The sequence below is a fragment of the Carcharodon carcharias genome, chromosome 24, assembly GCF_017639515.1.
Source record: "Carcharodon carcharias isolate sCarCar2 chromosome 24, sCarCar2.pri, whole genome shotgun sequence".
Taxonomy (NCBI): Eukaryota; Metazoa; Chordata; class Chondrichthyes; order Lamniformes; family Lamnidae; genus Carcharodon; species Carcharodon carcharias.
The window spans coordinates 20,150,675-20,222,763 of record NC_054490.1 but is presented as its reverse complement, the minus strand read 5'-3'; the positions used below and the strand labels follow the sequence as shown (position 1 = coordinate 20,222,763).

Below are 72,089 nucleotides of genomic sequence, written 5' to 3'. Positions count from 1 at the left end.
CCTTGGGATCTTTTGCAGAATTTGCAGAAAAGGCATCACTAAGTTTATATCTTTTAGTGGTGTCATTGGGTGGAAAATCAGCTTGTCGATGAAAATATGTTTATTTAAAAAATATTGTTTCACAGGATGTTGGCCTCAGCTAGCTGGTCCTGGAATTATTGCTCATCACTAATTGCCCTGGAGGAGATGGTGGTGAGTTGTCTTCCTGAGCCGCTGCAGCACCTGTGGTGTTGGTGCACATACGGTCCTGTTTGGGAAGAGGTTCCAGGATGTTCATTCAGCACCATGGAAGGAAGGGTGATATATAAGCAAGTTGGTGTGTGAGGGTTGGAGAGGAAATTACAGGTGTTGATGGAGTTATCTCTTGCCACTGGCAATGCAAAATTTGTCAATGAAAATGTCACTCTATTTACACTTCAAATTAAAGCCATTAGCTATCATTTCACAACATTAGATAGCCTGCAAATTCTCAAATGACATTCAGAAAATATTATACAATAAATTATATTTGAAAGCGAACTGTCATGGAATGAATTGAAACAGATTATGAGCTTTATTTGGACGGAAAGCAACAGGACCTTTAACACGTCGTCTCAGTAGGGGCTGGGTAAAAATAGAAATTGATCATTTCGAGAAAAAACATTCAGTACAACTGAAAACAACCACATCAGAAAATAACTTGGTGTTCAGCATATCCCAAATCCTTGAACGATCTTGAAGAGATACCTATAATGTCTGGGATTCACATAAGAATCAATAATCCACAGTTAAAAGCAACACTCAAGCAGGGACTTGAATCTGGCACCTGCATATTAAAACTCAAATACTTTACCGACTGAGTGTCCACAGCTCGGAAGGAAAGTGGGCACAGCGACCTGTACTGGCTGACAGAGAACATTGCATCCTGCAGATTTTGTACTTTTTCTGCAGTCATCCAGTGTGTTCAACGGATTTCTCTCACACACCCATTCCCAATACCTTTGCTAAACTTAATCAAAATTGCTCTTCACAAATTTTACAAACCTCATCACAAACCCGTCCACTTCAATGCAAAGCCTAGCCCGCGCCCACAAAGCGCTCTTCAAATATTTTTGGTAAATTTTGGGGGCTGCCTGATTGAAAGAAAAAAAATGATATTGTTCATCTAGCAGCGACATTTACGTGAATTTTTCTGATGCACCCATTCCCGATACCAACGTTAAATTCAATCACAATTGCTCTTCACGAATACAGACCCGTCCACTTCATCCGAAAGTCTGGCCCAGGCCATTAAACACTCTTCATTTTTTTGTGAATTTGGGGGGACTGCCTGATTGAAAGAAAAAAATGATAATATCCATCTAACAGCCAAATTTAGGTTAATGCAAACATGTGCACAATATGCAAGGAGCCGGCTGGATCTATAAACCCCTAAACTCATGTCCAGGAAATGACTGTGCCCCATGAAACAGAATCACATAGTCAGCGTGGCTTGTTGATGTGTCACTGAATTGGATGATTCACATGAGAAATAATAATTTAACAAAAAGTGTGGACGAAAAGGGAATAAAACTTTGGACCCTCAGTTTAAACGTTTGATGTTCTGCCGAGTGTGCTCTCCAGGGTAGCAACCGGAATTTCATATTTTCATGCTCGCTGGTTGCAATCCAACCAAAACTTCTGAGGAACTGCAATCACAGTCGGGACTCCACAATTCTCGCCCGAACTTCCGACGGGGGCAGGGTGAGAAATCCGCACTGCAACAGATTGCCCGGGTCTTCAGCAGTGGGCAAGTGAGGCCATGCCTGCACCCCCGCCTCCACCTCCACCCACTCCTGTTTTTTTACAGCACCAGTTGCCCTAAAGCTGTAAAGCAAAGAGGAATTTGAGAGTAAATAACACGACTCTCTGAAGAATCTTCAAACGGCCTCAAAACTTTAACACTGTTTCTCTTTCCACAGATGCAGTTAGACCCGCTGAGTTTTTCCTGAATTTACTGTTTTTGTTTCAGATCTCCAGCATCAGCAGTGTTTTGCTTTTATTTTGAGATTCAATAATCTAGGAACATAAAAGAATACATTAAAATATTTTGCAGGTGAGTATTTACAATGGAGGCAGCTTTGGGAAGGGGCGCAATGGGATAGAAAGGGTAATACTCCTAGTAACGAGAGGCAGGCCGTTGGGATATTGAATAAATACTATGCTGTGGTATTTTCCAGCGGGAGAAAGTAAGGTTATGATCCGAGGGAATCGGGAGGAGGATACACCAAGCCCGGGAGACAGAACAGAGGAATTTAAGGGTAATCCTGAACAAGCACACGAGCAGAAACGATCAAGGTTAGGATGAGAATGCTGCACCTTTATTAAATGTTGTATTTTGGGAAAGACATTTTCCTTTAGCATGCTGGCTGTGCACAACATATTAACAGGGCTTAGTGAGGAACAGCTGCTCTTCGCAATCATCCTTGTTGAATTCCAGTTGTCATTCAATTGGCCGAAAGGCAGCATTAGCTCCGTTCATCGATCGCAGGACTTTCGCCACGTAAAGCAGACCTGATATCTACTACACTGTGTAAACCTGGCCGACTGCACATTTGGATTTGTGAATAGAATTACGATTGTGTTCAGTCTGTGAAATATCTCAAAGCTCTCTGCAGGTAATTAAATTGTTTTGAAGCCTTCTTACTGTAATAATGGAGGAATCACAGCAGTCAATTTGCAAACCACAAGCTCACACAAATAGCGATGTGAAAATGACCTGGTAGTCTACATTTTTGATGCTGATTAATCGATAACCCAGGGCAGCAGGCTTCCTCCCCTGCTCCCCTTCAACATGGTGCCTTGGCACATTTTGCAACATTTGGAGAAAGGGCATCGCTCAGTTTATACCTTTAAGCGATGTCATTGGGTGGAAAATCAGCTTGTTGATCAAAATATGTTTTCTTTACAAAAAATATGGTTTCACAGCATGTTGGCATCATACTCGCCTTTATTTCCCATCGCTAATAGCCATTAAGCAGGTGGTGGCGAGTTGTCTTCCTGAGTCGCTGTAGCACTCGTGGTGTTGGCGCACCAACAGTGCTGTTAGGGAGGAGGGTCAAGGATGTTGACTCATCACCATGGAAGGAAGGGTAACATATGACAAAGTTGGAATGAGTGGCTTGGAGAGGAAATTACAGATGTTGATAGAGTTATCTCTTGCCACTCAGTGCAAAATTTGTCAATGCAAATAACACTCTATTTACACCGCAAAGCAAAGCCATTAGCTGCCGTTTCACAACATCAGATCGCCTGTAAATTCTCAAATGACGTTCAGAAAATACCATAAAATAAATTATATTTGAGATCTAACTGTCATGGAACAAATTGAAACAGATTGTGAGCTTTATTTGGACGGCAATGAACAACACCTTTAACGCGTCGTCTCAGTCGGGGCTGAGTGAAAATAGAAATTGATAATTTCTAAAATTCCATTCAATGCAATTGAAGACACCGACATCAGAATGTTCCTGTTCAAATGGGATCAGCGCATTGCCAATGCTTGAACGATCTTTAAGTTACACGCAGCAGATACTCGCAATTTCTGAGATTCATGTAAGAATCATTAACCCACGTTTAAACCCAGCGCCCTAAAAGGGTTTCAACCATGGACTCTCAGACTAAAAGTCTTATGCTCTACCTACTACGTTATCAGGCCTTAACAGGAAAATTGGGCACTGCGAGCTTTACTGGCTGACAGCGAACATTGCATCATTAAGATTCTGCACGTTTTCTGCAGCCATACACTGTATTCAGCGGATTCCACTCACACACCCATTTCCAATACTTTTGCTAAATTCAATCAAAATTGCTCTTCACAAATTTTAAAAAATCTTCGTAAACCCGTGCACTTCACCTGAAAGTCTGACCCGCGCCCACAAAACGCTCTTCAACTATTTTTGGTAAATTTTGGGGGCTGCCCGATTGAAAGAAAAAATTATAATATTCATCTAACAGCTATCTTTGGGTAAATGAAAACATGTTCACAATATGCACGGAGCTGGCCGGATAGAAACACAAACGCATTTAGAGGAAAATGACTGCGAAACGGAACACAGTCACAAAGTCCATTCACCGTGGCTTTTTGATGTGTCACTGAATTGGATAATTCAAATGAGGACTGAGAATTTAACCAAGAAATGAGGCCGAAAACGCAGTGAAATACTAGGCCCTCGACTTAAATGATTGAAGCTCTGCCGAGTGCGCTCCCCGCGGTTGCAACCGGAATTTCATATTTGCATGTTCGCTAGTTGCCATCCAATCAGAACTCCGGAGGAACTGCAATCACAGTCGGATGGAACATTTCTCGCCCCACATTCCGACGGTGGCAGGGTGAGGAATCCGCACCGCAGACGGTAAACCGGGCCTTCAGCAGCGGGCAAATGAGGCCACGCCCCCGCCGCCGGAAACCTCCACCTCGGCCGCCGCCGTTTTTAGCGGCACAAGCTGCCCTAAGCCCTTAAAGCAAAGAGGAATTTGAGATTGATTAACACTGAAACTCTGAAGAAGGGTCATGCGGGCTCAAAAGGTCAACTCTGTTTCTCTCTCCAGAACTGCTGTCAGACCTGCTGAGTTTTTCCAGAATTTATTGTTTGCCCCCACGCCAAACCAATCCCACACCCCGCCCCAACCCAACAACGGCCACAGCCTACCGCCCAGACCCTGCCACTTGCACGCTTTTAGATCATTTCTGTTACGCTGGGTTCCGCTGAAAGGAAATATTTTCAAAATGTCACTTCGGCCTAAATGTCAATTTAAGGCAAAGTACGAACATGCATGCGATCCAGGAGCAAGATTCGGCCAATCGGCCCCTCCATTCTGGTCTGACATCCCATAAGGTGATGATCTATCCGACTGCAACCTCCTGTCTACCCCGATACAATTTCACCCACCCCTTGTTAATCAAGAATCTATCCGCATTAAAAATATTCAAAGTCTCTGCTTCCACTGCCTTCTGAGGAAGAGAGCTCCAATAATAATTTCGAAAATACCATGCAACTCATGTGAAAACACTGCCATCAGAAAACACATTTCAATTCAATTAGAATCAGCAGGTGGCAAATCTTGGAAATATCTTAAGAGCGTTTGCAGGAATTGCACATGATTTCTGCGAATTACATGAGAATAGATAAGTAGCAGTTAAACTTCATTGTTTAACTTCATTAACCCGAACAGGGACTTGAATCCTGGACCCTCAAACTAAAAGGCGGCTGTTCAACCGACTGAGCCAACCAGGATAAAAACAAAAAAACTGTGGATGCTGGAAATCCTAAACAAAAACAGAATTACCTGGAAAAACTCAGCAGGTCTGGCAGCATCGGCGGAGAAGAAAAGAGTTGACGTTTCGAGTCCTCATGACCCTTCAACAGACCCTTCTGTCGAAGGGTCATGAGGACTCGAAACGTCAACTCTTTTCTTCTCCGCCGATGCTGCCAGACCTGCTGAGTTTTTCCAGGTAATTCTGTTTTTGTTTTGAGCCAACCAGGATCTTGGCGCTTTGCCGCACAGCGACCTTTACTGGCTGACAACAAACATTCAATGCGTCAGTTTCTTTACTTTTTGTGCGGTCATCCACTGTGTTCAGCGGATTTCCCTCACGCAACCATTCTCAGTACCATCGCTAAATTCAATCACAATTGCTCTTCACAAATCCTAACCCGTCCTCTTCACCCCAAAGTCCGGCCCGCGCCCATTAAACGTCTCCCACTTTTCTTTGTAAATTTCGGGTGCTGCCCGATTGAAAGAAACGATAATATTCATACAACAGCTACATTTAAGTTAATTCAAACACGTGCACAATATGCAAGAAGCCGACCGGATGGAAAAACCCTCCTGAACGAATGAAAATGACTGTGCCGGACTAAACACAATCATAAAATCCATTCATCGTGGGCTGTTGATGTGTCACTGAAGTGGATGATTCACATGAGAATCGAGAATTTAAAAAGAAAGGCGGGAGAACAGGGAATTAGACCCTGGACCCTCAGCTTAAACGGCTGATGCTCTGCCGAGTGCTCTCCACATGGCTGCAAAAGGAATTTTACATAACGCCTATTCGCTGGTTGCCATCTAACCAACATTTCCGAGGAACTGCAATCACAGTCGGATTGCAACACTTCTCGCTCGACCTTCCGACGGGGGGAGGGTGAGAAATCTGCAGTATAGCCGGATCATCAGGCCTTTGGCAGCGGCCCCCTTCTTTACGGCATGAGCTGCAGTAAAGCGGCAAAGCAAAGAGGAATTTCAGATTAAAAAACACTGAAGCTCTGAAGAAGCGTCATAAGGACTTGAAACGTCAACACTTTCTCTCTCCACACATGCTAAGAGACCTGCTGAGATTTTTCCAGGAGTTTCTGCTTTTGTTTCAGATTTCCTGCATCCGTAGTATTTTGATGTTACCTTCAGATGAAATAATCTAGTAACACAAAAGAATACATTAAAATATTTTACAGGCGAGTACTTAAAATAGAGGGAAGCATTGGGAAGGGGAGAACGATGGGATAGAAAGGAGAATAGTGAAAAGTAACCAAAGACTGGTGGCAGGGATATTAAACAAATGGATTATTTATCCGTTCACAGTATGTGGGCTTCTCTGGCTGGGCCAGCATTTATTGTCCGAACCTAATTATCTTGGGAAGCTGGTCGTGAGCTGCCTGCATGTACCACTGCGGTCGATAAGGTGCAAGCAAGCGTGCACTGCTGTTAAGAAGGGAGTTCCAGGATTTTGACCCAGTGACATGAAGAAACGGCCGAAATATTTCCAAATCAGGATACTGAGAGACTTGGAGTGGTTCTTCCAGGTGATGGTGGTCCCACCTATCTGCTACCCATGTCCTTTTCGGTGGTATGGGGCGAGGGTTTGAAAGCTGCTGTCCAAGGAGCCTTGGTCTATTCCTGCAGTGCATCTTCTTGATGGTAAACACTGCTGCTACTGCGCATCTGCAGTGGGAGGGTGAATGTATGTGGATCTGGTGCCGCTCAAGCGGGCTGTTTTAAAATGGACGTTGTCAAGCTCCTTGAGTGCTGTTGGAGCTGCACTTATCCAGGCAAGTGCAGAGTATTCCACCGCACTCATGACTTGGAACTTATAGATGGTGGACAGGCTTTCGGCAGTCAGGAGGCGATTTTCTCGCCGCAGGATTCCTGGCCTTGTGGTCAAGTATTTATGTGGCTGGGCCAGTTCAGTATATGATCAATGGAAACCCCCAGGATGTTGATTGTGTGTGTGTGTGTGTGTGGTGGGGGGGGGGGTGGTGGTGGTGGGGAGCGTGTTCAGCGATGGACATGCCACTGAATGACAAGTAAATTTGCTTAGATTCTCTCCTGTTGGAGGGATGTCATTTCCTGGCACTTGTGTGGTGTGTATGTAACTTGCCACTTTTCCGTCCAAGTCTGGATATCGCCCAGTTCTTGCTGCATTCTTACATGGACCGCTTCAGCATCTGAGGATGTGCGAAAAGTGCTGAAAATTATGGATTCTTCCATGATCATCCACAAGCCTGAACGTATGATGGAAGCAAGATAACTGCTAAGCAGCTGAAGATTGTTTGGCCTCGGATACAACCCTGAATAACCCTTGCTGTGATGTCCTAGAACTGAGATTTCACGCCATCTACCACAACCATCTTCCTTTGTGCTGAGTATGGCTCGAACTAATTGAGAGTTCCCCCTGATTTCCATGGACTAGACGTTTGCTAGGATTCCTTGATGCTACACTCGGCCCAAAGCTGCCTTAATGTCAACAGCAGTCACTCTCAGCTCACAATTGGAGTTCTGCTCTTTGTCCATATTTGAATTAAGGCTGTAATGAGGTCAGAATCTGAGTCACCTTGGTGGAGCACAAACTGGGCGCCAGTGAACAGGTTATTGCTACGCAATTATTGCTTGATAGAACTGTTGATGACCTCTTCCATCTCTTTACTAATGATCGAGAGCAGACTGAGGGGTGGGCATTGGCTGGGTTGCATTTGTCCTTTTTGTTTGGTGGAGAGGACACATTTCGGCCAATATCCACATTTTCGGGTGGATGCCAGAATTGTAGCTGCAATGGAACAGCTTGGCTAAGGGCGATGGTATTTCTGGTGCTAGAGTCTGTTGCCAGAATGCTATCAGCGCCCCGAATCTTTGCACTATTCACTGCCTGCAACCGTTTCAAGGTAGCACGTGGAGTAAATCGAATTGGGTGAAGACTAGCCTCTGTGATGCAAGACTCTGCAGGAGGCCGACATCGATCATGCGCTCTTCACCTCTGGCTCAAGGTTCTTGCAAATTTTGCAGCCTTATCCCTCAGATATGCTGGGCTCCTCAATCATTGTGTATTATCATGGCGTGTTAGTGCAGCTTCTTCCTCCAGTGTGTTATTTAATTGTCCACCATAATTCACGACTGGATGTGACAGAACTGCAGTGCTTAGTTATGTTCCCTTGGTTGTGGAATCACTGAGCTCTGCCTATCGCTCATGCTTATGTTTATTTATGCGTAAGTAGTTCTGAGTTCCAGCTTTACAATGCTGACACCTCATTTTGAGATATGCCTGCTACTGCCTCTGGCATTCCCTCATACACTTTTCATTGAACGAGGTTTGATCCCTTAGCTTGGTGGTATTGGTAGAATGTGGAACAGGCGGGCCATGAGATCGTGGGTACAGCATACGTCTGCTCCTACTGATGGCTCACAGTGCCTCAGATTTCCCAATCTTTGAGTTCCTCGATCAGGGAATATTCCTCCACGTATTTAAAAATAATCTGGGTATGTTACAGAGCAGGGATTGCTATTCATATTTAATAATTCATTAGAAAAACAATTGTGAAAGTGGACTGGTGGATAAGTAATGAAATTCCTACAGTTGAGAAGGTGAACAGAATTAGCCCAGAGAATTAGATATCAGTCAGGTTAACAGCAATGGTGAGAGAAGTAATGGAATACTCACTAAAGAAGAAGATAGAAAACCATTTAAATATGAGGAATTAAATATTGAGTACTCAGTATGTTTCCATACTTACCAATCTAAACAGATCCAGGGTATCACAAGCAATGATTTCTTATCCAATTTCCGCAATGGCACATCTGGGTTCCCTCGGCATCCCCTCCTTGACCCATTCCTATTTCTCGTTGAGATGTTGACCCACAGTAACATCATATTTTTTCACATGTATATTGTTGATACACTGAATCTCCTCAGATCTCGTTCTGCCCTTCAACCATTTCCAATTCATCAAACTGCTTATCCAATATCCAGCGCTGAATGAGAAGAAATTTCGTTCTTATCCTTGGACTCAGCTGCAAGCTCCTCTATCCCAGCTTCTGACTCCATCCTACTCGCTGTGAGAACTGTGTGATCTTGAACCAGACTGTTCACATACTTAATTTCATATTTGACACAAAGATTAGCTTCTGACTATGTGTCTGTTTCACCAGTCAAATTGCCAATTTCCAGCACAACCAATTTCCATTGCCCAACATCACACCAGCTGCAACTCAACTGCTCCTGGAGCACTGAGCAATAATGTTGTTGCCTCTAGACTTGACTATCCCAATGCGCGCTTCGCAGGCTGTCCGTGTTCGTGCCTCCATAATTTTGAAATGGTCAAAGCTCTATTGCCCATGCTCCACAAAATCGCCGCCTGTGACATCTACAATATATGTTGGCCCCCTTGGACAAATGTCTGGATTTCAGATGTTTTTATTTTCAAACAAAAAAGGGACCTTCGAATCCATCATACCTGGCTAAATCAGTACTTTCCAAATACGCCATCAATATCCCCAACACTCATTAACTCTGACCTCTTGAGATTCCCTGATTGAAATCTTTCCAACACACGCCCAGAACCAAAGCTCCTGAATTCGCTCACAGAAATCCTCCCCATCTTGTTGCTTATTCTGAACGTTCAGTAAACCAGTCTTTTTGTTCAAGCTTTTTACCATCCTCCCGAATGCTGTGTGAAAGAAGGACAGTTTTGAATGTTTATCGCACCTTTCACAAAATTAGGATATCCCAAAGCTCTATGCAGGTAATTTAATTGTTTTGAAATCTTCTTACTGTCATAATATGGGAATCACATCAGGCAATTTACAAACCACAAGCTCACACAAACAGCAATGTCATTGTTGTGGTCAATCTGACAAACAGACGAGAGACATCTCAGTTACAGGTCACGATCGTTTATTCGAGCAATTGCGAGAGGAGAACCTTCTCAATGCAGCTTGAAATCACACTCTGCTAAAATACAAGTTTTCAACATATTTATAGATTATTGGTCAAGTACAAGAATAGTTTCCAGATTCTGATCTCATCAACATATAATTTTACAGTAAACAGACATCTCTGGAAACAAGTACATGCATCACATGTCCCTGTTGTTCACCCAGGCAGAGACCTTACCTCCTACCCAAGCTGGGAACATCTGTTCCTCCCCTACCTATTAGTCTTCGCTGTTTTCCAACATAAGTCTCCAGTCTAGCTCCCAGAAACTTGCTCGTGATTGAAAACCGTAAGGATGTACAAAGTTTGAGAGTGTATAAGGTTCATCTGGTTTTTCTGTTTAATTGTTGAGGTACTGGTTTGTGCTGGCCAGCCTATAGATTCTAATTTAAGTGATTCATTCCCTTATAATGAATCCTCCCTTACCATAAATTTTCATTAACTTTCTTCCCGCTAACAGTGATCAAGATCTGGTAATCTACCGTTGTTTTGTTGATTAATCGATACACCCAGGACGCCAGACATTCCTCCCCTGCTCCTCTTTGACATGGTGCCTTGGGATCTTTTGCAAGATTTTCATCAAAAAAGGCAACACCCAGTTAATGTCTGTAAGATGACTCATTGGGTGGAAAATCAGCTTGTCGATGAAAATATGCTTTTTTTGAAGAAAATGGTTTCACAAGATGTTTGCATCAGCTAGCTGGTTCTGCGACTATTGCCCATCACCTCATGGCCCTTGCGAATTTGATGGTGAGTTGTCTTCTTGACCCACTGCAGCACCTGTTGGTGCAACCGCAGCGCTATTAGGAAGGAGGTCGCAGGATTTTGACTCAACACCATGGAAGGAAGTGTGATATATGAGCAAGTTGGTGTGTGTGTTTCGGAGAGGAAATTGCAGGTTTTGGTGCAGTTACTTCTTGCCTCTGACAGTGTAAAATTTGTCAATAAAAATAACAATCTATATACACTTCAAAGCAAAGCCATTAGTTACCGTTTCACAACATCAATTTGCCTACAAATTCTCAAATGACATTCAGAAATTATCATAAAATAAATTATATTTGAAATCTAACTGTCATAGAATAAATTGCATCAGGTTAATCAATTTTATTTGGTAGGCAAGGACGATCGCTTGAATTTGTTTTGTCAGCTGAGTCTGGGTGGTAATGAAAGTTGATAATTTCGAAAATACAATTTGATGTAACTGAAAACACTTGAAACAGAATCAGCATACCACAAACCTTTGAAATATCTTGGAGGAGCGCATGAAATGGTCATGATTTATGAACTTAGCAGAGGATCGATAATTCGAAGTTTAAGCCAGCGCCGGAATAAGAATTTGAACCCTGGGCCCGCAGCTGAAAAGTGTGACGCTTTACCAACTGAGGAATCCGGGACTGGAGGGCCAATTAGGCACAGCGTCCTATGCTGGCTGACAGCGAACATTGCATTCTTCATATTCTGTACTTTTTCTGCAGTCAGACAGTCTGTTCAGCGGATTCCTCACACACACCCATACCAAGTACAGTTGATAAATTCAAACAAAATTGCTCTTCACAAATTTTACAAACCTCTTCACAAACCCGTCCAATTCACACCAAAGTCCGGCCGCGCCCACAAAACGCTCTTCAACTATTTTTTTGTAAATGTGGGGGTGCTGCCTGATTGAAAGAAAAAAAATTGATAATATTCACCTAACAGCTACATTTAGGTTAATGTAAACATGTTCAAAATATGCACGGAGCCAACCAGATAGATGTTTTTAAATGCGAATTATCGATTCTCATGCCAATCATTCCATTCACCCGAATTCACACTCATCTCTTCAAGACATTTTAAAGATCTGCGAAATGCTGGCTCTATGTGAAAGGGAAACTATTATCTGATGCGATATTTTAATCTATTTTGACTTCCATTTTTTTCTGAAGGGTCAATAGTTAGATTCATCCAGCCCCAAGTGACACGGCTATGTGAAGCTGTTCTTCCCTGTTCTCCAAATAAAACTCATTAATAGGTATTTTAATTAGATCCATGACACTTATTTTTCAAATATGATTTGTTTTATAATATTTTCTCAAATAATTTTGAATTTCGCAGGTAACCTGATGTTTTGAAGCAGTTGTCCATTCCTAACTGCCCTTCGGAAGGTGATGGTGAGCTGTCCTCTTGTACCACTGCAGAAGGTACGCAAGAGAAGACTGATGGGGCAACCATTGGCTGGGCTGCATTTGTCCTGCATTTTGTGGATGGAACGCACTTCATCCAATAGCAATATTTTCAGGTGGATGCCAGTATTTTAGTTGCACTGGAACAGCGTGGTGATGGGCGGTGCTAGATCTGGAACCAAAGTCGGTTGTCAGAATGCTTCAGCACCCCCAGACTTTACAATATCCAGCTCCTTCAGCCGTTTCAATGTTTCATGAGGAATAAATCGAATTGGCAGAATATTGGCCTCTGCGGCGCTGGGGACCTCTGGAGGAGGGCGAGATGGATCATCCATTCGGCACTTCTGGCTCAAGGTTGTTGCTGGCCTCATCCATCATTGAGGATGGCGTAGTTATGGAGCCTAAACATCTAGTGTTTTGATTAATTCTCCATCACAATTCACGACTGGATGTGACAGAACTGCAGTGCATAGAACTATTCCGTTGGTTGTGGAATCACATAGTTCTGCCTATCGCTTGCTGCTTATGCTGATTTACACGCAAGCAATCCTGAGTTTCTAGTCAAAGGTAAACACCACGATGTTGATACCGGAATATGCAGAGATGCTAATGCCCCTGAATCTCAAGAAATTTGCTAAGATTCTCTCCTGTTGAGGATGGCCTTGCCTGGCACTTGTGTGGAGCAAATGTTACTTGCCACATCTCAGCCCAACACTGGATATTGCCCAGGTCTGGATGCATTTGTGACGGACTACTTCAGTATTTGTGGAATCAGGGATTGTGTGGACATTGTGCAAATGTCAGTGAACATCCTCACTTCTGACCCGATGATGGAAAGAAAGTAATTGATGAAGCAGCTGAAGATTCTTCGGCCTGGATACAACCCTCAATAAGACCTGCAGTGATACCCTGGAAATGAAGACCTCCTGCCAACCATCACAACCATCTTCCTTTGTGTTGGGTATGACTCCAACTGGTGTAGAGTTTCCCAGTGATTCCCAATGACTCGAGTTTTGCTAGGGCTCCTTGATGCCACACTCGGTCAAAATGATGCCTTGATGTCAAGGGCAGTTATTGTCACCTCACATGTGGAGTTTAGCTCTTTGTCCCTGTTTGAATTATTCAATGGAATGAGGCCGGTAAAAATCTGAGGGTCCCTGGGGGAAGCCATGCAGGTCGTCAGTGTGCATGTTTTTGCGAAACAAATGTCGCTTCATAAAATTTTGGTGACCCCTTGCATCTTTCGCCAACAACACCCCTAACATTCATTTAACCCTGATCTCTTGAGCACCCCTGATTTTAGTCTTCCCAACAATGAGGGCATTGACATCACCTGCCCAGGCCCACAGGTCTGGAATTCCCTCTTACACACCATTCCCATCCCTTCAGTTATCCTAAAACGTTCATTAAATCCATCATTTTGTGCAAGATTCTTCCAATCCTCCCTAATGCTGTGTGAAAGAAGCAGGAACACTTTGAATCTGTATAGCGCCTTTAACGACATTGGGATGTTGCAAAGCTCTATTCAGGAAATTAAATTATTATGACATGTGCTTACCATAGTAATATAGGAATCACGGCAGCCAATCTGCAAATGGCAAGCTCAAACAAGCAGTAATGTGATCATCATCTGGGTATCCACCTTTGTTATGATGATTAATCGATAATCCCAGGAACCCAGGCATTCCTCCCCTGCTTCTCTTCAACATGGTGCCTTGGGATCTTCTGCAGAGTTTTCATCCAAAAAGGCAACACCCAGTTGTATAACATTTAAGTGGTGTCATTAGGTGGCAAATCAGCTTGTCGATGAAAATACGTCTTCTTTGAAAAAAAATAGTTTTGCAGGATGTTGGCATCAGCTAGCCTGGCCCTCCATTTATTGCCCATCACTAACCACCCTTGAGAAGATGGAGGTGAGTTGGCAACCTGAGCTTCTACAGCACCTGCAGTGTTGGTGCAGCCACAGTGCTATTAGGGAGGACTTTCCAGGATGTTGACTCAACATCTCAGCTGGAAGTGTGATATATCAGCACTTAGTGAGTATGGCTTTGGCTGGATGTGGGCAGAGAAATTGTAGGTTTTGGTCGGTTTATCTCTTGCCACTGACAATGCAAAAGTTGTCAAATAAAAAATAACACTCTATTTACACTTCAAAGCAAAATTATTACCTGCCGTTTCACAACTTCAGATTTCCTTCAAAGCCTCGAAGGAATTTGAGAAAATGTCATAACATAAATTATATTTGAAATCTAACTGACATGGAATAAATTCGAACAGATCATGAGCTTTATTTGGAAGGCAAGGGAGAACAGTGTTAACACATCGTGTCAGTTGGGCCTGGGTGAAAAAGGAAATTGATCATTTTGAAAATTCCATTCAATACTACTGAAAACACCGAAATCAGAAAATACCTTCCTGTTCAAATAGAATCAGCACATCGCAAATCCTTGCACTATCTTAAAGAGATGGACAACAATTGCTCATACATTCTCGGATTCATATAAGAACCAATGATTCACAGTTAAAACCAGCGACCGTACAGGGATTTGAATCTTGGGACCCTCAGATGAAAAGACTGCCAACTGAGTCATCTGCACTCTGCCAGTTCTGCTACACAGTGACTTGTACAAGCTAAAAGCGAGCATTGCAACCTTCAGATTCTGTAATTTTTTCTGCAGTCATCCAGTGTGTTCAGCGGATTCATCTCAAATACCTAGTCCCAATACTTATGCTAAATTCAATCAAAATTGCTCTTCACAAATTGTATAAACCTCTTCACAAACCAGTCCACATCACCCCAAATTCCAGCCCGCGCCAACTAAAAGCTCTTCCATTATAGTTTTTTTGTAAATTTTGGGGGTCTGCCTGATTGAAAGAAATAAAATGATAATATTGATCTAAGAGCTACATTTAACTGAATGCAAACATATGCAGAATATGCACGGAACCAGTCGAATAGAAAACCCTCCTAAACGCATGCACAGGAAAATGACCAAACCGGATGAAACACAATCACAATGTCCATTCAGCGTGGCTTGTTGATGTGTCACTCAGTTGTATGATTCACATGAGAATTGAGAATTCAATGAAAAAAAGGGGCCAAAAAGGGAATTAGAAAATGGACCCTCAGCTTAAAAGATGGATGCTCTGGCCAGTGCACTCTCCGTGGCAGCAACCATTATTTTATATACCAATGTTCGCTGGTTGCCATCCAGCCAGAACACTGGAGGAACTGCAATCACAGTTTCATTGCACATTTCTCGCCCGATCACTGACGGTGAGAAATCCGCACCGCAGCAGGTTCCGCAGGGCTTCGGCAGTGGGAGACTGAAGCCACGCCCCCACCGACGGAGACCCTGCTCCCACCTATTTCTTCAGGCACGAGCTGCCCTAAACACTTAAAGCAAAGTGGAATTTGAGATCAAATTATACTGAAACTCTGAAGAAGCCATATACGGACTCGAAACGTTAACACTGTTTCTCTCTCCACAGATGCTATTAGACCTGCTGAGTTTTTCCAGAATTTCCTCTTTTTTATTTCAGGTTTCCAGCATCAGCAGTATTTTGCTTTTACCTGGAGCTGAAATAATCTAGGAACACAAAAGACTACGTAAAAAAAAATTTTACAGGCGAGTACTTACAATGGAGGCAGCATTGGGAAAGGAGTCTGATGGGGTAGAAAGGATGATACCCACAAATAACGAGAGGCAGATGGCATGGATATAAAGTAATCAGTTTTTTTCTGGCAATTACCAGCGAGATAAAGCAGGGCTATGATCTGAGGGAATCAGCGGAGTGGGTCAGACCAAGATTAGATTAACTTATGGGTTATCTAGACAAGAACAAGAAGCAGAGAGGGTTTGGGTTCGGGTGAGTGTACTGCACCCTTATTAAATGTAGTATTTTGGGAAAGAGATTTAGATTTAGCATTTTGGCTCTGAGGAACATATCAGAAGGATTTAGTGAGGTCCAGCTGCTCTTCACAATCATCCTTGCTTAATTTCAGTTGCCATTTATTTGAAAAAAGGCAGCATTGGATCCACTGGTGTTCGATCCCGAGACTTTGTGCGCGTAAAACAGACATGTAACCACTAAGCTATAGAACCAGGGGCCATTGCGCTTTTTGCTCTATAAATCCAGTTTATTCTTGTATTCAGTCTGCGAAATTCTTTTCTCAATGTTTGCATTTGGACGGAATTCTGAAGACTCCACCTCCATGCTGGTTGCACAAGTGCTTACATTTACCTTAAAATGGTGGTTCCCTCAATATTAATTATTGCTTTTAACCAGAGAGAGCCACCAACTCGCTCAAAAATAACAGGAAAATAGAGGCAGGGTTTAATGAGTGCCGGCCGTGGACTGATGGGAAGTGCAAAGGTGAGGGCGTCTGCCATGTAATTGTGAAGCAACGCTGTGGGGTTGTGCGGCGGGATGGGCGGAGGGTAGTGAAATAGGATGTGAGGCATAAGATCCGCTGAACAGACTTCGGAAGGAAATACACGGGATGGACGATACAATGTTCACTATCAGCAACTAGAGGTCGCTGTGCCAAACCACACTGGGGTCCTGGGTAGCTCAGTGCGTAGAGCATCAGACTTTCAATACGAGAGACAAAAACAAAAATAGCTGGAAAAGGTCAGCAGGTCTGACAGCATCTGCGGAAAGGGTTACAGTTAACGCTTCGATTCCATGTTACTATTCATCAGAACTGAGCGTAGTGTTCAAGCCCTTGCTCCTGTGATGTTGTTAAACCTGAATAATCAAATCTCTTGCAATCATTCGCTCACCGCGAATTTGCTCTCATCTCTAAGTTATTTCAAAGATTTGTGAAATGCTGCTTGTTTGTAAAATGAAGAACATGATGTGATGCAATATTTTAAGGTATTGTTAATTGCCTTATTTTGGAAATTATTATATTCATCCAGCCCCAAGTGACATGGCTATCCGAAGCTGATCTTCCCTGCTCTCCAAATTAAACTCATTAATCTCATTGAATTCCATCCACGAAACTTAATTTTGCAATATGATTTACTTAATAACATATTCTGAATTTATTTTGAAACTTCGCAGCCAACTTGATGTTTCAAAGCGGTCGTTCATAATGACTTTGTTTTAAAGTTTAGATTAAGGTGCTATTTTCGATGGCAATTTTTTCATTCATTTGTCAGTTGCGCTGTCCCATCTACAAGATCAAATGCAACAACTCTCCAAAGCTTCGTCGCACCGTCCAAACTCGCAGACTCCACCAAAGACATGGGCAGTAGAGGCATGGGAGCAACAACACCTGCATTTTCCCCTCCAATCCACAGAACGTCCTGGTTTGGAACTCTGTCGCTGTTGCTTCACTGTTGTTGGATTCAAGTCCCTGTTCTGACGAAATCCTTGGATCTCCCTTCCTAATAGAACTGTGGATGTACCTAAACCACATGGTCAGCGCCTGTTCAAGGGCTTTGTTCAATACCGCCTTCTCCAGGGCATTGGGGATGAGCTACCGATGTTGGCCCAGTCAGCGATGCACGCATCATTATTTTGATTGGCAAGCTCATTTCCACTCACTGAACTGCTTAAAGATGTAAACTAAGTATTGTCTTATTTTCTAGAAAGTGGTGCAAAAGATCCCACAGCCCCATTGTGAAGAGGAGCAGACGAGTAACGCCTGAGGGCTTTTGTATATCATTTGATTAACACAGCAAAAACAGACGCTCAGGGAAGGATCAGATAATCATTTTATGGGAGATTGTCCACGCTAAATCAGTTCAATGTTGAACTAACTCAGTAATAGAGAATCAAACTTTTAAACTCAGGCCCGGGGAACGGTCGTTGATTTGGTTTTGTCAATGAGTGAACACTCTGTAAAATACTCACTTTACAGCAGTACCTGTGGGTAGAAAACAAATTTATTGATGAAAACATCAGACTTGTCCAAATCATAGCTTCAGTAAACCAATGCAATTTTTTAACTTAAAATGCTTCAAAACATCACGTCTCCGAGCAAAATTTTAAACTGCATTCGGAAAATGTACGAACATGAATCATATTTGAAGGTTTGCTGCCGTGGATTGAATTCTAACATGTTTGTTTTATTCAGACATCAAAAAAATCAGATTGAAATTCCCGTGAAGCACGGGACTGAATGAAAATAGGAGTTGAGGATCCCTGAACCTTTGCTCAATATTTTTCTAAGCGCTGACTTCAGAAAAAAAAAAACAGTTACAAAGTACAGTAATGGTGACAACACTTTCGGTTAATTACAAGAACAGCACAGGTTATGTGATTTCCAAATTTGAAGCGGTAACCGAGCAGGTTTTTGAACCCTGCGCCCTCTCATGTTAAAATTCTGATGTTTTACCGATTCAGACGTCTGGACTCGACGAGAGGTGAGTGCGCAGCGACCTCCGCCGGCTAAGATGGGACATTACAGACCCCAAATTATCTTTGCGTTGGAATCATCCAGTCTCTCTGTTGAGAGATTCTATCTCTCATGCATTCTTTCTCAGTGCCCCTACGGGTTTGGTGCACAAATCCTGACTGAAAACACGACCAACTACATCCTCTTTCCTTGCTTCTGTCTTACTGGGGCTCCATGAGTGGAGCTAAACGAAGAAATGATCTCACCGCCGCTTAAAGTTCAATGCGAACTAGGCACGTCGAGCAGAAGGTGTACAGTTTCGTTTTAAGATAGCAGATTGAGATCAAAAGAGATGGCAGGAGGCTCGAGCGAAGCAAAAGAAAAAAAGATTGCTCGGACTGGCTGTACAGTATGGCCTCTTCCTGTGCCATATAGCCAATATAATTATTTCTGTTCTGGATAATTAAAATTATGTGATTCTGGACAACTATATGAAAATGGGAGAGAAAATTAAAAGCAATTCGGTAGCAAGGACTTTAACTTTGAACGCTCAGATTTTTAAAAAAGGTGATGCATTCCCAGCTCAACTATCCATGTTCTCAATTCTGGTTTACACCGGCACATTCACTGCCTGAAATCCTGCACCTTATTTCCCAATAGTGCAGCCTGCACTGTGTTTTCCTCTCACACAGCCACAAGTGCTGCCTCCCCGAGACTTTCCTTCTGATAAGGTCACCGTAAACTATTCCCCGTCCCACCGACATGCCCTCACACCAACCCAATCTCAACCCCGCCCTTCAACAGCACCGGCCACAGACTACCGCCCCCAAACTGTCACTTGAAAGCTCTTTGATCATTTCTGTTGCACAAGGTTCCGCTGAAAGGAAGTTAAAAAAATATGTCACTTCGCCCTAATTGCCAATTTCAGGTAACAGACGAACATACATACGAACCAGGAGCAGAAGTAGGCCACTCGTCACTTCAATACTGCTCTGCTATTCAATAAGGTGATGGCGTACCTGACCGCAGCCTCCCGTCTCCCCCGAAACAATTCACCCACCCCTTGTTAATGCAGAATCTATCAGCATTAAAAATGTTCAAAGACTTTGATTCCACTAACTTCTGAGGAAGAGGACTCCAAAGGAAATTTCGAAAATACCATTCAATGGAAGTGAAAATACTACCATCAGAAAACACTTTCCAATTCAAATAGAATCAGCAGATCGCGAATATTGGAAATATCTTACAATTATTTGCAGGAATTGCTCATTATTTCTGCAATTGAAATGCGAATCGACAAGTGGCAGCAAAAGACTACCGCACTGAACAAGGACTTGAATCCGGGACCCTCAGACTAAAACACTGATGCGTTACCGACTGGGCTATACGGGGGATGGTAGCCGGTCCGCACAATGACTTTTACTGGCTGACAGCGAACATTGCATCCCTCAGATTCTGTTCTTTTCCTGTGGCCATCCACTGTGTTCAGCGGATTTCCCTCACCCAACCATTCTCAATACAATCGCTAAATTCGTTCACAATTGCTCTTCACAGATCCTAACCCGTCCAGTTCACCCTTAAGTCCGGCCCGCGCTCATTAAACGACTTCCTCTTTTCTTTATAAATTTGGCGTGCTGCCTGATTGAAAGGAAAAAATATATAATACACATCCAGCAGCTACATTTCGGTGAATTCTAACATATGCACAATATGCAAGGAGCCGGACGGATAGAAAACCCTCTTGAATGAATATACAACAAAATTACTGAACCGGAAGAAACACATTCACAAAATCCATTCATCGTGGGTTGCTGATGTGTCATTGATGTGGATGATTGACATGAGAATCTAGAATTTTAAAAATGTGGGCGAAAAGGGAATTAGACTGTGGGCCCTCAACTTGAACGGCTGATGCTCTGCCGAGTGCGCTTTCCAGGGTAGCAACAGGAATTTTATATAACGCATGTTCGCTTGCTGCCATCTAAGCAACACTTCCGAGGAACTGCGATCACAGGCGGATTGCAACAATTCTCGCTCGACCTTCCGACGGGGGGAGACTGAGAAATCTGCAGTGCTGCCATATCCTCCGGCCTTTGGCAGCGGCACTTGACACCAGCTTCTTTACGGCACGACCTGCGGTAAAGTGGAAAAGCAAAGAGGAATTTGAAATTAACTAACACTGAAACTCTGAAGAAACGTCATAAGGACTCCAAACGTTAATTCTGTTTCTCTCTCCACAGATGCTGTGGGACCTGCTGAATTTTTCTAGTAGTTTCTGTTTTTGTTTCCGATTTGTGGCATCCGAAGTATTTTGCTTTTATCTACCCACGAAATAACCTAGGAACACAAAAGAATACATAAAAGTATTTTACAGATGAGTACTAAAAATATAGGGTAGCATTGGGAATGGGAGAACGATCGGATATAAAGGGTATTGCCAAAGTAACCATAGACCGGTGGCAGGGATATTAAATAAATGGATTATTAATTCCTTCACAGTATGTGGGCTTCGCTGCGTGGGACAGCAATTATTGTCCATTCCCAGTTGCCCTTGGGAAGGTGGTGGTGAGCTGCCTTCTTGAACCACTGCAGCCGATGAGGTGTAGGTACACCCACACTGCTGTTAAGAAGAGAGATCCAGGATTTTGACCCAGTTTCATGAGGGAACCGCCGAAATATTTCAAAATCAGGATGCTGAGATACTTGGAGGGTAACTTCCAGTTGATGGTTCTCCCACCTGTCTGCTACCCTTGTCCTTGTAGGTGGTATTGGTCGAGGGTATGGAATTGCTTTCCACGGAGCCTTGGTTAATTCCTGCAGTGCCGCTTCTTCATGGTAAACACTGCTGCTACTGTGTATCTGTAGTGGGGGAATGAATGTTTCTGGATCTGGTGCAGTTCAAGCGGGCTGTGTTAAGATCGAAGTTATCAAGCTTCTTGAGTGTTGTGGGTGTTGCACTCCTCCAAGCAACTGGAGAGTATTCCATTACACTCACGACTTGGGCCTTGTAGATGGTGGACAAGCTTTCGGGAGTCAGGAGGTGATTTGCTCACCGTAGGATTGCTAGCCTTGTGGTCACAGTATTGATGTGTCTAGGCCAGTTCAGTATATGATCAATGGAAAACCACAGGATGTTGATTGTGGGAGGGTTCAACGATGGTAATGCGACTGAATGACAAGTAAAGTTGATTAGATTCTCCCCTGTTGGAGATGGTCACTGCCTGGCACTTGTGTGGTGCACATGTTACTTGCCACTTGTCAGCCCAATTCTGGATATTGCCCAGGTCTTGCTGCATGCGTACATGGACCACTTCAGCATCTGAGGATGCACGAAAGATGCTGAAAATTGTGTATTCTCCAGCGAACATCCACAAACCTGACACTATGATGGAAGGAAGGCAACAGATGAAGCAGCTGAAGCTTGACCCAACTGGGGTACTACCCTGAGGAACCCCTGCAGTGATGTCCTAGAACTGAAATGATTTCCTGCCGACTACCACAACCATCTTCCTTTGTGCTCAGAATGGCTCCAAATAATTGAGAGATCCCTCTCATTTCCATTGACTCAACTTTTGTTAGGGCTCCTTGATGCTACACTCGGTCCAAAGTTGTGTTAATGTCAACGACAGTTAATCTCACTTCACTTGTGAAGTTCAGGTCGTAGCCCATATTTGAATTAAAGCCGTAAGGAGGTCACAATCTGAGTCAGCTTGGCGGAACACAAACTAGGCGTCAGTGAGCAAGTTATTGCGTCTCAAATATCGCTTGACAGACCTGTTGAAGACCCCTTCCATCACTTTACTAATGATCGAGAGAAGACTTATGGGGCTGTCACTGGCTGGGTTGGATCTGTCCGACTTTTTGGTGGACGTAACAAAATTCGTCCGATGTCCAGATTTGCGGGTGGATGCCAGAATTTTAGCTGCACTGGAACAAAGTGGCTAGATCGTTGGAAGTCCTGGAGCTGAGCTCTATTGCCGGAATGCTGTCAGCGCCCCAGTCATTGCACTATAAACTTCAGTCTTTTCAATGTATCACGTGTAGTAAATCGAAATCGGTAACAACTTGCCTCTGTGATGCTGGGGACCTTTGGAGAAGTCCGACATGGATCATGCACTCGGCAGTTCTGGCACAAGGTTGTTGCAAATTCTGCACCCTCTCCCCTTAGATATGCTGGTCTCATTCACTATTCAGTGTAGGGTATGTGTGGAGCCTCTTCCTCCAGTGTGTTATTTAAATGTCCACCATATTTCATGACATGATGTGACAGAACTGCATTCTTAGGTCTGTTCCATTGCTTGTGGAATCACTGATCTCCGCTTATCGCTCATTGCCAATGCTTATTGATATGCAAGTGGTCCTGAGTTCGAGCTTTACAAGGTTAGTACCACATTTTTAGGTAAGCCTGCTAATGCTCCTGGCATTCCCACGTGCCCTCTTCATTGAAAGAGGTTTGATCCCTTTGCTTGTTGGCATTGGTAGAATCAGGGATTGAGTAGACGTCTGCTCCTACTGATGGCCGACAGCACCTCATGTTCCCTAATCTTTGAGTTGCTCGATCTGGGTGTATTCCACCACGTATTTGAAAATAATCTGAGAATGTTACAGCGCAGGGATTGCTATTCATATTTAATAATTCATTAGGAAAGAATATGTTAGGAAAGAGGGCATGGCTGAAAAGAAATATCATTTCCACTTGATATTTCGAAGCGGACGTTCATACTGACTTTGCTTTAAAGGGTAAATGAAAGTGCTATTTTCGGGAGCAATTTTTTCATTCATTTGTCATTGCGGTGTCCCATCTAGAAGATGAACTGCAGCAACTCTCCAAAGCTTCTTGGCATTGTCCACACTCGCAGACACCACCAAAGACATGGACAGGAGGAATGGGAGCATCAACACCTGCAATTTCCCCTCCAATCCACAGATCGTCCTGGTTTGGAACACTATCGCCGTTTCTTCGTTGTTGTTGGATTCAGGTCCCTGTTCTGACGAAATTCTTGTATCTCCCTTCCTAATAGAACTGTGGATGTACCTAAACCACATGGCCAGGGCCTGTTCAAGGGCTTGGCTCTATACCCCTTTGTCCAGGGCATTCGGGATGAGCTACAGATGCTGGCCAAGTCAGCGATGCCCGCATCATTATTTTGATTGACAAGCTCATTACCACCCACTGACAATGCTTAAAGAAGTAAACTGAGAACTGCCTTCTTTTGGTGAAAGTTGTGCAAAAGATCCCACAGCCCCATTGTGAAGAGGAGCAGGCGAGTAACGCCTGACGGCTTTTGTATATCATTTGTTTAACACAGCAAAAAGGGCTGATTCGAATAGTTATTTTTTGGAAGCTTCCCAACGGCAAATCAATTCAATGTTGAACTAACTCAGTAATAGAGAATCAAACTTTAAAACTGAGGCCCGGGGAATGGTCGTTGATTTGGCTTTGTCAATGAATGTATACTTTGTAAAATACACACTTTACAACTGTACCGTAGAGTAGAACACAAATTTATTGATGAAAACATCAAACTGGTCCGAGTAATTGCTTCAATAAACCAATGCAATTATTTTTACCTAAAATGTTTCGAAACAACACGCCTCCGAGCAAGACTTTAAACTGCATACAGAAAAAGTACTAACATGAATCATATTTGAAGGTTTGGTGCCCTGGATGGAATTGAAACATTTTTGTTTTATTCAGACATCTAAACAATCAGATTGAAATTATCGTGAAGCACGGGACGGAATGAAAATAGGAATTGATGATCCCGGAACCTCTGCTCAATTTATTTCAAAGCGCCGACTTCAGAATAAAAATACCACTTACAAAAAACAGGGATGGTGACAACACTTTTGATTACTTACGAGAACAGCACCAGCTATGTGATTTCCAAATTTGAAGCGGTGGCCGAGCAGGGCGTTGAACCCTGCGCCCTCTCGTATTAAAATTCTGATGTTTTACCGACTCAGATGTCTGGACTGGACGGGAGGTGAGTGCGCAGCGACATCCGCCGGCTACGATGGGACATTACAGCGCCCACATTCTCTTTGCGTTGGTTCATCCAATCTCTCTGTTGAGAGATTCTTTCTCTCACGCATTCTTTCTCAGTGCCCCTACGGGTTTGGTGCACAAATCCTGACTGAAAACACGAAAAGCTACATCCTCCTTCCTTGCTACTGTCTTACTGGCGCTCCGTGAGTGGACCTAAACGAAGAAGTGTTAATTATGAGCTCACCGCTGCTTCAAGCTCATGCGAACAAGGCAGGTCGAGCAGAAAGAGTACAGTTTCGTTTAACATAGCAGAGTGAGTTCAGAAGAGATGGCAGGAGGCTCGAGCAAAGCAACAGAAAAGAAGATGGCTCGGACTGGCTGTACAGTATGGCCTCTTTCTGTGCCATATATCCCATGTAATTATTTCTGTTCTGGATAATTAAAATTATGTGATTCTGGACAACTATATGAAAATGAGAGAGTAAATTAAAAGCAAATCGGAAGCACGGACTTTCAACGCTCAGATTTTTTAAAAAGCTGATGCATTCCCCGCTCAAATATCCATGTTCTCAATTCTGTTTTACACCGGCACATTCACTGCCTGAAATCCTGCACTTCATTTCCCATAGTGCAGACTACACTGTCTATTCCTCTCAGGCAGTCACAAGTGCTGACACTCCGAGGCTTTACTTGCGAGAAGGTCACCATATGCTATTCCGCGACCCACCGATACGCCCCCGCAGCAACTCAATCACACCTCTGCCCCTCACCAGCCCAAGCCACTGCCGACCGGCCCCACCCTGCCACTTGCAAGCTCTTTGATCATTTCTCTTGCTCTGGCTTCCGCTGAAAGGAAATTTTAAAAAGTCACTTCGTCCTAATTGCCAATTTCGGTTAACATGTAAACATGCATAAGAACCTGGAGCAGGAGTAGGCCACTCGGCCCTTCCATACTCCTCTGCCATTCAATAAGGTGATGGCCTATCTGACGGCAGCCTCACGTCTACCCCGATACATTTTCACCCATCCCTTCTTAATCAAGAATCTATCAGCATTAAAAATATTCCAAGAATCTTCTTCCACTAACTTCTGAGGAAGAGGTCTCCAAAGATAATTTCGAAAGTACCATTCAATGCAAGTGAAAACTCTACCATCAGAAATCACTTCCCAATTCAATTAGAATCAGCAGATGGCAAATCTTTGAAATATCCTAAAGGAATTTGCAGGAATTGCTCATGATTTCTGCGATTTAAATGAGAATGGGTAAGTGCCAGTTAAAATGCATCGCCTGAACAGGGACTTGAAACCTGGCCCCTCAGATTAAAAGTCGGATGCTTTACCAACTGAGCTATCCAGGCTTCGATAACACGGCCGCACAGCGACTTTGACTGGCTGACAGTGATCATTGTATCCTTCAGATTTCGGACTTTTACTGCGGTCATCCACTATCTTCAGCACATTTCACTCACGCAACCATTCTCAATGCAATCGCTAAATTCAATCACAATTGCTCTTCACAATTCCTAACCCGTCCATTTCAATCCAAATTCCGGCCCGCGCTCATTAAACGACTTCCACTTTTCTTTATAAATTTGGCGTGCTGCCTGATTGAAAGGAAGGAATATATAATACTCGTCCAACAGCTCCAAATCGGTTAATTCTAACATGTGCACAATATGCAAGAAGCCGGCCGGATTTTAAAAAAACCTCCTGAACGAATGTGCAATAAAACTACTGTACCGAACGAAACACATTCACAAAGTCCATTCATCGTGGGTTGTTGATGTGTCAGTGAAGTGTATGATTCACATGAGAATCCAGAATTTTTAAAAAGCGAGCGAACTGGGAATTCGACCCTGGGCCCTAGACTTAAACGGTTGAGGGTCTGCCGAGTGCGCGCTACAGGGTAGCAACAGGAATTTTATATAATGCGTGTTCGCTTGTTGCCATCTAACCAACAATTCCGAGGAACTGCAATGACAGTCTGATGGCAACACTTCTAGCTCGACATTCCGACGGGGGGAGGGTGTGAAATCTGCAGTACAGCCGGATCATCAGGCCTTTAGCAGCGGGCAAGTGAAGGGAGGCCCGTTTCTTTACGGCATAAGCTGTATTAAACCGGCAATGCAAAGAGGAATTTGAGATTAAGTAACACTGAAGCTCTGAAGAAGCGTCATAATGTCTCGAAACGTTAACTCTGTTTCTCTCTCCACCGCTGCTGTGAGATCTGCTGAGTTTTTCCAATAGTTTCTGTTTTTGCTTCCGATTTGCGGCATCCGAAGTACTTTACTTTTATCCACCAATGAAATCACCTAGGAACACAAAAGAATGCATTAAAATATTTTACAGGCGAGCACTAAAGATAGAGGGTAGCATTGGGAATGTGAGAACGATCGGGTAGAAAGTGTGATAGCCAAAGTAACAATAGACCGGTGGCAGGGATGGTAAATAAATGGATTATTAATTCGTTCACAGTATGTGGGCTTCACTGCCTGTGACAGCAATTATTGTCCATTCCCAATTGCCCTTGGGAAGGTGGTGGTGAGCTGCCTTCTTGAACCACTGCAGCCGATGAGGTGTAGGTACACCCACACTGCTGTTAAGAAGAGAGATCCAGGATTTTGACTCAGTGACATAAGGGGACCGCCGTTATATTTCCAAATCAGGATGCTGATATACTTGGAGGGTAACTTCCAGCTGATGGTTCTCCCAACTATCCGCTACCCTTGTCCTTGTAGGTAGCATTGGTCGAGGGTTTGGAATCCACTTTCCAAGGTGCCTTGATTAATTCCTGCAATACCGGTTCTTGATGGTAAACACTGCTGCTACTGTGCATCTGTAGTGGGGGAGTGAATGTTTTTGGATCTGATGCAGTTCAAGCGGGCTGTGTTAAACTGGACGTTATCAAGCTTCTTTAGTGTTGTGGGAGCTGCACTCATCCAAGCAACAGGAGAGTATTCCACTACAATCACGACTTGGGCCTTGTAGATGGTGGACAAGCTTACGGGAGTCAGGAGGTGATTTGCTCACCGTAGAATCGCTGGCCTTGTGGTCACAGTGTTTATGTGGCTAGGCCAGTTCAGTATATGATCAATAGAAAATTCCAGGATGTTGATTGTGAGAGGGTTCAGCGATGGTAATGCGACTGATTGACAAGCAAAGTTGATTAGCTTCTCCCCTGTTGGAGATGGTCATTGCCTGGCAGTTGTGTGGAGCGCATGTTACTTGCCACTTGTCAGCCCAATTCTGGATATTGCCCAGGTCTTGCTGCATGCGTAGATGGACCGCTTCAGCATCTGAGGATGCGTGAAAGATGCTGAAAATTGTGTATTCTTCAGCAAACACACACAAGTCCGACCCTATGATGGAAGGAAGGCAACTGATGAAGCAGCTGAAGATTGTCCCGCCTGGGGTACTACCCTGAGGAACCCCTGCAGTGATGTCCTAGAACTGAAAGTATTTTCTGCCAACTACCACAACCATCTTCCTTTGTGCTGGGAATGGCTCCAACGAATTGAGAGTTCCCCCTCATTTTCATTGACTCAACTTTTGTTAAGACTCCTTGATGCTACACTCGGCCCAACACTGCCTTAGTGTAATGGCAGTCACTCTGAACTCACATGTGAAGTTCAGGTTTTTGTCCATATTTGAATTAAGGCTGTAACGAGCTGAGAATCTGAGTCACCTTGACGGAACACAAACTGGGCGTCAGTGAGCATGTTATTGCTACGCAAATATGACTTGATAGAACTGCTGATGACCCCTTCGATCACTTTACTAATGATCGAGAGAAAATTGATGTGGCTGTCATGGGCTGGCTTGGACCTGTCCTGCTTTTTGGTGGATGGAACAAACTTCAGCCAATGTCCAGATTTGCGGGTGGATGCCAGAATTGTAGCTGGACTGGAACCGAGTGGCTAGGGGTGTTGCAAGTTCTGGAGCCGAGGTCTATTGGCGCAATGCTGTCAGCGCCCCAGTCTTCGCACTATAAACTTCAGCCATTTCAATGTATCATGTGTAGTAAATAGAAATGGCCAACAACTTGCCTCTGTGATGCTGGGGACCTCTGGAGCAGGCCGACATGGATCACGCACTCTGCAGTTCTGGCGTAAGGTTGTTGCAAATTCTGCACCCTCACCCCTAGATATGCTGGTCTCATTCACCATTAAGGATAGGGGATGTGTGGAGCCTCTTCCTCTGGTGTGCTATTTAATTGTCCACCATAATTCACGAAAGGATGTGACAGAACTGCAGTCTTAGGTCTGTTCTGTTGTTTGTGGAATCACTGATCTCTGCCTATCGCTCATTGCCGATGCTTATTGATATGCAATTAGTCCTGAGTTCCAGCTTTGCAAGGTTGGCACATCATTTTTAGATATGCCTGCTAATGCTTTTGGCATTCCCCCATGCCCTCTTCATTGAACGAGGGTTGATCCTTTCGCTTGTTGGCAATGGTAGAATGGGGAACAGGCGGGCCATGAGATCAGGGGCTCAGTACAAATCTGCTCCTACTGATTGGCCACAGCAGCTCGTGTATCCCAATCTTTGAGTTGCTCGATCTGGGTGTGTTCCTCCACGTTTTTAAAAATAATCCGGGAATATTACAGTGCAAGGTTTGCTATTCATATTTAATAATTCATTGGAAAAATATATGTTGTGAAAGAGGGCATGGCTGATAGGTAATGCAATTCCCATTTGATATTTCAAAGCAGTCGTTCATAATGACTTTGCTTTAAAGTGTAAATTAAGGTGCAATTTTCGGCGGCAATTTTTTCATTCATTTGTCAGTTGCAGTTCCCCATCTACATGACGAACTGCAGCAACTCTCCAAAGCTTCTTGTCACCGTCCAAACTCGCAGACTCCACCAAGGACATGGGCAGGCAGAGACATGGGTGCATCAACACCTGCAATTTCCTCTCCAATCCGCAGACCGTCCTGGTTTGGAACTCTATCGCCTTTTCTTCACTGTTGTTGGATTCAAGTCCCTGTTCTGACGAAATCCTTGGATCTCCCGTCCTAGTAGAACTGTGGATGTACCTAAACCACATGGCCAGCTCCTGTTCAAAGACGTGGATCAGCACCTCCTTCTCCAGGGTATTGGGGATGAGCTACAGATGCTGGCACGGTCAGCGATGCCCACGTCATTATTTTCATTGACAAGATTATTTCCACCCACTAAAACTGCTTAAAGATGTAAACTGAGAATTGCCTTCTTTTGGTGAAAGTTGTGCAAAAGATCCCACAGCCCCATTGTGAAGAGGAGCAGGGGAGTAACGCCTGAGGGCTTTTGTATATCATTTGATTAACAAGCAACAACAGACGTTCAGGGCTGGATCACGTACTTAGTTTTGGGAGCTTTCCCATGGCAAACCAGTACAATTTTGAACTAACTCAGTAATAGAGAATCAAACTTTTAAACTGAGGCCCGGGGAACGGATGTTAATGTTGCTTTGTCAATGAATGAACAATCTGTAAAATACACACTTTACAACAGTACAGGTGGGTAGAAAACAAATGTATTGATGAAAACATCAAACTTGTCCTAGTAATCGCTTCAATAAATCAATGCAATATTTTTTACCTGAAATGTTTCAAAACACCACGCCTCCAGGCAAAATTTTAAACGGCATTTATAAAATATACGAACATGAATCATATTTGAAGCTTCGGTGCCCTGGATAGAATTGAAACATTTTTGTTTTATTCGGGCTTCCAAAAAATCACATTGAAATTCCCGTGAAGCACGGGACTCAGTGAAAATTGGATTGAGGATCACGGAACCTCTGCTCAATATATTTCAAAGCGCCGACTTCAGAAAAAAAATACCACTTACGAAATACAGGGATGGTGACAACACTTTTGATTACTTACAAGAACAGCACAGGCAATGTGATTTGCAAACTTGAAGCGATGGCCGAACCCGGCTTGGAACCCCCCCCCCCCCCCCAACCATCATATTAAAATTCTGATGTTTTACCGACTCTGGTGTCTGGACTAGACGAGAGGTGAGTGCGCAGCGACCCCCGCCCGCTAAGATGGGACATTACAGCGCGCACATTCCCTTTGCTTTGCAATCATCCAGTCTCTTGAGCTTCTATGCTTCTATCTCTCACACAGCCTATCTCAGTGCCCCTACGGGTTCGGACACAAATCATCACTGAAAACACGACCAGCTATATCTTTTTTCCCTGCTTCTGCCTTACTGGGGCTCCATGAGTGGAGCTAAGAGTAGAAATGTTAATTTGTTAACTATGAGCTCAACGCTGCTTAAAAGTCATGTATGAGATACATCCGAACCAGAAGCAGGGGTTGGCCACTCGGCCCTTCAATACTGCTCTGCCATTCAATAAGGTGATGGCCTATCTGATCGCATCCTCCCGTCTACCCCGATAAACTTATCACCCACCCCTTGTTAATCAAAAATCCATCAGCATTAGAAACATTCAAAAGCTCTTCTTCTACTACCTTATGAGGAAGAGGACTCCAAAGATGATTTCGAAAATACCATTCAATGCAAGTGAAAACACTGCCATCAGAAAACATTTTTCTATTCAAATAGAATCAGCAGTTGGCAAATCTTGGAAATATCTTTAAAACATTTGCAGAAATTGCTCATGATTTCTGCAATTTACATGAGAATCGATAAGTTGCGGTAAAAGCTCATCGCTCAAACAGGGACTTGAGCCCTGGACCCTCATATGAAAAGTCTGATGCTCTACCGACTGAGCTATCCGGGATTTGCGGTGGCAGCCGCACAGCGAACTTTACTGGCTGACAGCGAACATTGCATCCTTCAGATTCTGCAATATTCCTGCGGTCATCCACTATGTTCAGTGGATTCCTCTCAAGCACCTACTCTCAATACCATCGCTAAATTCAATCACAATTCCTCTTCACAAATCCTAAACCGTATATTTCACCCCAAAGTCCAGCCCGTGCCCATCAAAGTTCTTCCATTTCTCTTTGTAAATTTGGGGCGCTGCCTGATTGAAAGAAAAAAATATATAATATTCATGCAACAGCCACATTTAGGTTACTTCAAACACATGCACAATATGCAAGGAGCCGACCGGATAAAAAAGCCTCCTGAACGAATGTACGATAAAATGACTGTGCCCGACGAAACACAGTCACGAAGTCCATTCATCGTGGGTTGCTGATGTGTCACTGAAGTGGATGATTCGCATGAGAATCGAGAATTTAAATAAAACAGGCGGGCAAACAGGGAATTAGACACTGAGCACTCAGCTTAAACAGCTGATGCTCTGTCCAGTGCGCTCTCCGTGGCAGCACCTGGAATTTTATATATCCATGTTCGCTGGTTACCATCCAGCCAGAACTCCTGAGGAACTGCAATCACATTCAGATTGCACATTTCTCGTCCAATCTTCCAACAGGGGCAGGGTGAGAAATCGGCATCGCAGCGGGTTCCAGGGGCCTTCTGCAGCGGGAGACTGAAGCCACGCCCCCGCCGCCACCTCCACCCCACCTATTTCTGCCGGCAAGAGCTTAAACCAGTAAAGCAAGGTAGAGTTTGAAATTAAATAACACTGAAACTCTGAAGAATGGATAGACACACTCGAAACGTTAACTCTGTTTTTCTCTCTCCACAGATGCAGTTAGACCTGCTGAGTTTTTCCAGAATTTCCTCTTTTTGTTTCAGGTTTCCAGCATCAGCAGTATTTTGCTTTTACCTAGAGTTTAAATCATCTAGGAACACTAAAGACAACGTTAAAATATTTTACAGGAGAGTACTTACAATGGAGGCAGCATTGGGAAAGGACCGTGTTGGGGTAGAAAGGATGATACCCCCAAATAACGAGACAGACGGCAGGGACATTTAGTAAATACTTTGCTCTGGCACTTACAGTGACATAAAGCAGGGCTATGATCCTAAGGCATCAGCGGAGTGGGTCGGACCAACTCAGAGTGACAACAGATTAATTTATGGGTTATCTAGAGAAGCACACGAAGCAGAAAGGTTCAGGTTTCGGGTGATTCTACTGCTCGCTTATTAAAGGTAGCATTTTGGGAAAGAGATTTGCATTCAGCATGTTGGCTGTGAGGAACACATCGACGGCGTTTAGTGAGGACCAGCTGCTCTTCACAATCATCCTTGTTTAATTTCAGTTGCCATTTATTTGGCCAAAAGCCAGCATTGGTTCTACTGGGGATCGATCCCAAGGACCTGCTACCTGCAAAGTGGGCGCGATAGTCATTACGGCATGGAACCCACGCTTTGCCTCTGTGAATGGAGATTCAGCCTGCGAAATACTGTTTTCAGTGTTTGCATGTGGAAGGAATTCCTAAGACGCCACCTCCTTGCTGGTTGCACAAGTTCGTGCATTTGCCTTAAAGTGGTGGTTTCCTCAATATTAATTATTGCTTTCAACTAGAGAGCCACCAACTCCCTCAAAAAAACAGGAAAAATGAGGCAGTGTTTAATGAGTGCTGGTCCGGGACTGGCGGGAAGTGCAAAGGTGATGGCATCTGGAAAGTAATAGTGAAGAAAGTCTGTAGGGTTGGGCGCTGGTGGTGGGCGGAGGGTTGTGGGATAAGACGTGAGGCAAAAATCCTCAACAGACTTGGGACGGACATGCACAATTTGGACGATGCAATGTTCACTGTCAGCGACAAGAGGTCGCTGTGTCAAACCGCCCTGGGGTCCTGGGCAACTCAATCGGTAGAGCATCAGATTCTTAATATGAGAAACAAAAACAAAAATATCTGGAAAAGCTCAGCAGGTCTGCCAGCATCAGCGGAATGGGATACAGTTAACGTTTCGAGCCCGTATGACTATTCGTCAGGGCTGAGCATAGTTTTCAAGCCTTTCTTCCGGTGATCTTTTTAAACCTGAATTATCGATTCTCTTGCAAATCATTCTATCCCTGCGAATTCACTCTCATCATTTTAAGTTATTTTGAAGATATGTGACATGCTGGTTGTTTATAAAAGGAAGAATATTTTCTGATTCAATATTTTAAGGTATTATGAATTGAGTTTTTTTCGAAATTATCAATTATTATTTTCATCCAACCCCAAGTAACACGGCTATGCGAAGCTGATCTTCCCCGCTCTCCAAATTAAACTCATTGAATTCCATCCATGAAACTTAATATTGGAATATAATTTACATTATAACATTTTCTGAATTTATTTTGAAACTTTGCAGGCAACTTGATGTTTCGAAGCGATCGTTCATAATGACTTTGCTTTAATGATGATGTTGTGGTGTCCCATCAACAAGATGAACTGCAGCAGCTCTCCAAAGCTTCTTGGCACAATCCAAACTCGCAGACTCCACCAAAGACAAGGGCAGGTAGAGGTATGGGAATATCAACACCGGCAATTACCCCTCCAACGCACAGACCATCCTGGTTTGGAACACTATCGCAGTTTTTTCACTGTTGTTGGATTCAAGTCCCTGGCCTGACTAAATCCTTGGAACTCACTTCCTAATGGAACTGTGGATGTACCTAAACCACTTGGGCTGTGCTGGTTCAAGGACGTGGCTCAGCACCGCCTTCCCAAGGGTATTGGGGATGAGCTACAGATGCTGCCCCAGTCAGCGATGCCCGCGTCATTATTTTGAGTGACAAGCTTATTTCCAACCACTGACACTGTTTAAAGATGGAAACTGGGCATTGCCTTCTTTTGATGAAAGATGTGCAAAAGATCCCACAGCCCTATTGTGAAGAGGAGCAGGGGAGTAACGCCTGAGGCCTTTTGTATATCTTTTGATTAACGCAGCAAACACAGACGATCAGGGCAGGATCACATAGTTATTTTTCGGGAGATCACCCATGACAAATAACTTCAATGTTGAACCAAATAAGTGATAGAGAACCAAAACGTTACACTTTAGCCTGGGGATCGTTCTTTGATTTGGCTTTGTCAATGAATGAACACTGTAAAATACTGACTTTACAGCCGTACCGGCGGATAGAAAACAAATTTATTGATGAAAATATCAGACTTGTCCCACTAATCGCTTCAATAAACCAATGCAATTTTTTTCCCTGAAATGTTTCAAAACATCACGCACCAAGCAAAATTTTAAACTGCGTACAGAAAATGTACGAACGTGAATTATATTTGAAGGTTGTGCTCGAGATGGAATTGAAACATGTTTGTTTTATTCAAGCATCAAAAAAATCAGGTTGAAATTCCCGTGAAGCACGGCACTAAATGAAAATAGGAATTGAGGATCCCGGAACCTCTGCTCAATATATTTCAAGGCGATGAATTCAGAAAAAAAATACCACTTTCGAAATACAGGGATGGTGACAACACTTTTGGTTACTTACAAGAACAGCATGGGCTATATGATTTCCAAATTTGAAGCGATGGCCGAGCCGGGCTTTGAGCCCGCCCCCTATCCTATTAAAATTCTCAGGTCCTCCCGACTCACATGTCTGGACTAGACGAGAGGTGAGTGCGCAGCAACCCCCGCCCGCCATGATTGGACATTACAGAGGCCCACATTCTCTTTGCTTTGGAATCATCCAGTCTGTTGAGTTTCTATCTCTCACGCATCCTTTCTCAGTGCCTCTATAGTTTCGGACACAAATCATCACTGAAAACACGACCAGCTATATCCTCTTTCCCTGCTTCTGTCTCATTGGGGCTCCCTGAGTGGAGCTAAGAGTAGAAATGTTAATTATGAGCTCACCATTGCTTAAAAGTCAATGCGCACAAGGCAGGTCGAGCAAAAGGAGCACGGTTTCGTTCAATATATCAGATTGATATTAAAATAGATGGCAGGAGGCTCGAGCGAAGCAACAAAAAAAGATGGCTCGGACTGGCTGTACAGTATGGCCTCTTCCTGTGCCATATAGCATAGTAATTATTTCTGTTCTGGAGAATAAAATTTCTGTGATTCTGCAGAATGGTATGAAAATGCGAGTGAAAATTAAAAGCAGTTCGGAAGCAAGGACATTAACTTTGAACACACAGATTTTTAAAACATCTGATGCATTCCCAGCTCAAGTATCCATGTTCTGACTTCTGTTTTACAGCGGCACCTTCACTGTCTGACATCTTGCACCTCATTTCCAAATAGTGCAGCCTGCACTGTGTATTCCTCTCACACAGCCACAAGTGCCTCTCTGACACTTTACTTCCGAGAAGGTCACCGTAAGATATTCCGTGAAACCCGACATGACCCGTGTGTATGAGATACATACGAACCAGGAGCAGGGGCTGGCCAATCGGCCCTTCAATACTGCTCTGCCATTCAATAAGGTGATGGCCTATATGATCGCAACCTCCTGTCAACCCCAATACACTTTCAACCACCCCTTCTAAATCAAAAATCCATCATCATCAAAAATATTCAACGGCTCTTCTTCCACTACCTTATGAGGAAGAGGACTCCAAAGATAATTTCGAAAATATCATTCAATGCAAGGGAAAACACTGCCATCACAAAACAATTTTCAATTCAAATAGAATCAGCAGTTGGCAAATCTTGGAAATATCTGAAAGGCATTTGCAGAAATTGCTCATGATTTCTGCGATTTACATGCGAATCAATAAGTAGCGGTAAAAGTTCACTGTCTAAACAGGGACTTGAACCCTGGACCCTCAGATTAAAAGTCTGATGTTCTACTGACTGAGGTATGCAAGCCCTGGAACGGGTGCTGGACAGCGACCTTCACTGGCCGACAGCAAACAATGTATACTTCAGATTCTGTGCTTTTCCTGCGGTCATCCACTGTATTCAGCGGATTCCTCTCACGCACCCACTCTCAATATCATCGGGAAATTCAATCACAATTGCTCTTCACAAATCCTCACCCGTCCATTTCAACCCGAAGTCCAGCCCGTGCCCATCAAACGTCTTCCGTTTTTCTTTGTAAATTTGGGTTGCTGCCTGACTGAAGGAAAATAAGATATAATGTTCATCCAACAGCCACACTTAGGTTATTTCAAACACATGCACAATATGCAGGGAGCCGACCGGATAAAAAACCCTCCTGAACGAATGTACGGTAAAATGACTGTGCCGGACGAAACGCAATCAAAAAGTCCATTCATCGTGGGTTGTTGATGTGTCACTGAAGTGGATGATTCATATGAGAATCGAGCATTTAAATAAAAAAGGCAGGCGAACAGGGAATTAGACACTGGGCCCTCAGCTTAAACGGCTGATGCTCTGTTCAGTGCGCTCTATGGGGCAGTAGCCGCAATTTTATATATCCATGTTCTCTGGTTGCCATCCAACCAAAACTCCGGAAAACTGCAATCACATTCCAGTTGCACATTTCTCGCCCGATCTTCCGACAGGGGCAGGGTGAGAAACCCGCACCTCAGCGGGTTCCCCAGGCCATCAGCAGCGGGAGATTGAAGCCACGCCCGCGCCGCCTCCACCTACACCTCCACCTCCACCTTCACCTCCAGCCCACCTATTTCTTCCGGCACGAGCTACCCTAAAGCAATAAAGCAAAGTGGAGGTTGAGATTAAATAACACAGCAACTCTGAAGGAGGGATACACACTCGAAACGTTAACTCTGTTTCTCTCTCCACAGATGTTGTTTGACATGCTGCGTTTTTCCATATTTTCCCCATTTTGTTGCAGGTTTCCAGCGTCAGCAGTACTTTGTTTTTGCCTAGAGCTTAAATAATCTAGGAACAAAAAAGACTAAACTTCAAATATTTTACAGGCGAGTACTTACAAAGGAGGCAGCATTGGGAAAGCATCGTAATGGGGTAGAAAGGATGGTACCCCCAAATAATGAGAGACAGACAGCAGGAATATTAAGTAAATACTTTGCTCTGGCATTTACAGCGAGATAAAGTAGGGCTAAGATCCTAGGGGATCAGCGAAGTGGGTCGGACCGAGTCAGAGAGACAACAGATTAATTTATGCGTTATCTGGAGAAGCACACGAAGCAGAGAGGGTCAGGGTTCGAGTGAATGTAATTCTCGCTTATTACAGGTCGTATTTTGAGAAAGAGATTTACATTCAGCATGTTGGCTGTGAGGAACACATCAAGGGCGTTTAGTGAAGACCAGCTGCTCTTCACAATCATCATTGTTTAATTTCAGTTGCCATTTATTTGGCCAAAATTTAGCATTGGTTCTACTGGGGATCGATCCCAAGGACCTGCTGCGCACAAATTAGACGCGATAATCACTATGCCATAGAACCCTGGCTTTGGCTCTGTGAATGGAGATTCAGCCTGCGAAATTCTGTTTTCAGTTTTTGCATGTGGTTGGAATTCCTTAGACTCCACCTCCTTGTTGGTGGCATATGTACTTCCATATGCCTTAAAGTGGTGGTACCCTCAATATTAATTATTGATTTCAACTAGAGAGCCACCAACATCCTCAAAAATACAGGAAAAATGAGGCAGCATTTAATGATTGCGGGCCGGGGACTGGCGGGAAGTACAATGGTGAGGGCGTCTGCAGTGTAATTGTGAAGAAAGTCTGTGGGGTTGGGCGTTGGTGGTGGGCGGAGGGTAGTGCGATAGAATGTGAGGCAAAAATTTGCTGAACAGACTTGGGAAGGAAATGCACAATTTTACGATGCAGTGTTCACTGTCAGCGACTAGAGGTCGCTGTGTCAAACCGCACTGGGGTCCTGGGCAACTCAGTCGGTAGAGCATCAGATTCAAGTCTCTGTTCTGACTAAAGCCTTGGAACTCAATTCCTAATAGAACTGTGGATGAACCTAAACCGCATGGGCTGCGCTGCTTCAAGGACGTGGCTCAGCACTGCCTTCTCAAGGGTATTGGGGATGAGCTCAGATGCTGGACCAGTCAGCGATGGCCACGTCATTATTTTGATTGACAAGCTTATTTCCACCCACTGACAATGCTTAAAGATGTAAACTGGGCATTGCCTTCTTTTGCTGAAAGATGTGCAAAAGATACCACAGCCCCACTGTAAAGAGGAGCAGGGGAGTAATGCCTGAGGGCTTTTGTATATCATTTGATTAGCGCAACAAAAACGGACGATCAGGCATAGATCACATTGTTATTTTTTGGAAGCTGACCCATGGCAAATCTGTTCAATGTTGAACCAACTAAGTGATAGAGAATCAAGCTTTTGAACCGAGGCCCAGGGATCGTTTGTTGATTTGGCTTTGTCAATGAATGAACACTCTGTAAAATATACACTTTACGGCAGTACCGGTGGGTAGAAAATAAATTTATTGATGAAAACACCAGACTTGTCCCAATAATCGCTTCATTAAACCAATGCAATTTTTTTTCCTAAAATGTTTCGAAACTTCACGCCTCCGAACAAAATTTTAAACAGCATTCAGAAAATGTACGATCATGAATCAAATTTGGATGGAATTGAAACATGTTTGTTTGATTCAGGCATCAAAAAAATCAGATTGAAATTCCCTTCAAGCGCGGGACTGAATGAAAATATGAATTGATGATCCCGGAACCTCTGCTCAATATATTTCAAAGCGCCGAATTCAGAAAAAAAAATACCACTTACGAAAAACAGGGATGGTGACAACACTTTCGGTTACTTACAACAACAGCACGGGCTATGTGATATCAAAATTTGAAGCGGTGGCCGAGCAGTGCTTAGAACCCTGCGCCCTCTCATGTTAAAATTCTGATGTTTTACCGACTCAGCTGTCTGGACGATACGAGAGGTGAATGCGCAGCGACATCCGCCGGCTAAGCTGGGACATTACACCAGCCCACGTTCTCTTTGCTTTGTAATCATCCAGACTCTTGAGTTTCTATCTATCACGCATCCTTTCTCAGTGCCCCTACGTGTTCAGTGCACAAATCCTCTCTGAAGACACGACCAGCCACATCCTCTTTCCTTGCTGCTGTCTTATTGGGGCTCCCTGAGTGGAGCTATAAAAAGAAATGTTAATTAAGAACTCACCGCTGCTTAAAGGTCAATGTGCACAAGGCAGGTCGAGCAGAAGGTGCACAGTTTCGTTTAATATAGCAGATTCAAATTAAATGAGATGGCAGGAGGTTCGCGCGAAGCAACAAAAAAGATGGCTCGGACTAGCTGTACAGTATGGCTTCTTCCTGTTGCGTATAGCGCATGCAATTATTTCTGTTCTGGAGAATAAAAATTCCCTGATTCTGCAGACCGGTATGAAAATGCGAGTGAAAATGAAAAGCAATTCGGAAGCAAGGACATTAACTTTAAACACTCAGATTTTTTAAAAAAATCTGATGCATTCCCAGCTCAATTATCCATGGTCTCACTTCAGTTTTACACCAGCACATTCACTGCCTGACATCCTGCATCTCATTTCCCATATAGCAGACTGCACTGTGTATTCCACTCACACAGCCACAAGTGCTGCCCCCCCCCCCCCCCCCCCCCCACCCCCCGAGGCTTTACTTCCGAGAAGGTCACCGTAACATATTCCGCGACCCCCCGAACACGCCCCATATGTATGAGATACATATGAACCAGGAGCAGGGGCTGGCTACTTGGCCCTTCAATACTACCATTGAATAACGTGTTGGCCTATCTACCGGCAAACTCCCGTCTATCCCGATACACTTTCACCCACCCCTTCTTAATCAAGAATCTATCAGCATCAAAAACATTCAAAGTCTCTTCTTCCACTACCTTATGAGGAAGAGGACTCCAAAGATAATTTCGAAAATACCATTCAATGCAAGTGAAAACATTACCATCAGAAAGCACTTTTCAATTCAAATAGAATCAGCAGTTGGCAAATCTTGGAAATATCTTAAAGGAATTTTCTGAAATTGCTCATGATTTCTGCGATCTACATGAGAATCGATAAGTAGCGGTAAAAACTCATGGTCCAAACAGGGACTTGAACCCTGGACCTTCAGATTAAAAGTCGGTTACGCAACCGACTGAGGTATCCGGACGCTAGCACCGGCGCCACACAGCGAACTTTACTGACTGATAACAAACATTGCATCCTTCAGATTCTGCACTTTTCCTGTGGTCATCCATTGTATTCAGCGGCATCCTCTCACGCAACCATTCTCAATACCATCGCTAAATTCAATCACAATTGCTCTTCACAAATCCTAACCCGCCCATTTCACCCGAAAGTCCAGCCCGTGCCCATCAAACGTCTCCCATTTTTCTTTGTAAATTTGGGGTGCTGCCTGATTGAAAGATGAAAATATATAATATTCATCCAACAGCCACATTTAGGTTATTTCAAACACATGCACTATATGCAAGGAGCCGAACGGATAAAAAAAAACCTTCTGAACGAATGTACGATAAAATGACTGCACCGGACGAAACACAATCACAAAGTCGATTCATCGTGGATGATTCGCATGAGAATCGAGAATTTAAATTAAAAAAGGCCGGCGAAAAGGGAATTCGACACTGGGCCCTCAGCTTAAACACCTGGTGCTCTGTCCAGTGCGCTCTCCGGGGCAGCAACCGGAATTTTATATATCCACGTTCTCTGATGGCCTTCCAACCAGAACTCCGGAGGAACTGCAATCACATTCAGATTGCACATTTCTCGCCTGATCTTCCAACAGGGGCGGGGTGAGAAATCCGCACCGCAGCGGATTCCCCGGGCCTTCAGCAGCGGGAGACTGAAGCCACGACCCCGCCGCCTCCACCTCCACCCCACCTATTTCTTCCGGCACGAGCTACCCTAAACCATAAAGCAAAGTGGAGTTTGAGATTAAATAACACTGAAAATCTGAAGAAGGGATATGCACACTCGGAACATTAACGCTGTTTCTCTCTCCACAGATGCTGTTAGACCTGCTGCGTTTTTCCATATTTTCCCCTTTTTGTTTCAGGTTTCCAGCATCAGCAGTACTTTATTTTTACCTAGAGCTTAAATAATCTAGGAACGCAAAAGACTAACATTAAAATAATTTACAGGCGAGTACTTACAATGGAGGCAGCATTGTGAAAAAAGCGTGATGGGGTAGAAAGGATGATACCACCAAATAACGAGAGACAGACGGCAGGGATATTAAGTAAATACTTTGCTCTGGCATTTACAGCGAGATAACGCAGAGCTACGATCCTAGGCAATCAGCGGAGTGGGTCAGACTGGGTCAGAGAGAGCACAGATTAATTTATGGGTTATCTAGAGAGGCACACGAAGCAGAGAGGGTCAGGGTTCGTGTGATTCTATTGCTCGCTTGTTAAAGGTAGTATTTTGGGAAGGAGATTTACATTCGGAATGTTGGCTGTGAGGAAGTCATCAAGGGCGTTTAGTGAGGACCAAATGCTCTTCACAATCATCCTTGTTTAATTTCAGTTGCCATTTATTTGGCCAAAAGGCAGTACGGGTTCTATTGGGGATCGATCCCAAGCACAGGCTGCTCGCAAAGCGGACGCGATAATCACTATGCCATAGAACACTGGGTTGGTCTTAATGTATGGAGATTCAGCCTGTGAAATTATGTTTTCAGTGTTTACATTTGGAAGGACTTCCTCAGACACCACCTCCTTGCTGACTGCACAAGTTCTTGCATTTGCCTTAAAGCGATGGTTCCCTCAATATTAATTATTGCTTTCAACCAGAGAGCCACCATATCCCTCAGAAAAGCCAGAAAAATGAGGCAGCATTTAATTATTGCGGGCCGGGGACCGGCGGGAATTGCAAAGGTGAGGGCGTCTGGAAAGTAATTGTGAAGAAAGTCTGTGGAGTTGGGCGGTGGGGGAGGGCGGAGGGTAGTGAGATAGGATGTGAGGCAAAAATCCGCTGAACAGACTTGGGAAGGAAATGCACAATTTGGACGATGCAGTGTTCACTGTCAGCGACTAGAGGTCGCTGTGTCAAACCGAACTGGGGTCCTGGGCAACTCAGTCGGTAGAGCATCAGATTCTTAATATGAGAAACAAAAACAAAAATATCTGGAAAAGCTCCACAGGCCTGACAGCATCTGCGGAAAGGGATACCGTTTCCGTTTCGAGCCTGTATGACTTTTCGTCAGGACTGAGCACAGTTTTCAAGCCCTTGCTCGTGTATGTTGTTAAACCTGAATTATCGATTCTCTTGCAAATCAGTCTATTCCCGCGAATTCGCTCTCATCTCTTTAAGTTATTTTAAAGATTTGCGACATGCTGGTTGATTGTAAAAGGAAATATTTTAAGGTGCAATATTTTAAGGTATTATGAATTGTTCTTTTTTCGAAATTATCAATTATTATTTTCATCCAGCCCCAAGTAACACGGCTATGCGAAGCTCATCTTCCCTGCTCTCCAAATTAAACTCATTAATCTCAATGAATTCCATCCATGAAACTTATTTTTGGAATATAATTTACATTATAACATTTTCTGAATTTATTTTGAAACTTTCCAGGCAACTTGATCTTTCGAACAGGTCGTTCATAATGACTTTGCTTTAAAGACTAAATTAAGGAGTTATTTCCGGTAACAATTTTTTCATTCATTCGCCAGTTGTGGTGTCCCATCTACAAGATGAATTGCAGCAACTCTCCAAAGCTTCTTCGCACAATCCGAACTCGCCGACTCCACCAAAGACAAGGGCAGGTAGAGGCGTGGGAATATTAACACCTGCAATTTCCCCTCCAACCCTCAGACCGTCCTAGTTTGGAACTCAATCGCAGTTTTTTTCACTGTTGTTTGATTCAAGTCTCTGTTCTGACTAAATCCTTGGAACACACTTCCTAATAGAACTGTGGATGTACCGAAACCACCTGGGCTGCGCCGGTTCAAGGACGTGGCTCAGCACCGCCTTCTCAAGGTTATTGGGGATGAGCTACAGATGCTGGCCCAGTCAGCGATGTTCGCTTCATTATTTTCATTGACAAGCTGATTTTCACCCACTGATACTGCTTCAAGACGTAAAATGGACATTGCCTTCTTTTGGTGAAAGATATGCAAACGATCCCACAGCCCCATTTGTGAAGAGGAGCAGGGGAGTAACGCCTGAGGGCTGTTGTATATCACCTGATTAACACAGCAAAAACAGACGGTCAGGGATGGATCACATCATTATTTTTTGGAAGCTTACTCATGCCAAATCAGTTCAATCTTGAACCTACAAAGTGATAGAGAATGAATCTTTGAAACGAGGTTCGGGGATCATTCGTTGATTTGGCATTGTCAATGAATGAACACTCTGTAAAATACACACAGCAGTATCGGTGGGTAAAAAATAAATTTATTGATGAAAACATCAGACTTGTCCAAATCATAGCTTCAAAAAACCAATGCAATTTTTTTTACCTAAAATGTTTCAAAACATCATGCCTCCGAACAAACATTTAAACTACATTCAGAAAATGTACGAACATGAAGTATATTTCAAGGTTTGGTGCTCTGGATGGAATTGAAACATGTTTGTTTTATTCAGACATCAAAAAAATCAGATTGAAATTCCCGTGAAGCACGGGACTGAATGAAAATAGCAATTGATGATTCCAGAACCTCTGCTCAATAGATTTCAAGGCGCCGATTTCGGAAAAAATATACCACTTACAAAAAACAGGGATGGTGACAACACTTTCGGTTACTTACAAGAACAGCACGGGCGATGTGATTTACCAATCTGAAGCGGTGGCCGAGCAGGGCGTTGAACCCTACGCCCTCTCATATTAAAATTCTGATGTTTTACCGACTCTGATGTCTGGACTAGACGAAAGGTGAGTGCTCAGCGACCTCCGCCGACTAAGATGGGACATTACAGCGTGCACGTTCTCTTTGCTTTGGAATCATCCAGTCTCTTGAGGTTCCATCTCTCATGCATCCGTTCTCAGTGCACCTATGCGTTCGGTGCACAAATCCTCACTGAAAACACGACCAGCTACATCCTCTTTCCTTGCTTATGTCTTATTGGGGCTCCGCGAGTGGAGCTAAGAGTAGAAATTTTAATTATGAACTCACCGCTGCTTAAAAGTCAATGCGCACAAGACAGGTCGAGCAGAAGGAGCAGAGTTTGGTTTAATATAGCACATTGAGATTAAAAGCCATGGCAGAAGGCTCAAGCAAAGCAACAAAAAAAAGATCGCTCGAACTGGCTGTACAGTATGGCCTCTTCCTGTGCCATATTGCAAAGTACTTATTTCTGTTCTGGAGAATAAAAATTGTGTGATTCTGCAGAACGGTATGAAAATGCGAGTGAAAATTAAAAGCAATTCGGAAGCAAGGACATTAACTTTAAACACTCAGATTTTTGAAAAATCTGATGCATTCCCTGCTCAATTATCCATGGTCTCACTTCAGTTTTACAGCGGCACATTCACTGCCTGACATCCTGCATCTCATTTCCCATAGTGCAGACTGCACTGTGTATTCCTCTCACACAGCCACAAGTGCTGCCTCCCCGAGGCTTTACTTCCGAGAAGGTCACCGTAAAATATTCCGCGACCCCCCGAACACGCCCCATATGTATGAGATACATATGAACCAGGAGCAGGGGCTGGCTACTCGGCCCTTCAATACTTCTCTGCCATTGAATAACGTGATGGCCTATCTGCCTGAAACGTCCCGTCTACCCGGATACACTTTCACCCACCCCTTGTTAATCAAGAATCTATCAGCATCAAAAACATTCAACGGCTCTTCTTCCACTACCTTATGAGGAAGAGGACACCAAACATAATTTCGAAAATACCATTCAATGCAAGTGAAAACACTGCAATCACAAAACACTTCTCAATTCAAATAGAATCAGCTGTTGGCAAATCTTGGAAATATCTTAAAGGAATTTGCAGTAATTGCTCATGATTTCTGCGATTTACATGAGAATCGATAAGTAGTGCTAAAAACTCATCGCCCGAACAGGGACTTGAACCCTGGACCCTCAGATTAAAAGTCTGATGCTCTACCGACTGAGCTATCCGGGCTCGGGCACGATCGCCGGACAGTGACGTTTACTGGCTGACAGCGAACATTGCATCCTTCAGATTCAGTTCTATTCCTGCGGTCATCCATTGTATTCAGCGGATTCCTCTCACGCACCCACTCTCAATACCATCGATCAATTCAATCACAATTGCTCTTCACAAATCCTAACCCGTACATTTCAACCCAAAGTCCAGCCCGTGCCCATCAAACTTCTCCCATTTTTCTTTGTAAATTTGGTGTGCTGCCTGCTTGAAAGAAAATAAACATATAATCTTCATCCAACAGCCACATTTAGGTTATTTCAAACACATGCACAATATGCAAGGAGCCGAACGGATATAAAACCCTCTTGAACGAATGTACGATAAAATGACTTTGCCGGACGAAACACAATCACAAAGTCGATTCATCGTGGGTTGTTGATGTGTCACTGAAGTGGATGATTCGCATGAGAATCGAGAATTTAAACAAAAAAGGCGGGCGAACAGGGAATTAGACACTGGGCCCTCAGCTTAAACAGTTGATGCTCAGTCCAATGCGCTCTCCGGGGCAGCAACCGGAATTTTATATATCCATGTTCTCTGGTTGCCATCCAACCAGAACTTCACAGGAACGGCAATCACATTCAGATTGCACATTTCTCGCCCGAACTTGCGACAGGAGCAGGGCGAGAAATCCACACCGCAGCGGCTTTCACAGGCCTTCAGCAGCGGGAGACTGAAGCCACGCCCCCTCCGCCCCCACCTCCACCTCCACCTCCACCCCACTTATTTCTTTCGCCAGGAGCAACCCTAAACCACTAAAGCTAAGTGGAGTTTGAGATTAAATAACACTGAAACACTGATGAAGGGATATACACACTCGAAACTTTAACACTGTTTCTCTCTCCACAGATGCTGTTAGACCTGCTGAGTTTTTCCAGAATTCCCCCTGTTTGTTTCAGTTTTCCAGCATCAGCAGTATTTTGCTTTTACATAGATCTTAAATAATTTAGGAACACAAAAGACTATATTAAAATATCTTACAAGCTAGTACTTACAACAAGAAGCGTGATGGGTTGGAAAGGCTGATACCCCCAAATAACGAGAGACAGACGGCAGGGATATTAAGTATATACTTTGATCTGGCATTTACGGCAAGATAAAGCAGGGATATGATCCTAGGGGATCAGCGGAGTGGGTCAGACCGAGTCAGAGAGACAACAGATTAATTTATGGGTTATCTAGAGAAGCACACGAAGCAGAGAGGGTCAGGGTTTGGGTGATTGTACTGCTCGCTTATTAAAGGTAGTATTTTGGGAAAGAGATTTACTTTCAGCATGTTGGCTGTGAGGAACACTTCAAGGGTGTTAAGTGAGGACCAACTGCTCTTCACAATCATCCTTGTTTAATTTCAGTTGCTATTTATTCGGCCAAGATGCAGCATTGTTTCTACTGGGGATCGATCCCAAGGAACTGCTACGTGCAAAGTAGACGCGTAATCACTATGCCATAGAACCCTGGCTTTGGCTATGTGAATGGAGATTCAGCCTGCGAAATTCTGTTTTCAGTGTTTGCATTTGGAAGGAATTCCTAAGACTCCACCTCCTTGCTGGTTGCAAAAGTTCTTGCATTTACATTAAAGTGATGGTTCCCTCAATATTAATTATTGCTTTCAACCAAAGAGCCACCAACTCCCTCAAAAAACAGGAAAAATGAGACAGCATTTAATTATTGCGTGCCGGGGGCCGGGGGCAATTGGAAAGGTGAGGGCGTCTGGAAAGTAATTGTGAAGAAAGTCTGTGGGGTTGGGCGCTGGTGGTGGGCGGAGGCTAGTGAGATAGTATGTGAGGCAACAATCCGCTGAATAGACTTGGAAGGAAATGCACAATTTGGACGATGCAAAGTTCATTGTCAGCGACTCGAGTTCGTTGTGTCAACCCGCACTGGGGTCCTGGGCAACTCAGTCGGTAGAGCATCAGATTCTTGACGTGAGAAACGAAAACATAAATATCTGGAAAAGCTCAGCAGGTCTGATAGCATTTGCGGAAAGGGTTACAGTTAATGTTTCGAGCCCGTATGACTATTCGACAGGACTGAGCATAGTTTTCAAGCCCCTGCTCCTGCGAAGTTTTTAAACCTGAATTATCCATTCTGGTGCAAATCATTCTGCACCCGCGAAATTGTTCTCATCTGTTTAAGTTATTTTAAAGATTTGTGAAATGCTGGTTGCTTGTAAAAGGAAGAATATTATCTGATGCAATATTTTAAGGCATTATGAATTGAGTTTTTTCGAAATTATCAATTATTATTTTCATCCAGCCCCAAGTAACACGGCTATGCGAAGCTGATCTTCCCTGCTCTCCAAATTAAACCTATTAAGCTCATTGAATTCCAACCATGAAACTTATTTTTGGAATATAATTTACATTATAACATTTTCCGAATTTATTTTCAAACTTTGCAGGCAACTTGATGTTTCGAAGCGGTCGTTCATAATGACTTTGCTTTAAAGACTAAATTAAGGCGTTATTTCCGGTAGCAATTTTTTCATTCATTCGCCAGTTGTGGTGTCCCATTTACAAGATGAACTGCAGCAACTCTCCGAAGCTTCTTGGCACAAACGAAACTCGCAGCCTAAACCAAAGACAAGGGCAGGTAGAGGCGTGGGAATATCAACACCTGCAATTTCCCCTCCAACCCACAGACCGTCCTGGTTTGGAACTCTATCGCAGTTTTTTTCACTGTTGTTCGATTCAAGTCAGTGTTCTGACTAAATTCTTGGAACTCACTTCCTAATAGAATTGTGGATGTACCTTAACCACATGTGCTGCGCCGGTTCAAGGACTTGGCTCAGCACCGCCTTCTCAAGGGTATTGGGGATGAGCTACAGATGCTGGCCCAGTCAGCGATTTTCGCGTCATTATTTTGATTGACAAGCTTATTTCCACCCACTGACACTGCTTAAAGATGTAAACTGGCCATTGCCTTCTTTAAATATATTCATGAAAACATCAGACTTGTCGCAGTAATCACTCCAATAAATCAATGCAATTTTTTTACCTAAAATGTTTCAAAACATCCAGCCTCCGAGCAACATTTTAAACTGCATTCAGAAAATGTACCAACATGAATTATATTTGAAGGTTTGGTGCCCTGGATGGAATTGAAACATACTTCTTTTATTCAGGCATCAAAAAAATCAGATTGAAATTCCCGTGAAGCACGGGACTGAATGAAAATAGGAATTGATTATCCCGGAACCTCTACTCAATAGAATTCAAGGCGCCGATTTCAGAAAAAAAAATACCACTTACCAAAAACAAGGATGGTGAAACACGTTCGGTTACTTCCAAGAACAGCACGGGCTATGTGATTTCCAAAGTTGAAGCGGTGGCTGAGCAGGGCGTTGAACCCTACGCCCTCTCATATTAAAATACTGATATTTTACCGACTTTGATGCATGGACTCGACGAGAGGTGAGTGCGCAGCGACCACCGCCGGCTAAGATGGTACATTACAGCAGCCCACATTCTCTTTGCTTTGGAATCAGCCAGTCTCTTGAGTTTCTATCTCTCAAGCATCCTTTCTCAGTGCCCCTATGGGTTCAGTGCACAAATCCGCAATGAAAACTCGTCCAGCTACATCCTCTTTCCTTGCTTATGTCTTATTGGGGCTCCGTGAGTGGAGTTAAGAGTAGAAGTGTTAATTATGAGCTCACGGCTGCTTAAAAGTCAATGCGCACAAGGCAGGTCGAGCAGAAGGTGCACAGTTTCGTATAAATTAGCATATTGAGATTAAAAAACATGACAGGAGGCTCCAGCGAAGCAACAAAAAAAAGATGGCTCGATCTGGCTGTACAGTATGGCCTTTTCTGGTGCCATATTGCATAGTAATTATTTCTATTCTGGAGAATAAAAATTCTTTGATTCTGCAGAACGGTATGAAATTGCGAGTGAAAATTAAAAGCAATTCGGAAGCAAGGACATTAATTTTGAACACTCAGATTTTTAAAAAGCCTGATGCAATCCCAGTTCAACTGTCCATGTTCTCACTTCTGTTCTACACCGGCACTCTCACTGCCTGACATCCTGCACCTCATTTCCCAATAGTGCAGCCTGCACTGTGTATTCCTCTCACACAGCCAGAAGTGCTGGCTCCCCGAGGCCTTACTTCCGAGACGGTCACCGTAAAATATTCCGCGAACCCCGACACGCCCCGTATGTATGAGATACATACGAACCAGGAGCAGGGGCTGGCCACTCGGACCTTCAATCCTTCTCTGCCATTCAATAAGGTGATGGCCTATCTGATTGCAACCTCCCGTCTACCCCGATACACTTTCACTCACCCCTTGTTAATCAAGAATCTTTCAGCATCAAAAACATTCAAAGGCTTCCACTACATTATGAGGAAGAGCACTCCAAATATAATTTCGAAAATACCATTCAATGCAAGTGAAAACACAGCCATCAGAAAACACTTTTCAATTCAGATAGAATCAGCAGTTGGCAAATCTTGGAAATATCTTAAAGGAATTTGCAGTAATTGCTCATGATTTCTGCGATTTACATGAGAATCGATAAGTATCGCTAAAAGCTCAACGCCCGAACAGGGACTTGAACCCTGGACCCTCAGATTAAAAGCCTGATGCTCTACCGACTGAGCTATCCGGGCCCTTGCGCACCCGCCGGACAGTGACCTTTACAGGCTGACAGCGAACAATGCATCCTTCAGATTCTGTTCTTTTCCTGCGGTCATCCATTGTATTCAGCAGGTCTGGCAGCATCGGCGGAGAAGAAAAGAGTTGACGTTTCGAGTCCTCATGACCCTTCGACAGGTATCGAAGGGTCATGAGGACTCGAAACGTCAACTCTTTTCTTCTCCGCCGATGCTGCCAGACCTGCTGAGTTTTTCCAGGTAATTCTGTTTTTGTTTTGGATTTCCAGCATCCGCAGTTTTTTTGTTTTTATCCATTGTATTCAGCGGATTCCTCTCACGCACCCACTCTCAATACCATCGATCAATTCAATCACAATTGCTCTTCACAAATCCTAACTCGTACATTTCAACCCAAAGTCCAGCCCGTGCCCATCAAACGTCTCCCACTTTTCTTCGTAAATTTGGGGTGCTGCCTGCTTAAGGAAAAAAAAATATATAATCTTTATCCAACAGCCACATTTAGGTTATTTCAAACACATGCACAATATGCAAGGAGCCGACCGGATATAAAACACTCCTGAATGAATGTACGATAAAATGAATGTGCCGGACGAAACACAATCACAAAGTCCATTCATCCTGGGTTGTTGATGTGTCACTGAAGTGGATGATTCGCATGAGAATCGAGAATTTAAGTTTAAAAAAGCGGGCGAACAGGGAATTAGACACTGGGCCCTCAGCTTAAACGCCTGATGTACTGTCCAGTGTTCTCTCCGGGGCAGCAACGGGAATTTTATATATCCATGTTCTCTGGCTGCCATCCAACCAAAACTCCGGAGGAACTGCTATCACATTCAGTTTGCATATTTCTCGCCCAATCTTCCGACAGAGGGAGGGTGAGAAACCCGCAAGGCAGCGGGTTCCCCGGGACTTCAGCAGCGGGAGACTGAAGCCACGCCCCCGCTGCCTCCACCTCCACCTCCAGCCCACCTATTCCTTCCGGCACGAGCTACCCGAAACCAGTAAAGCAAAGTGGAGTTTGAGATTAAATAGCACTGAAACACTGAAGAAGGGATATACACACTCGAAACGTTAATTCTGTTTCTCTCTGCAGAGATGCTGTTAGACCTGCTGAGTTTTTCCAGAATTTCCCCTTTTTGTTTCAGGTTTCCAGCATCAGCAGTATTTTGCTTTTACCTAGAACTTAAATAATCTAGGAACACAAAAGACTACGTTAAACTATTTTACTGGCGAGTACTTACAACGGAGGCAGCATTGGGAAAGAAGGGTGATGGGTTGGCAAGGATGATACCCCCAAATAACGAGAGACAGTCGGCAGGGATATTAAGTATATACTTTGCTCTCGCATTTACGGCTAGATAAAGCAGGGCGATGATCCTAGGGGATCAGCGGAGTGCGTCAGACCGACTCAGAGAGGTAACAGATTAATTTATGGGTTATCTAGAGAAGCACCCGAAGCAGAGAGGTTCAGGGTTCGGCTGAATGAACTACTCGCATAGTAAAGGTAGTATTTTGGGAAAGAGATTTACATTCAGCATGTTGGCTGTGAGGAACACATCAAGGGCGTTTAGTGAGGACAAGCGGCTCTTCACAATCATCCTTGTTTAATTTCAGTTGCCATTTATTTGGCCAAAGGGTAGCACTGTTTCTACTGGGGATCGATCCCAAGGACCTGCTACGTGCAAAGTAGACGCGATAATCACCATGCCATAGAACCCGGGCTTTTGATATGTGAATGGAGATTCAGCCAGCAAAATTCTGTTTTCAGTGTTTGCATTTGGAAGGAATTCCAAAGACTCCACCCCTTTGCTGGTTGCACAAGTTCTTGCATTTGCACTAAAGTGCTGGTTCCCTCAATATTAATTATTGCTTTCAACCAGAGAGCCACCAACTCCCTCAAAAAAACAGGAAAAATGAGGCAGCATTTAATTAGTGCGAGCTGGGGGCCGGCGGGAATTGCAGAGGTGAGGGCGTCTGGTAAGTAATAGTGAAGAAAGTCTGTGGGGTTGGGCGGAGGTGGTGGGCGGAGGGTAGGCGGATAGGATGTGAGGCAAAAATCCGCTGAACAGACTTGGGAAGGAAATGCACAATTTGGACGATGCAACCTTCACTGTCGGCGACTAGAGTTCGTTGTGTCAAACGGCTCTGGGGTCCTGGTCAACTCGATCGGTAGAGCATCAGATTCTTCATATGAGAAACAAAAACAAAAATATCTGGAAAAGCTCAGCAGATCTGATAGCATCTGCGGAATGGGTTACAGTTAATGTTTCGATCCCGTATGATTATTCATCAGGACTAAGCATCATTTTCAAGCCCTTACTCTTGTCGTGTTTTTAAATCTGAATTATCGATTCTCTTGCAAATCATTCTATCCCGGTGAATTCGCTCTCATCTCTTTAAGTTATTTTAAAGACTTGTAACGTGCTGGTTGTTTGTAAAAGGAAGAATATTATCTAATGCAATATTTTAAGGTATTATGAATTGAGTTTTTTTCGAAATTATCAATTATTATTTTCATCCAGCCCCAAGTAACACTATGCTGTGCGAAGCTGATCACCTCTGCTCTCCAAATTAAACTCATTAATCCCATTGAATTCCATCCATGAAACTTAATTTTGGAATATAATTTACATTATAACATTTTCTGAATTTAGTTTGAAACTTTGCAGGCAAATTGATGTTTCGAAGCGGTCGTTCATAATGACTTTGCTTTAAAGACTAAATTGTAACCTTATCTGCGGTGGCAAATTTTCCATTCATTCGCCAGTTGTGGTGCCCCATCTACAAGATGAACTGCAGCAGTTCTCCAAAGCTACTTGGAGCATTCCAAAATCGCAAACTCCACCAAAGACAAGGGCAGGTAGAGCTGTGGGAATATCAACATCTGCAATTTCCCCTCCAACCCACAGTCAGTCCTAGTTTGGAACTCTATCGCAGTTCTTTCACTCTTGTTGGATTCAATTCCCTGTCCTGACTAAATCCTTGGAAATCACTTCCCATTGCAACTGTGGATGTACCTAAACCACATGGGCTGCGCCGGATCAAGGCCGTGGCTCAGCACTGCCTTCTCAAGGGTATTGGGGATGAGCTACAGATGCTGGCCCAGTCAGCGATGCCCGCGTCATAATTTTGAGTCACAAGCCACTGACGCTGCTTAAAGATGTAAACTGGGCATTGCCTTCTTTTGCTGAAAGATGTGCAAAAGATCCCACAGCCTCACTGTAAAGAGGAGCAGGGGAGTAACGCCTGAGGTCTTTTGTATATCATTTGATTAAAGCAGCAAAATCAGACGATCAGGGATGGATCACATGGTTGTTTTTTCGAAGCTTACCCATAGCAAATCAGTTCAATGTTGAACCAACTAAGTTACAGAGAATCAAACTTTTAAACCGGGGCCCGGGGATCGTTCGTTGATTTGGCATTGTCAATGAATGCACACACTGTAAAATATACATTTTACAGCAGTACCAGTGGGTAAAAAATAAATTTATTTTTGAAAACATCAGGCTTGTCCCAATAATCGCTTCAATAAACCAGCGCAAGTTATTTACCTCAAATGTTTCAAAACATCGCGCCACCGAGCAATATTTTTAGCTGCATTCAGAAAATGTACGAACATGAATCATATTTAAAGGTTTGGTGCCCTGGATGGAACTGAAACATGTTTGTTTTACTCAGACATCAAAAAAATCACATTGAGATTCCCGTGAAGCACGGGATTGAATGCAAAAAGGAATTAAGGATCCCGGAACCTTTAGTCAATATATTTCAAAGCGCCGACTTCAGAAAAAAAATACCACTTACTAAAAACAGGGATGGTGACGACACTTTCGGTTACTTACAAGAACAGCACGGGCTAAGTGATTTCTAAATTTGAAGCGGTGTCCGGGCAGGCCTTTGAACGCTGAGCCCTCTCATATTAAAATTCTGATGTTTTACCGACTCTGATGTCTGGACTAGACAAGAGTGCGCAGCAACCACCGCCGACTAAGATGCGACATTACAGCAGCCCACATTCTCTTTGCTTTGGAATCTTCCAGATTCTTCAGTTTCTATCTGTCAAGCATTCTTTCTCAGTGCCCCTATGGGTTCGGTGCACAAATCCGCAATGAACACACGACCAGCTACATCCTCTTTCCTTGCTGCTGTCTTATTGGGGCGCCGTGAGTGAAGATGAGCGTACAAATGTTAAATAGCCAAGTGGTTATGGTACTGGGTTTGTAACCTCAAGAGTTCAAATCTCACAATGGTAAACTATGAAACAATGTAACTTCATCTGAAACAGATGGAAACGGGTTTGTACTCGAAAGAGTTACAATGTTAATTATGAACTCATCGCTGCTTGAAAGTCAATGAGCAGAAGGTACACAGTTTCGTTTAATATAGCATATTGAGATTAAAAGACATGCCAGGAGGCTCGAGCGAACAACAAAAAAAAATGGCTCTATCTGGCTGTACAGTATGGCCTCTTCCGGTGCCATATTGCATAGTTATTATTTCTATGCTGGAGAATAAAAATTCTGTGATTCTGCAGAACGGTATGAAAATGTGAGTGAAAATTAAAAGCAATTCGGAAGCAAGGACATTAACTTTGAACACTCAGATTTTTAAAAAACCTGATGCAATCCCAGTTCAACTATTTATGTTCGCACTTCTGTTTTACACCGGCACTCTCACTGCCTGACATCCTGCATCTCATTTCCCATTGTGCAGACTACACTGTGTATTCCTCTCACACAGCCACAAGTGCTGCCTCCCCGAGGCTTTACTTCCGAGAAGGTCACCGTAAAATATTCCGCGACCCCCCCCCCCACCCCACCCCCCACCCCCACCTCCTCGACACGCCCCGTATGTATGAGATACATACGAATCAGGAGCAGGGACTGGCCACTCGGCCCTTCAATACTCCTCTGCCATTCAATAAGGTGATGGCCTATCTGATTGCAACCTCCCGTCTACCCCGATACACTTTCACTCACCCCTTGTTAATCAAGAATCTTTCAGCATCAAAAGCTCTTCTTCCACAACCTTATGAGGAAGAGGACTCCAAAGATAATTTCGAAAATGCCATGCAATGCAAGTAAAAACACTGCCATCACAAAACACTCTCCAATTCAAATAGAGTTAACAGCTGGCAAATCTTGGAAACATCGTAATGGCATTTTCAGCAATTGTTGATGATTTCTGCAATTTACATGAGAATCGGTAAGTAGGATTAAGAACTCAACGCCTGAAGAGGGACTTGAACCCTAGACCCTCAGATTAATAGTCGGATGCTCTACCAACTGAGCGATCCAGGCTCTCGCCCTGCTGCTGGACAGTGACCTTTACTAGCTGACAGCGAACAATGCATCCTTCAGATTCTGTACTTTTCCTGCTGCCATCCACTGTGTTCAGCAGATTTCCCTCAGGCACCCACTCTCAACATGATCGCTAAATTCAATCCCAATTGCTCTTCACAAATCCTAACCCGTCCACTTCACCCCAAAGTCCAGCCCGCGCCCATCAAACGTCTCTCATTTTGCTTTGTAAATTTGGGGTGCTGCCTGATGAAAGGAAAAATATATATCTAATCTACATCCAACAGCCACATTTAGGTTATTTCAAACACATGCACAACGTGCAAAGAGCCGAACAGATATAAAGCCCTCCTAAACGAATGTACGATAAAATGACTGTGCCGGACGAAACACAATCACAAAGTCCATTCATCGTGGGTGGTTGATGTGTCACTGAAGTGGATGATTCGCATGAGAATCGAGAATTTAAATTGAAAAAAGCGGTCGAACAGGAAATTAGACACTGGGCCCACAGCTTAAACGGCTGATGCTCAGCCCAGTGGGATCTCCGGGACAGCAACGGGAATTTTATATATCCATGTTCTCTGGCTGCCATCCAACCAAAACTCCGGAGGAACAGCAATCACAAACAGGTTGCATATCTCGCCCGATCTTCTGACAGCGGCAGGGTGAGAAACCCGCACCACAGCGGGTTCCCCAGGACTTCAGCAGCGGGAGACTGAAGCCACGCCCCCGCTGCCTCCACCTCTACCTCCAGTCCACCTATTCCTTCCGACATGAGCTACCCTAAACCAGTAAAGCAAAGTGGAGTTTGAGATTAAATAACACAGCAACTCGGAAGAAGGGAAATACACACTCGAAACGTTAACTCTGTTTCTCTCTCCACAGATGCTGTTAGACCTGCTGCGTTTCTCCACATTTTCCCCTTTCTGTTGCAGGTTTCCAGCATTAGCAGTACTATGTTTTTACCTACAGCTTAAATAATCTAGGAACAGAAAAGATTAACGTTAAGATATTTTACAGTCTAGTACTTACAGTGGAGGCAGCTTTGGGGAAGGAGCGTGATGGGGTAGAAAGGATGATAGCCCCAAATAACGAGAGACAGATGGCAGGGATATTAAGTAAATACTTTACTCTGGCATTTACGGCGAGAAAAAGCAGGGCTAAGATCCTAGGGGATCAGCGGAGTGGGTCAGACCGAGTCAGAGAGACAACAGATTAATTTATGGGCTATCTAGAGAAGCACACGAAGCAGAGAGGGTCAGGGTTCGGGTGAATGTACTGCTCGCTTATTAAAGGTAGTATTTTGAGAAACAGATTTACATTCAGCATGTTGGCTGTGAGGAACACATCAAGGGCGTTTAGTGAGGACCAGCTGATCTTCACAATCATCCTTGTTTAATTTCAGTTGCCATTTATTTGGCCAAAATTTAACATTGCTTCTGCTGGGGATTGATCCCAAGGCCCTGCTGCATGCAAATTAGACGGGATAATCACTATGCGATAGAACCCTGGCTTTGGCTCTGTGAATGGAGATTCAGCCTGCGAAATTCTGTTTTCAGTGTTTGCATGTGGAAGGAATTCCTAGGACTCCACTTCCTTGCTGGTGGCACAAGTTCTTTAATTTGCCTTAAAGTGGTGGCACCCTCACTATTAATTATTGCTTTCAACTAGAGATCCACCAACACCCTCAAAAAAGCAGGAAAAATGAGGCAGCATTTAATTATTGCGGGCCGGGGACTGGCGCGATGTACAGAGGTGAGGGCGTCTGGAAAGTAATTGTGAAGAAAGTCTGTGGGGTTGGGCGGTGGTGGTGGGTGATAGGATGTGAGGCAAAAATCCGCTTAACAGAATTGGGAAGGAAAAGCGCAATTTGGACGATGCAGTGTTTATTGTCAGCTACTAGAGGTCGCTATGTCAAACCGCACTGGGGTCCTGGGCATCTCAGTCGGTAGAGCGTCAGATTCAAGTCTCTGTTCTGACTAAATCCTTGGAACTACCTTCCTAATAGAACTGTGGATGGACCTAAACCGCATGAGCTGCGCCGGTTCAAGGACGTGGCTCAGCACCGCCTTCTCAAGGGTATTGGGGATGAGCTACAGATGCTGGACCAGTCAGCGATGCACGCGTCATTATTTTGATTGACAAGCTTATTTCCACCCACTGACAATGCTTAAAGATGTAAACTGGGCATTGCCTTCTTTTGCTGAAAGATGTGCAAAAGATCCCACAGCCTCACTGTAAAGAGGAGCAGGGGAGTAACGCCTGAGGGCTTTTGCATTTCATTTTATTAGCGCAGCAAAAACGGACAATCAGGCATGTATCACATGGTTATTTTTTGGAAGCTTACCCATGGCAAATCTATTCAATGTTGAACCAAATAAATGATAGAGAATCAAACTTTTAAACCGAGGCCCGGTGATCGTTCGTTGATTTGGCATTGCCAATGAATGAACACTTTGTAAAATATACACTTACAAGAGTACCAGTGGGTAGATAATAAATTTATTGATGAAAACATCAGACTTGTCCCAATAATCGCTTCAATAAACCAATGCAATTTTTTTCCTAAAATGTTTCGAAACATCACTTCTCCGAGCAAAATTTTAAGCTGCATTCAGAAAATGTACGAGCATGGATCATATTTGGATGGAATTGAAACATGTCTGTTTCATTCAGGCATCAAAAAAATCAGATTGAAATTCCCGGGAAGCATGGGACTGAACGAAAATAGGAATTGATGATCCCGGCACCACTGCTCAATAGATTTCAAAGCGCCGACTTCAGAAAATATACCACTTAAAAAAAACAGGAATGGTGACAACACTTTCGGTTACTTACAAGAACAGCATGGGCTATGTGATATCCAAATTTGAAGGGTGGTCAAGCAGGGCTTAGAACCCTCCGCCCTCTCATATTAAAATTCTGATGTTTTACCGACTCTGATGTCTGAACTAGACGAGAGGTGAGTGCGCAGCGACCTCAGCTGGCTAGAATGGGACATTACAGCGCCCACCTTCTCTTTGCTTTGGAATCATCGAGTCTCTTGAGTTTCAATCTATCAAACATCCTTTCTCAGTGTCCCTATGCGTTCGGTGCACAAATCCTCAAAGAAAACACGACCAGCTACATCCTTTTTCCTTGCTTATGTCTTTTTGGGGCTCCGCGAGTGCAGCTAAGAGTACAAATGTTAATTATGAGCTCACCGCTGCTTAAAAGTCATTGCGCACAAGACAGGTCAAGCAGAAGGCGCACCGTTTCGTTTAATATAGCAGATTGAGATTAAAAGACATGGCAGGAGGCTCCAGCGAAGCAACAAAAAGAAAGTTGGCTCGAACTGGCTGTACAGTATGGCCTCTTCCTGTGCCATATTGCCAAGAAATGATTTCTGTTCTGGAGAATAAAAATTCTGTGATTCCGCAGGCCGGTATGAAAATGAGACTGAAAATTAAAAGCAATTCGGAAGCAAGGGCATTAACTTTGAACACTCAGATATTTAAAAAACCTGATGCAATCCCAGTTCAACTATCCGCGTTCGCACTTCTGTTTTACGCCGGCACATTCACTGCCTGACATCCTGCACCTCATTTCCCAATAGTGCAGCCTGCACTGCGTATAGCTCTCACACAGGCACAAGTGCTGCCTCCTCGAGGCTTTACTTCCGAGAAGGTCACCGTAAAATATTCCGCGATCACCCACCCCCGCCCCCCCCCCCCCCCCCCAACACGCCCCGTATGTATGAGATAAATACGAACCAGGAGCAAGGGCTGACCACTCGGCCTTTCAATACTCCTCTGCCATCCAATAAGGTGATGGCCTATCTGATTGCAACCTCCCATCTACCCCGATATACTTTCACTCACCCCTTGTTAATCAAGAATCTTTGAGCATCAAAAACATTCAAAGGCTCTTCTTCCACCACCTTATGAGGAAGAGGACTCCAAAGATAATTTTGAAGATACCATTCAATGCAAGTGAAAAGACTGCCATCAGAAAACACTTTTCAATTCAAATAGAATCAGTAGTTGACAAATCTTGGAAATATCTTAAGGCATTTGCAATAATTGCTCATGATTTCTGCGATTTACATGAGAATGGATAAGTAGCGCTAAAAACGAATCGCCTGAACAGGGACTCGAAACCCGGACCCGCCGATTAAAAGTCAGATGCTTTATCCACAGAGCAATCCGGGCCCGACCATCACCGCCGGCCAGCGTCCTGTACTGGCTAACTGCGAACAATGCATCCGTCAGATTCTGTACTTTTCCTGCTGTCATCCACTGCACTCCGCGGATTTCCCTCACGCACCCACTCTCAATACCATCGCAAAATTCAACCACAATTGCTCTTCAGAAATCCTAACCCGTCCATTTCACCCCAAAGTCCAGCCCGTGCCCATCAAACTTCTCCCATTTTTCTTTGTAAATTTGGGGTGCTGCCTGCTTGAAAGAAAAAAATATATAATCTTCATCCCACAGCCACATTTAGGTTATTTCAAAGACATGCACAATATGCAAGGAGCCGAACGGATATAAAACCCTCTTGAACGAAAGTACGATAAAATGACTGTGCTGGACGAAACACAATCACAAAGTCGATTCATCGTGGGTTGTGATGTGTCACTGAAGTGGATGATTCGCATGAGAATGGAGAACTTAAACAAAAAAGGCGGGCGAACAGGGAATTAGACACTGAGCCTTCAGCCTAAACGGTTGATGCTCAGTCCAATGCGCTCTCCGGGGCAGCAACCGGAATTTTAAATATCCATGTTCTCTGGTTGCCATCCAACCAGAACTCCAGAGGAACTGCAATCACATTCAGATCGCACATTTCTCGCCCGATCTTCCGACAGGGGAAGGGCGAGAAATCCGCACCGCAGCGGGTTCCACGGGCCTTCAGCAGCGCGAGACTGAAGCCACGCCCCCGCCGCCTCCACCTCCACCTCCACTCCTCCTATTTGTTCCGACAGGAGCTACCCTAAACCAGTAAAGCAAAGTGGAGTTTGAGATTAAATAACACTGAAACACTGAAGAAGGGATATGCACACTCGAAACTTTAATTCTGTTTCTCTCTCCACAGATGCTGTTAGACCTGCTGCGTTATTCCAGAATTTCCCCTTTTTGTTTCAGATTTCCAGCATCAGCAGTATTTTGCTTTTACCAAGATCTTAAATAATCTAGGAACACAAAAGACTACGTTAAAATATTTCACAGGCGAGTACTTACAACGGAGGCAGCATTGGGAAAGAAGCGTGATGGGCTAGAAAGGATGATACCCCCCAAATAACGAGAGACAGACGGAGGGATATTAAGTATATACTTTGCTCTGGCATTTACGGCTAGATAAAGCAGGGCGATGATCCTAGGGGATCAGCGGAGTGGGTCAGACCGAGTCAGAGAGACAACAGATTAATTTATGGGTTATCTAGAGAAGCACACGAAGCAGAGAGGGTCATGGTTCGGGTGATTGTACTGCTCGCTTATTAAAGTTAGTATTTTGGGAAAGATATTTACATTCAGCATGTTAGCTGTGAGGAGCACATCAAGGGCGTTTAGTGAGGACCAGCTGCTCTTCACAATCATCCTTGTTTAATTTCAGTTGCCATTTATTTTGCCAAAAGGCAGCATTGTTTCTACTGGGGATCGATCCCAAGGACCTGCTATGCGCAAAGTAGATGCGATAATCACTATGCCATAGAACCCTTGCTTTGGCTATGTGAATGGAGATTCAGCCTGCGAAATTCTGTTTTCAGTGTTTGCATTTGGAAGGAATTCCTAAACTCCACCTCCTTGCTGGTTGCACAAGTTCTTGTATTTGCATTAAAGTGGTGGTTCCCTCAATATTAATTATTGCTTTCAACCAGAGAGCCACCAACACCCTCAAAAAAGCAGGAAAAATGAGGCAGCATTTAATTATTGCGGGCCGGGGACTGGCGCGATGTACAGAGGTGAGAGCGTCTGGAAAGTAATTGTGAAGAAAGTCTGTGGGGTTGGGCGGTGGTGCTGGGCGGAGGCTAGTGAGATAGGATGTGAGGCAACAATCCGCAGATGAGACTTGAGAAGGAAATGCACGGTTTGGACGATGCAAAGTTCACTGTTGGCGACTAGAGTTCGTTGTGTCAAACTGCACTGGGGTCCTGGTCAAATCAGTCGGTAGAGCATCAGATTCTTAATATGAGAAACAAAAACAAAAATATCTGGAAAAGCTCAGCAGGTCTGATAGCATCTGTGGAAAGGGTTACAGTTAATGTTTCGAGCCCATATGATTATTCATCAGGACTGAGCATAGTTTTCAAGCCCTTGCTCCTGTGATGTTTTTATATCTGTATCATCGATTCTCTTGCAAATCATTCTATCCAGGCGAATTCGCTCTCTTCCCTTCAAGTTATTTTAAAGATTTGTAACATGCTGGTTGTTTGTAAAAGGAAGAATATTATCTAATGCAATATTTTAAGGTATTATGAATTGAGTTTTTTTGCGACGTTATCAATTATTATTTTCATCCAGCCACAAGTATCACGGCTATGCGAAGCTGATCTTCTCTGCTCTCCAAATTAAACTCATTAATCTCATTGAATTCCATCCATGAAACTTAATTTTGGCATATAATTTACATTATAACATTTTCTGAATTTAGTTTGAAACTTTGCATAAACTTGATATTTCGAAGCGGTCGTTCATAATGACTTTGCTTTAAAGACTAAATTATGGCGTTATTTCCGGTAGCAAATTTTCCATTCATTCGCCAGTTGTGGTGTCCCATTCTCAAGATGAACTGCAGCAGCTCTCCAAAGCTTCTTGGAACAACCCAAAATCGCAGACTCCACCAAAGCCAAGGGCAGATAGAGCCGTGTGAATATCAACACCTGCAATTTCCCCTCCAACCCACAGTCCGTCCTATTGGAACTCTATCGCAGTTTTTTCACTGTCATTGGAAGCAAGTCCCTGTCCTGACTAAATCCTTGGAAATCACTTCCTAATGCAACCGTGGATGTACCTAAACCACATGGGCTGCGCCGGATCAAGGCCGTGGCTCAGCACCGCCTTCTCAAGGGTTTTGGGGATGAGCTACAGATGCTGGCCCAGTCAGCGATGCCCACGTCATTATTTTGATTTACCAGCTTATTTCCACACATTGACACTGCTTAAAGATGTAAACTGGGCATTGCCTTCTTTTGGTGAAAGATCTGCAAAAGATCCCACAGCACCATTGTGAAGAGGAGCAGGGGAGAAACGCCTGAGGCCTTTTGTATATCATTTGATTAACGCAGCAAAAACAGACGATCAGGGATGGATCACATGGTTGTTTTTTCGAAGCTTACCCATAGCAAATCAGTTCAATGTTGAAACAACTAAGTTATAGAGAATCAAACTTTTAAACCGGGGCCCGGGGATCGTTCGTTGATTTGGCATTGTCAATGAATGAAGTCTGTAAAATGCACATTTTACAGCAGTACCAATGGGTAAAAAATAAATTTATTGATGAAAACATCAGACTTGTCCCAATAATCGCTTCAATAAACCAGCGCAAATTATTGACCTAAAATGTTTCAAAACATCGCGCCTCCGAGCAAAATTTTAAACTGCATTCAGAAAATGTACGAACATGAATCATATCTGATGGTTTGGTGCCCTGGATGGGACTGAAACACGTTTGTTCTTTCAAACATCAAAAAAATCACATTGATATTCCCGTGAAGCACGGGACTGAATGTAAAAAGTAATTAAGGATCCCGGAACGTCTACTCAATATAGTTCAAAGCTCCGACTTCAGAAAAAAAATACCACGTACAAAAAACAGGGATGGTGACAACACTTTCGGTTACTTACGAGAACAGAACGGGCTATCTGATTTCCAAATTTGAAGCGGTGGCCGGGCAGGCATTTGAACGCTGAGACCTCTCATATTAAAATTCTGATGTTTTAACGACTCTGATGTCTGGACTAGATGAGAGGTGAGTGCGCAGCGACCACCACCGTCTAAGATGCGACTTTACAGCAGCCCACATTCTCTTTGCTTTGGAATCATCCAGTCCCTTGAGTTTCTATCTCTCAAGCATCCTTTCTCAGTGCTCCTATGGGTTTGGTGCACAAATCCGCAATGAAAACTCGTCCGGCTACATCCTCTTTCCTTCCTTATGTCTTACTGGGACTCCGTGAGTGGAGCAAAGAGTAGAAATGTTAATTATGAGCTCACTGCTGCTTAAAACTCAATGCGCACAAGGCAGGTCGAGCAGAAGGTGCACAGTTTCATTTAAATTAGCATATTGAGATTAAAAGACATGGCAGGAGGCTCGAGAGAAGCAACGAAAAAAAGGTGGCTCGATCTGGCTGTACAGTAAGGCCTCTTCCGGTGCCATATTGCATAATAATTATTTCTATTCTGGAGAATAAAAATTCTGTGATTCTGCAGAACGGTATGAAAATGCGAGTGAAAATTAAAAGCAATTCGGAAGCAAGAACATTAACTTTGAACACTCAGAACTTAAAAAGCCTGATGCAAACCCAGTTCGACTATCCATGTTCGCACTTCTGTTTTACACCGGCACATACACTGCCTGACATCCTGCACCTCATGTCCCAATAGTGCAGCCTGCACTGTGTATTCCACTCACACAGCCACAAGTGCTGCCTCCCCGAGGCTTTACTTCCGTGAAGGTCACCGTAAAATATTCCGCGACCCGCCGACACGCCCCGCATGTATGAGATACATACGAAGCAGGAGCAGGGGCTGGCCACTCGGCCCTTCAATACTCCTCTGCCATTCAATAAGGTGATGGCCTATCTAATTGCAACCTCCCATCTACCCCGATACACTTTCATTCACCCCTTGTTAATCAAGAATCTTTGAGCATCAAAAACATTCAAAGGCTCTTCTTCCACTGCCTAATGAGGAAGAGGAGTCCAAAGATAACTTCGAAAATACCATTCAATGCAAGTGAAAACACTGCAATCACAAAACCCTTTCAATTCAAACAGAATCAGCAGTTGGCAAATCTTGGAAATATCTTAAAGGCATTTGTAGTAATTGCTCATGAATTCTGCGATTTACCTGAGAATCGATAAGTAGCGATAAAAACACATCGCCCGAACAGGGACTTGAACCCTGGACCCTCAGATTAAAAGTCTGATGCTCTACCGACTGAGCTACCCGGGCCCTGGCGCCATTTCCGGACAGTGACATTTACTGGCTGAAAGCGAACGATGCATCCTTCTGATTCTGTTCTTTTCCTGCGGCCATCCACTGTTTTCAGCGAATTTCCCTCACGCACCCACTCTCAATACCATCGCAAAATTCAATCACAATTGCTCTTCACAAATCCTAACCCGTACATTTCACCCCAAAGTCCTGCCCGTGCCCATCAAACGTCTCCCATTTTTCTTTGTAAATTTGGTGTGCTGCCTGCTTGAAGGAAAAAAATATATAATCTTCATCCAACAGCCACATTTAGGTTATTTCAAGCACATGCACAATATGCAAGGAGCCGAACGGATGTAAAAACCTCTTGAACGAATGAATGTACGATAAAACGACGGTGCCGGGCGAAACGCAGTCACAAAGTCGATTCATCGTGGGTTGTTGATGTGTCACTGAAGTGGATGATTCGCATGAGAATCGAGAATTTAAACAAGAAAGGCGGGCGAACAGGGAATTAGACACTGAGCACTCAGCTTAAACGGCTGACGCTCAGTCCAATGCGCTCTCCGGAGCAACAACCGGAATTTTAAATATCCATGTTCTCTGGTTGCCATCCAACCAGAACTCCAGAGGAACGGCAATCACATTCAGATTGCGCATTTCTCGCCCGATCTTCCGACAGGGGCAGGGCGAGAAATCCGCACCGCAGCGGGTTCCACGGGCCTTCAGCAGCGGGAGCTTGAAGCCACGCCCCGCCGCCTCCACCTCCACCTCCACCCCACATATTTGTTCCGGCAAGAGCTACCCTAAACCAGTAAAGCAAAGTGGAGTTTGAGATTAAATAACACTGAAACACTGAAGAAGGGATATACACACTCGAAACTTTAATTCTGTTTCTCTCTCCACAGATGCTGTTAGACCTGCTGCGTTATTCCAGAATTTCCCCTTTTTGTTTCAGATTTCCAGCATCAGCAGTATTTTGCTTTTACCAAGTTCTTAAATAATCTAGGAACACAAAAGACTACGTTAAAATATTTTACAGGCGAGTACTTACAACGGAGGCAGCATTGGGAAAGAAGAGTGATGGGTTGGAAAGGGTGATACCCCCAAACAAGGAGAGACAGACGGCAGGGATATTAAGTATATATTTTGCTCTGGCATTTACGGCGAGATAAAGCAGGGCTATGATACTAGGGGATCAGCGGAGTGGGTCAGACCGAGTCAGAGAGACAACAGATTAATTTATGGGTTATCTAGAGAAGCGCACAAAGCAGAGAGGGTTAGGGTTCGGGAGATTATACTGCTCGCTTATTAAAGGTAGTATTTTGGGAAAGAGATTTACATTCAGCATGTTGGCTGTGAGGAACACATCAAGGGCGTTTAGTGAGGACCAACTTCTCTTCACAATCATCCTTGTTTAATTTCAGTTGCTATTTATTCGGCCAAGATGTAGCATTGGCTCTACTGGGGATCGATCCCAAGGAACTGCTACGTGCAAAGTAGACGCGATAATCACTATGCCATAGAACCCTGGCTTTGTCTATGCGAATGGAGATTCAGCCTGAGAAATTCTGTTTTCAGTGTTTGCAATTGGAAGGAATTCCAAAGACTCCACCTCCTTGCTGGTTGCACAAGTTCTTGTATTTGCATTAAAGTGCTGGATCCCTCAATATTAATTATTGCTTTCAACCAAAGAGCCACCAACTCCCTCAAAAAAACAGGAAAAATAAGGCAGCATTTAATTATTGTGGGCCGGGGGTGTGCGGGAATTGCAAAGGTGAGGGTGTCTGGAAAATAATTGTGAAGAAAGTCTGTGGGGTTGGGCGGTGGTGGTGGGCGGAGGGAAATAGTGAGATAGGATGTGAGGCAACAATCCGCTGAACAGACTTGGGAACGAAATGCACAATTTGGACGATGAAATGTTCATTGTCAGCGACTCGAGTTTGTTGTGTCAAACCGCTCTGGGGTCCTGGTCAACTCAGTCAGTAGAGCATCAAATTCTTAACGTGAGGAACGAAAACAAAAATATCTGGAAAAGCTCAGCAGGTCTGCTAGCTTCTGCTGAAAGGGTTACGGTTAATGTTTCGAGCCCGTATGACTATTCGTCAGGACTGAGCATAGTTTTCAAGCCCTTCATCCTGCGAAGTTTTTAAACCTGAATTATCGATTCTGGTGCAAATCATTCTACCCCCGCGAATTCGCTCTCATCTCTTTAAGTTATTTTAAAGATTTGCGAAATGCTGGTTGCTTGTAAAAGGAAGAATATTATCTGATGCAATATTTTAAGGTATCATGAATTGAGTTTTTTTCGAAATTATCAATTATTATATTCATCCAGCCCCAAGTAACACGGATATGCAAAGCTGATCTTCCCTGCTCTCCAAATTAAACTCAGTAAGCTCATTACATTCCATCCATGAAACTTATTTTTGGAATATAATTTACATTATAACATTTTCCGAATTTATTTCCAAACTTTGCAGGCAACTTGATGTTTCGAAGCGGTCGTTCATAATGACTTTGCTTTAAAGACTAAATTAAGGCGTTATTTCCGGTAGCAATTTTTTCATTCATTCGCCAGTTGTGGTGTCCCATCTACAAGATGAACTGCAGCAACTCTCCGAAGCTTCTTGCCACAATCGAAACTCGCAGACTACACCAAAGACAAGGGCAGGTAGAGGCGTGGGAATATCAACACCTGCAATTTCCCCTCCAACCCACAGACCGTCCTAGTTTGGAACTCTATCGCAGTTTTTTCACTGTTGTTCGATTCAAGTCAGTCTTCTGACTAAATTCTTAGAACTCACTTCGTAATAGAACTGTGGATGTACCTTAACCACATGTGCTGCGCCGTTTCAAGGACGTGGCTCAGCAACGCCTTCTCAAGGTGATTGGGGATGAGCTACAGATGCTGGCCCAGTCAGCGATGTCCGCGTCATTACTTTGATTGACAAGCTTATTTCCACCCACTGACGCTGCTTCAAGATGTAAACTGGGCATTGCCTTCTTTAAATTCATTGATAAAAACATCAGACTTGTCGCAGTAATCGCTCCAATAAACCAATGCAATTTTTTTACCTAAAATGTTTTAAAACATCCAGCCTCCGAGCAACATTTTAAACTGCATTCAGAAAATGTACCAACATGAATTATATTTGAAGGTTTGTTGCCCTGGATAGAATTGAAACATACTTGTTTTATTCAGACATCAAAAAAAATCAGATTGAAATTCCCGTGAAGCACGGGACTGAATGAAAATAGAAATTGATGATCCCGGAAACTCTGCTCAATAGAATTCAAAGCGCCGATTTCAGGAAAAAAAATACCACTTACCAAAAACAAGGATGGTGACAACACTTTCGGTTACTTACAAGAACAGCACGGGCTATGTGATTTCCAAATTTGAAGCGGTGGCCGAGCAGGGCATTGAACCCTACGCCCTCTCATGTTAAAATTCTGATATTTAACCGACTCTGATGTCTGGACTCGACGAGAGGTGAGTGCGCAGCGACCACTGCCGGCTAAGATGGGACATTACAGCAGCCCACATTCTCTTTGCTTTGGAATCATCCAGTCCCTTGAGTTTCTATCTCTCAAGAATCCTTTCTCAGTGCCCCTATGGGCCCGGTGCACAAATCCGCAATGAAAACTCGTCCAGCTACATCCTCTTTCCTTGATTATGTCTTATTGGGGCTCCGTGAGTGGAGCGAAGAGTAGAAGTGTTAATTATGAACTCACTGCTGCTTAAGAGTCAATGCGCACAAGGCAGGTCGAGCAGAAGGTGCACAGTTTCGTTTAAATTAGCATATTGAGATGAAAAGACACGGCAGGAGGCTCGAGAGAAGCAACGAAAAAAAGGTGGCTCGATCTGGCTGTACAGTATGGCCTCTTCCGGTGCCATATTGCATAGTAATTATTTCTGTTCTGGAGAATAAAAATTGTGTGATTCTGCAGAACGGTATGAAAATGCGAGTGAAAATTAAAAGCAATTCGGAAGCAAGAACATTAACTTTGATCACTCAGATTTTTAAAAAGCCTGATGCAAACCCAGTTCAACTATCCATGTTCGCACTTCTGTTTTACACCGGCACATTCACTGCCTGACATCCTGCACCTCATGTCCCAATAGTGCAGCCTGCACTGTGTATTCCACTCACACAGCCACAAGTGCTGCCTCCCCGAGGCTTTACTTCCGAGAAGGTCACCGTAAAATATTCCGCGACCCGCCGACACGCCCCGTATGTATGAGATACATACGAAGCAGGAGCGGGGGCTGGCCACTCGGCCCTTCAATACTCCTCTGCCATTCAATAAGTTAATGGCCTATCTGATTGCAACCTCCCGTCTACACCGATACACTTTCACTCACCGCTTGTCAATCAAGAATCTTTCAGCATCAAAAACATTCAAAGGCTCTTCTTCCACTGCCTAATGAGGAAGAGGATTCCAAAGATAATTTCGAAAATACCATTCAATGCAAGTGAAAACACTGCCATCACAAAACCCTTTCAATTCAAACAGAATCAGCAGTTGGCAAATCTTGGAAATATCTTAAAGGAATTTGCAGTAATTGCTCATGATTTCTGCGATTTACATGAGAATCGATAAGTAGCGATAAAAACTCATCGCCCGAACAGGGACTTGAACCCTGGACCCTCAGATTAAAAGTCCGATGCTCCACCGACTGAGCTATCCGGGCCCTGGCGCTGACAGCGAACGATGCATCCTTCTGATTCTGTTCTTTTCCTGCGGCCATCCACTGTGTTCAGCGGATTTCCCTCACTTAATACCATCGCTAAATGCAATCACAATTGCTCTTCACAAATCCTAACCCGAACATTTCACCCCAAAGTCCTGCCCGTGCCCATCAAACGTCTCCCATGTTTCTTTGTAAATTTGGTGTGCTGCCTGCTTGAAGGAAAAAAATATATAATCTTCATCCAACAGCCACATTTAGGTTATTTCAAGCACATGCACAATATGCAAGGAGCCGAACGGATGAAAAAACCTCTTGAACGGATGTACGATAAAATGACGGTGCCGGACGAAACACAATCACAAAGTCGATTCATCGTGGGTTGTTGATGTGTCACTGAAGTGGATGATTCGCATGAGAATCGAGAATTTAAACAAAAAAGCGGGCGAACAGGGAATTAGACACTGAGCACTAGCTTAAACGGCTGACGCTCAGTCCAATGCGCTCTCCGGGGCAACAACCGGAATTTTAAATATCCATGTTCTCTGGTTGCCATCCAACCAGAACTCCAGAGGAACGGCAATCACATTCAGATTGCGCATTTCTCGCCCGATCTTCCGACAGGGGAAGGGCGAGAAATCCGCACTGCAGCGGGTTCCACGTGCCTTCAGCAGCGGGAGCCTGAAGCCGCGCCCCCGCCGCCTCCACCTCCACCTCCACCTCCACCCCTCCTATTTGTTCCGGCAAGAGCTACCCTAAACCAGTAAAGCAAAGTGGAGTTTGAGATTAAATAACACTGAAACACTGAAGAAGGGATATGCACACTCGAAACTTTAATTCTGTTTCTCTCTCCACAGATGCTGTTAGACCTGCTGCGTTATTCCAGAATTTCCCCTTTTTGTTTTAGATTTCCAGCATCAGCAGTATTTTGCTTTTACCAGGATCTTAAATAATCTAGGAACACAAAAGACTACGTTAAAATATTTTACAGGCGAGTACTTACAACGAAGGCAGCATTGGGAAAGAAGCGTGATGGGTTGGAAAGGATGATACCCCCAAACAAGGAGAGACAGACGGCAGGGATATTAAGTATATATTTTGCTCTGGCATTTACGGCGAGATAAAGCAGGGCTATGATACTAGGGGATCAGCGGAGTGGGTCAGACCGAGTCAGAGAGACAACAGATTAATTTATGGGTTATGTAGAGAAGCGCACGAAGCAGAGAGGGTCAGGGTTCGGGTGATTGTACTGCTCGCTTATTAAAGGTAGTATTTTGGGAAAGAGATTTACATTCAGCATGTTGGCTGTGAGGAATACATCAAGGGCGTTTAGTGAGGACCAACTGCTCTTCACAATCATCCTTGTTTAATTTCAGTTGCCATTTATTTGGCCAAGATGTAGCATTGGCTCTACTGGGGATCGATCCCAAGGAACTGCTACGTGCAAAGTAGACGCGATAATCACTATGCCATAGAACCCTGGCTTTGTCTATGTGAATGGAGATTCAGCCTGCGAAATTCTGTTTTCAGTGTTTGCAATTGGAAGGAATTACAAAGACTCCACCTCCTTGTTGGTTGCACAAGTTCTTGTATTTGCATTAAAGTGGTGGTTCCCTCAATATTAATTATTGCTTTCAACCAAAGAGCCACCAACTCCCTCAAAAAAACAGGTAAAATGAGGCGCCATTTAATTATTGTTGGCCGGGGGCCGGCGGGAATTGCAAAGGTGAGGGCGTCTGGAAAGTAATTGTGAAGAAAGTCTGTGGGGTTGGGCGGTGGTGGTGGGCGGAGGGTAGTGAGATAGGATGTGAGGCAACAATCCGCTGAACAGACTTGGGAACGAAATGCACAATTTGGACGATGAAATGTTCACTGTCAGCGACTCGAGTTTGTTGTGTCAAACCGCTCTGGGGTCCTGGTCAACACAGTCAGTAGAGCATCAGATTCTTAACGTGAGGAACGAAAACATAAATATCTGGAAAAGCTCAGCAGGTCTGCTAGCTTCTGCGGAAAGGGTTATGGTTAATGTTTCGAGCCCGTATGACTATTCGTCAGGACTGAGCATAGTTTTCAAGCCCTTGCTCCTGCGAAGTTTTTAAACCTGAATTATCGATTCTGGTGCAAATCATTCTACCCCCGCGAATTCGCTCTCATCTCTTTAAGTTATTTTAAAGATTTGCGAAATGCTGGTTGTTTTTAAAAGGAAGAATATTATCTGATGCAATATTTTAAGGTATCATGAATTGAGTTTTATCAATTATTATTTTCATCCCGCCCCAAGTAACACGGATATGCAAAGCTAATCTTCCCTGCTCTCCAAATTAAACTCATTAAGCTCATTACATTCCATCCATTAAACTTATTTTTGGATTATAATTTACATTATAACATTTTCCGAATTTATTTCCAAACTTTGCAGGCAACTTGATGTTTCGAAGCGGACGTTCATAATGACTTTGCTTTAAAGACTAAATTAAGGCGTTATTTCCGGTAGCAATTTTTTCATTCTTTCGCCAGTTGTGGTGTCCCATCTACAAGATGAACTGCAGCAACTCTCCGAAGCTTCTTGCCAAAATCGAAACTCGCAGACTACACCAAAGACAAGGGCAGGTAGAGGCGTGGGAATATCAACACCTGCAATTTCCCCTCTAACCCACAGACCGTCCTGGTTTGGAACTCTATCGCAGTTTTTTCACTGTTGTTCGATTCAAGTCAGTCTTCTGACTAAATTCTTAGAACTCACTTTCTAATAGAACTTCCTTAACCACATGTGCTGCGCCGTTTCA

The 72,089-nt window shown here is 43.8% G+C and overlaps 6 non-coding genes across 6 annotated transcripts; all 6 read right to left on the bottom strand.

Moving 5' to 3' along the window:
* Positions 1-26,007: 26,007 nt before the first annotated feature.
* Positions 26,008-26,080, bottom strand: trnak-uuu. The gene has a single exon. It is a non-coding gene; the product is annotated as a tRNA-Lys (tRNA).
* Positions 26,081-45,434: 19,354 nt separating this feature from the next.
* Positions 45,435-45,507, bottom strand: trnak-uuu. Its single transcript has one exon. It is a non-coding gene; the product is annotated as a tRNA-Lys (tRNA).
* Positions 45,508-50,090: 4,583 nt separating this feature from the next.
* On the bottom strand, positions 50,091-50,163 carry trnak-uuu. Its single transcript has one exon. It is a non-coding gene; the product is annotated as a tRNA-Lys (tRNA).
* A 5,233-nt stretch (positions 50,164-55,396) lies between these two features.
* Positions 55,397-55,469, bottom strand: trnan-auu. Its single transcript has one exon. It is a non-coding gene; the product is annotated as a tRNA-Asn (tRNA).
* Positions 55,470-64,552: 9,083 nt separating this feature from the next.
* Positions 64,553-64,625, bottom strand: trnak-uuu. Its single transcript has one exon. It is a non-coding gene; the product is annotated as a tRNA-Lys (tRNA).
* A 4,608-nt stretch (positions 64,626-69,233) lies between these two features.
* trnak-uuu lies at positions 69,234-69,306 on the bottom strand. The gene has a single exon. It is a non-coding gene; the product is annotated as a tRNA-Lys (tRNA).
* Between the last annotated feature and the right edge of the window lie 2,783 nt (positions 69,307-72,089).